Below are 72,089 nucleotides of genomic sequence, written 5' to 3'. Positions count from 1 at the left end.
AATTTGTGTTTATTGCCGACCTGGAATGCCTGGTATGCCCACAGGCACACCCTGTTTGCAGGGAGAGGGTTGGGAGACCGGGAAACACTGTGGCTCACAGGGCCCTTTATCTATTGTGTGCGAAGACGGAGCAGGGTCCAGCCAAACACTGGCACCCGTACAGGCAGACACGGTCGGATAGGATTCTACCAAACCCTGACATGGTTGAGCCGCAAACAGCAGTTTGCCAGGAAACTCCTGCAGGTCCTAACAGAGACTGGAGCCCTTTAGCTCCCATAGCTCTGCTCCCCTGGGCCCAAACATACCTCTACTCTGTTGAGAGTGGCACTCTGGGAATCGGGTTGCGGCTTTGAAATATTCATACAGCGCTGATTGTCCTGGCGAAACACATTCTTCCCACAATTGCCGGAGGCTAGAATTCTAGACAATTGCGGATGCTGCGTGTCATAAGTGTATCAGGATGCATGCTCCTGATCATGCACAGAGGGAGGGTTAAACACCTCTGAGCATTCCAGGTGCTAAGATGATGGATTTTCCGCCACACTGCGGCCTTCCGGTCACTTCTCTGGTGGTTCTCATGGGAATAGGTTGAGGCCCTTTTTTTATGGCGCTTGTTGTCTTGGCAGGCATTTCAAAGAGAAGACATGTGGAGCATACCAATGCCGCTAGGAAGTTTACTATCCTAATAATGGGCCATGAAGCTAAACAAACTGCAAGCTAAACAAACCATCCTCCTGCCTCTTAGACAAAACCTCTTCCCTGAGTTCTCTGTTTACAGTACAATGAAGTGAAGCTACAGGCAGAGCATTGCAGCGAGGGTAAAGTTTAACTACAAGCAGACAAAATCCCCCTCATAAACCCCAATACATTCACAGAGGTAGACGGTCATTTAAGTCAGGAATGCCTTCGAGAAAACTTCAGCCATGTTTACTTCCCGATTTTCTCCCAGACAAGGTGCTTTGGGTGGGAATAGTGTGCTTTTGTCAGTAGAGCCAGTTTGATGTGTACACTAAACAATACATATAAATATGACATAAAGCAGTATTACAGAGAGTGATACAGATGAGGGAATGATCGTTACACGTTACTGGATGTTTGAAAATTGCGGTTCTACGGTCAAAATCTACATACTGGCTCAAAATTGATGACTTTAATACATCATACCATCAGTGCTGTAGTGGTAAAATTAGAGGTGGGTAAACTATGAATTTTGAGATCAGACAGTCCTCGACCCGATGAAAAACGGCGCAAAGCAACGCAACACAAAGCGTTGCAACTCTGTTAGGCTGACCTGGCTATATTCCATTATGTTGTCAGTTAAAGTCATATTAAATCAATGACAGTGAATAGATGTGTTTGGAGTTTGTAGGTGATAAAATGTCAAGAAAACAGTTAAGAAAAGTAGGTGTAGGCCTCACAAAAATGAAGGGGGTGGTGGGGGAGACAAAAGAAAGAACCTCTAAAGGACCTCAATAAAAAGGCCCTCTGGAAACAGGCCCAGGGTGTTACAGCTGAAAAGTATAATATAAAAAGAAACCATGCTGCAATTTAACACTTCCCCTGTTCTTTAACCATTGGAGAAACCTGACTTGCATGGGCGTGTTCTGGGATTCATGCCTCTCCTGTGCTTCACCAGCCAGGACTTCATATACTGTGTTGGATTGAACACTCATGTAGGCTCTTCTTCAACACTTATATTTGACCATGACTGCGAAAATGGAAGATTCTATAGCTAAGCTAAAACATTTCACTTAGCTATGTAAAGAATCTGTCTAAAATTTTCAATGAATTAGCGTGATATGCGTGAGAATAATTACTCATGCATCTTCAATTGCTGAAAGAATTTAAGTTTTATTAGGCGTATTTATATTGAACCGGGAAGGCTGCCTTGTAACCTGCATCATCGTATTTGAAAGCACGTTATTAAAAGCATGTGACCCTGTCTTAATGCGATGTTGTGCGATCCAAAGCAACGTAAAAAAAAAAATGTGAATTGATCTTTTTCAGTCTTACTTTGATCTTGTGGCCTTTTGTGGGCATCTGTGTGAATGAAAGCACTCAATGTAGGTATGATGACAACATTTTCAAACACCCCTAAACTCAAAATGGATCACATGACTAGACAGAGCCAGACATTCCCTTTACAATGACACCTGGATTGTGAAAATCAGTTGAGGATTGAGAGAGTTATGGTATTTGTAATATCACCGATTATATCAAAATATTATACATTACTTACAATGGAAGTCATGTGACCGAAAACGCTTATTATTCACATGTTTTTGCTTCCTCATTTTATCAGATATTTGCATGAAATTTGAACAGAAGGTAGACTTTTGTTAGTTCTTTCAAGTGAAACCATGAACATTTAGTTGGAATGGGCATCAGACCCATGGTACCTCACTGAAAACAACTATAATTAATAAGCGGCCATTCATATTCACGAACGACGCCTGCTGCAGTGCATCTGACAGGACGTTCGCTAATCTACTCATCACAATTGACTAACAATGACTAACAATTTTCCGCAATTTAGTTTAATACTTTCTCGACCATGGATTTCGATGAAATTTCGTATGTACCAAGATAAGAAGTATATATTCAAGTCCACCTATCTTTCATCAGTGTCCAAGGCTTTAGATGAAGTCCGCTGACCGGTTGAAAGCCACTCAAATTTTCAGAGAGTTGCGGTGAACTGAAAACACCTCAGGGCTGAAAGTTCGAAATGTCTAACGATTACAGTGGTTGTACTCGATGTAAATACTGACGTATTCATGACAAACATACTCTCACCAGGCGGCGAGGAGTGAATTTTGTATGACACATATTGACAGCATTAACGCAGAGTGGATCATGTTATTGAGACAACAACCGCTCGCGGCGAACATTCTATGTCAACATACCTACTCAATGGTCTCTTCAAAAATCGCCTGACATCCATGGCTAATGAATCCATTTCGAAAAGGCTTATCCACAACGTGTATGTGTTTACATACTTCCTGGATCTTTATTGGTGTTGCCGCAGCCGCAAGGCACTGATTGGAGGGTCACAGACCATAATACAGTGCAGATAAAAATTATTCAGACTACAGTGTTCATATGTTCAACAATATGAAATTTAGTCTAAGGTGATTTAAAATGAAACCAAATTTATTTCGGATTATATCAACGGCAGAATACTAGGCGCAGAGAACTTTGAGATGCGTAAACGCCACTTTGAGATGCGTAAACGCTATTAATAGGTGCGTAAACGCTATTTCCAAAATTCCAGAGGTGCATAAACGGCGTTTACGTGCGTTTACCTTCCACTACAGCCCTGCATACCATGTAAAAACCCTTGCATGCCACTAAAATGCCCAGCCCTTAAGACAATCTGAAACTCTTCCTGTTTTTAACAAAAACAATTCTTGAATATATGAGAACTGTGTTCTACTACGAGAGAGAGAGCCTTTGTCTTGCCATGTCCTGCCAGCACCTCTGCTTGAGTAAAGCAAAGTCAGTGCCCTCTCTCCCGCTCCCTCCCTCTCTCTCGCCCTCTCTCTTCCTCTCCCTCTCTCCCTCTCTGCCCGATGAATTATGTCAATTATAGCATGGCATGAGCATGTTGTTTGACCATTAAACTCATCTGCTATCAGATGCTATCAAGGCCAGCGCTACCATAGGGTCAAGGGAAAGGGAAAGCTCAAGCGTGGTCACCACAGCTCTAAAAGATGCAGAGCTCAATTAGAAAACAATGCCACCCGCATGAATGATTGAGAGTCACGGAGCCCTCAATTAGTCTAACCTCGGCGGTGAGACTCCATAATCTCAGCAGCGCTAAGGCACACGCTTTTTTTGCGCAGACCACGAAGGGCAGCATCTGGATGGGCCGAGGCAACCGTGACGCAAACGGATGTGGGGTGATGGTCGCGGAATTGCAGGCTAGGCAAGAGGGGAAAAGCCGCGGCAGCCCAACCGCCCCATTAGGCGGCGGTGACTGCATTTCCCCGGCATTTCCCCGTTCACACGTCCAGCGAGCCCGCAGCGGCCCGTCTGATTTACAGCAGGGTAAACACGTCCCCCAAGAAATGACTCTTAATGACCGACAGGCCCCACCGTAGACAGGGGAATCAGCTGTGTTGTCTCCATGATCTGAAACATATACTTGACATTAAAAGCAGTTTCCTGACGGCTGCCTTAAGTTACGAGAGCCTGCTGCTGCTGCTGTTGCTGCTGCTGCCTGCCGCCGCCTTCATGGGCCAGGGACATAAATGTGTCTGGAGAGGGGGGGAAAGATAACAATTGGTCTTTGGAGCGACACTATGGGACTGAGCATAGAATCTGCTGATTTCCAATTTATGGCTGTTGTTGCCATCAGAAATCAATGTCTAGAAGTAACTAGCACAACAGTCCTGCTCCACAAACACTTAGGAAAATCAATCTAGCCCTTCAGACTGCCAGCCACTTGTCCATTAATACTCCAAGATCTTGAGACAAAAATAGCAGAGAGATGAGTTCCCCTCATCAGTAAGCCATTTTACAGTTAGAGCATCTGTGCTTGCAAGTTTGGATGTCCATCTGTGTGAGAGGCAAACTGTGATAGATGGGGTGATGATAAGCACATCTTACGCTGGCCATGCAAGCCCACAACTGGGCTGGCTGCTTGAGTGGGATTCCAGGACACAAAGGCGTGCAAGAGCTAGATTAATTATTGCAATATCTGCAGCAAAGCAAGACCAGTTTACCACACACTTCATTTGCTTTTACTGCCTTAGCTCTCAAGGGGAGGGTAATGGAGTTAACCGGCAACAAGGGGAATTTTTACACTTCTACAAAATGTCTGTAGTCAGAGATTTTTCCTTTACTTAAGGCAGTGCCGAGGGTTTTGGCCAAGAGGTCTTTGAGTTTTTCTTTATGGAGTGTGTGTGTGTGTGCATGCGAGACCCTTGGTTAGTGAAAGCTGCCTGATCTAGTTTAAGCTTTAGAACCACAAAACACTCAATATACTACAAAAGCATTTTGTCCCATTTAATAACTGAAATGTCAGGAGCTTAAAAAGATGGTGGCATTTAAGATGTAAATTAAAAAGGATTGTATTATCAATCTTTTAATTACATGTGTGCTTTTTGGAGAGTGCTGATATTTGCCACAGTCAGCTGAAAAATGCATACAGTATGTGTCATCATTGTTTTTGTTTGTGCTTAAATCTTTCCTTCTGTTCATGTGTGCTTGTTTATGTTCACAAGGTTATGTTTCTGTCCTGTTGTTGCCATGGTCCCTCCAGTGCAGGACACTTTTCTAAATTCTCATAAATTATCACTGTCCATAGTACTGCTGCCAAAAGGTCGTAGCGGGGTCATCACCACAGCTACATCCAGTGAGTGGGCTAGCGGGTTGAAGTTCACGGAAATTAATTCCACCCTGAGGACATGGTCACACAGACATCTGCTGCGAGATCCCTGTCTGGACAGAACAGCTGACGAGTACGTCTGGAGCGCACCCATCTCTTCTTCCTCCGTCTCACACCCCTCCACCCCACCCCACCGCTGCGGAGGACAGCCGTTCAGCCCGCAGGAAAAGGCCCATAAATCCAGCTTCACGGAGCTCACGTTTGTTCAGGTGGCCCCCTCCATCACCCTGAGGTCGCCCCCACCCCCACCCCCAGCTACACGGTGGGAGGGGAGAGTTGGACATAATTTTAAAAAGCTGTGGAACACGGTCAAGGGGTTGGAGTTTTACAGCCTCCACTGCATCCACTGACAAAGCCTTGGGAAAAGTGACACACACTTGAAAATGTTTCGCCATGTCAACAAATGTCTAGGGTCATGAAAGTTCTTACCTGTGTGTTCAGCGTTAGCCCTTAGATGAGACTGATGTGTGACTACTACACTGAAGCGGGAGTTTGTCTACTGAAACAATGAGGTCAGATTTTGATAGTTGCTTGAAATTTTGTTGATCAAAAGTTTTTGTTGTTGGTTTTGTTTTGACCTCCGAGGCAAAGAAAGCTGGCAAATGAAGAGAAGAGTCTGCTGAAAAGCAGGATCACAGAGTGCAACAACCTAAACACTTCACACGAGGGAAAACAACACAAGTTCACAATCTCAGCCAAGACATGCATGTACAACAGCTTTTGTTGAACATGTGGAACATTTAGGAACATATTGGCTGCCTGCTCTCAGTATTTCATCAGTACTGTATTCACTCCCACAAAAAAGTGGAAAAGATGTGCGAAGAAAAATGAAGAAAAGCAATTGTCTGAAAACTTTGTGGTTTTCACTATGTTGCTTACATGCACACATACATCACGAGGGCTCAGGGACCAGCGAGGGAGAGAATCACTGCAATATTCACTCAATTGTAGGCAGTCCTCCAAAAACGGAAAAAAAAGTGAAAAAGCTACAGCCACACATACTTTTGACTTGTCTCACGTGGACATATGAGACGCATCCCCCCCCTTCTCCCTTCTTTCCAGGGTTTAACGGAGTGACTGGGGATTTATTTTTGAATAGCCTCAGGAGGGAGGTCGCCGGTTTTCCCCCCCGAATTTGAAACATTTGAAGTATCCAAGGCCCTCGCCTCTGGTCTGTATTAAAGAAATAGCCCATTCATTTGGACCTGTCAGTCCGCATAATGGGTTTCAGACCGAGCCTGCTTACACCCTCCCCAAACTGGGTCACACAAACACACTGGCCCTTGATCTCATTATGTAATTTACCTCACCACAAAGGTAAAGCTTCAAACCTTCGAACAAAGACTGTCTATGCTATGTCCTCTTGTCTGCCACAATGGGCCCTTCGCAGACTATCTCTCATATGGGAGTCATCATGCAGCCGGAGCCATTTTAATGTAAACCATGTCCCGGCAGCAGAAAAGGCTGACCATGGGATGGCTACGCGTGAGGTGCCAACTGCAATGGCACAGGAGGGGGATGTTGTGAACGGCCTGACTGAAAGAGCTGGCCAAATGGCAAAAACAGGATTTGCCACACAGCGCAGGGCTGTTCGAAATGCACCAATGAAAATGATTTTACACTCACCCACAACCTTATATTGTCCCTGCAACCATACATTTTCAGTTTGGAATCCAACCTTCTTGGATGAAATGATCGTGTGCAAAGTGGATTTCCACCAGCAGCTTTGTTGCCACAACCTTTCAGTAGCTACTACTTAGACTAACATTTGTGGGTTGCTTTATAGAAATTTGGTGGCATATTTCAGTCTGGCCTTCCAACACGACTGCCAGGGTGCAGAACAGGTCGTTATACAGTTTGGTGGCAAAGCAAATAGCTTACAGTCACTGCTCATAAAAGTGATGTGCCATTATTTGGAAGATTTCCTCTGTGCAGGATTGGAAGGTGTCCATGGTATTTGTAGGCTCACGAAACTCTGAACAGTTTCTGTGGGCAAGAGCGATCTCCATGAAGAAATTCACTTCATGCCTCTCACAATGACTGAATGTCTACAGAGATAACATGAGAAAAGGCTGCTTTGCTAGCAACTGTTGCATGAGATTCAGGTCACATTGCAGCAGCCTGGATTTCCTCAATAGCTTTAATGTTCAACCTAAATTTATGGGCTAGTTTAACGAGACAGTGGCTACATTTCAGTTTGATTAGCATTAAATGTGATTCTCTGTCCCATTCATTCACCTACTCTCTTACTGTTGTATCTGATTTATCTTCAGATTCCCCACCTAAACAGTCAATGAAGGAGCTAAACTGCATGTTTTATCACTTGACTGGAGATGTGAACACAAACACAGCCATGCACATGCACACACACTGGCATACACTAGTGTGTGTGGGGGCAGTGGACAGAGAGAGAGAGAGTGAGACAGAGAAAGAAAGAGAGAGACGAGTGCACAGACACACACACACACACACTAACACACACACACACACACACACTTTTCTGAGGAGAGCTCTAAGGAGAGCCATAAAGCCACTGGACTGCGGCGTGTGCTGGAGGTGAGTGAACAGGAGGCAGTATTGAGGCTCGTCAGGGAAAAACAGAGAAAAGTAGGACACGACCGCTCTGATGCCACGGCACACAATGGGCCCAACTGTTTTCAGTAGCTACTTCTGCTGTCACTGTCCTGGCTTCTCTGCTGTGGTCCTGGTCCTCATGGACAGTTGCAAACAGCTCCAAATACTACAGCTGTTACAGAGGCTCAAGCTGTCACAACACCGCAGAATGTTGCAGCACGTTCAATTATCTGAAACTGTTGAAAAGAATTGAGAAAATACAAACATTCGCAAAAGCCTTTCCCCAAATCATGACGGTGACACGTAATTGGGGATGTTAGTGGTGACAAAAAGCCTCAAGTGTACAGACCATCATCATCAGGACAATACACACAGCACTACAATTTGGTGTCCACACACACTTGTGCGCGTTGACTTTTTGCATGCAAGTTAAAAAGCAGTGGACGACCAGAGAAAACTAAATCCATTTATGCTATTTATTGATTTAGCAGATGCACATTTTCATTACTATTTTTGCTCCCTGGGAATAAAACTACTGGAGCCCCCATGATAAAATGAGAGTTTTTCATAGCTGCTTAAGTTACCAGCAACATTATTTTCTAGTAGGTAGCTATCGTTATTTTGGTTGAGGAGTAAACGGTTATAAAGGGGCAGAGAAAATTATAGACCTTAAAAGATAAGAGTCTTTGCTGTTCACACAACATAGAGATATTATTTCAAACACTATTATTGAGTTTGTGCACTAAGAGACATGTGCACAACGGAAAAACAAGAATACTCTTATACGTTTCACTCAATGCGTAAAATGCCGATGTTTTGGAGTATTTTGAGATCTAACAATAGTGAAGTGAGTCTTGTACACTGGCCCTAAGTGTGGGCCAGGGATAGAGCTGCCCTTTCAATGGGTCACGTGTCACCATCCAAGAGCCAATTGCCAAACAAAGCTACTTGGAGAACAGCAACCAGGAGGCTGATGGTGACAGATGAAGGTTTAGCACGCACTTTTCTTGGCTTCAGCACAGCGAGTAACATGAAGAGGATATAAGTTCCATGTAATATATTCCTCCGAACAGATAGAGACATCCTTATAATGCAATCCTGCTTGCGTTTTATAGCTTACATTTTTTCTCAAAGAGAGGGAAGACAAAGAGTTGTGGCTGGGAGGAATTTGTTCGCTTACAGAGACCAACTTTACTGCTCTTGCAGTTCCGCACCAAAATGTTATCCTCTGTGATTTGTTTTTCAACCGGAGCTGGGGTTCGTCGGATAGGGGCTTCATTCAAGCGGGCGTGTCGTGCTTTTGCAAGAGTTTATGAGGTGCTCGGGCAGTTACCATATTAGAAACCCGCCCGTTTCTTGAAAATCCGCAGTGTTGTTGCAGGTGCTCTCCCAACAAACGGGGCAGTTTAACACTCATTACTCTAACATTAGGGAACATGAAAGTCTCTGCTGACACTTGACTCACATGCTTTCATGTCTCCCTCATAAACACAGCTTGTCGTGGGAGCAGTTAAATGTGGGAGAGTGGGCCTTTTGTAGTCCGCAGGGCTCGGGACCCTCCGCCTGCCAGCCCCCCTTTTCTAATTAATTCCGTAAGTCAGATTGCCCCCATGCTGTTGTTTACCTGCAGAGTTTCTCCTCTCTTCAGCCTTGACAGGCCTATAGCGACGAAGTGGCGTGATGAGAGACAGATGTAGTGGGTGCCGTATGCGGGTTCGATTAGGGCGCACCTCCAGTTACACAAACACAGCAGGGTCCATAAAAATCCTGTGTTCCACTAATATACCCGTCACGCGACAGAGCTCAAAGCCCAAACGCAGGTGTTAAAGGGAGGTTTAAAAGAAGCGTGGGGGGGAGTTTGCCCAGAGTGTGTGCAGAAGGTTGCAGCTCCTAACAGAAGTGATCCATCACAAGCACAAGACTTGAGAGCCATCCAGCATGATCAAAGTTGGTCGGCAGACAGCGAATACTTCACATCAAAGGCTGGCAAGCCACATTCGCGTGAGTGCCGGATGTTCAGTGCATTCGTGATAAACGTTGGACACACTGCAGAGAGGAAACCAAACGTCTTTGCGTTGATGTTGGAGTGAGTGGAGTTTGGGGAAGAATGAGAACGGAGGGTGCTCTGGTAAACAACGCCGGTCTGAATCAGCGCCTGACCTTTTGGGTGCATGTGAATCAGATGTCAGCAGACCCCCCCCCCCCCCGTCTTCCAGTGGCTGTAAATCTGATAACACAACTGGAGCTCCTAAAGAGCCGTCATCACAAGGGGCCCTGGTGCCTGATGCCTCCTCGGCCAAACTGTGGTGCTGTCAACACTAATGAGCCCTTCTAGCTAATCAACGCCGTCCTGCCACCGTCCTCCTCCAGCAATCAAAGTAAATGCCCTCACCACAGGCACCCAAATTAGGAAATGAGACAAATGAGATCACTTCCATTCTCAAGTGCAAATCAACAGCAGGACTTTAATTGCGATTTAAATGTTGTGAACACCATGTCCGTAAACAAACTGCTACATACTGATTTAGCCACACAATACATCTAGTGTTGCCAAAGCAAGGGGGTTACATTGGTAGACCATTTTGAGTAATTGATAGATGAGCTGTAAGAGTCTAATTGTCAGGTGATGTTTTGAATACCTTAAATTGACGGTATTTTACGAGAAGCTGGGCTCCCTTGGGGGAAGAACATAATTCAAATGACGCAAACAGACTTTTAATTTCGCTTTTATATATAGACTGCTCCAGTTCGTAATTTTGTGGTTGGATCATCATGAAGTGTTGATTATTCTTAAGCGTTGCTGGCAGAAATTTGAGTCAATATTTTGGCCGCCAAGCACAGCAATTTATCCACCCCCATTCCACATTATCCTTACCAAATCAACTCAGTTCGCCAGAGCCCAGTCGTGTCCATGAAGATGGTAATGGTAACCTTGCTTGGTGGGCCCAGGACCACATGGGTAGTGAGATGTTGTGAGATGCTGTGTTTTTGTGAGCTTGCTTGCAAGAGAGCGGGACAGAGAGATGCACGTAATGCATTCCAGACATTCCCTTACACACCGAGCACCACTTGGGCTACCTACCGGCATCAACCTTCTCTCTTTACATTACAACAATAAACGGGCTGTCACTCAGGAAGAAATCCCCCCGTCTTGCCTCTCCTCTCTCTCCCCCGGCCCAAACCAACAGCCCTCTCCCGAGGTCAGCAGCCCACCCAAACTCCCATTCCTAGAGGGCCTGGAGTCTCCGGCGTAGACTTGACCCTGACAGAGACCGGGGGCTCTCCCTTACCTGAGAGTGTTTACCATGTGGTGCCATGGGGAGCTGTTGTTTAACTTGGTTGCATAACTGTGAGGAGACACCTCTGTTGGCACAATGCAGACCAGATGGGGCCCAGTGAATATGGGGGTGATGTGTGTGTCTGCCCATGTGAAGATGAGTATGTGTGTTGGGGTGTCCTCAAAGTTTACAGCAGAATGGCACCTGGTCAACCACAAACACGTTTAACGGGGAACCGTGTGGAGGAAAAGGACTTGAACGCAGCACAAGAGGGGCAAGCATGTAAAACATGCAGTGAAAGAGCAATAAAGCACACAGAAACACCACATGGCCTCCTCTAATCTGGATGTGGTTATATACTAGGTTAATTATTCACTGAAGAGGTATTAGTCCATTTGTCAAACTATTAAAATACAGACAATGTATCTCCAAAAAGGAACCCCAGAGTGCAGTGCTGAGAGAGGAAAATAGCCAGACAATGCAAGATTACCTTCCTTCAACCCCACTCTGAGACTTTTGAAACTATAATTAGGAGTTTTAAGGGCTTAAGAACTTTGCCAAGAGAGTCCTGACATTGATACAAAGCAGGTGTAGGCTGCCTCTTATTCCTCTTCTCTTGTCCTCAAAAAGGTGGGTTGGTTTAGGGAGGGAGACTGACAAAGGAAAAAAGATGTGGGCTGGGGGGGGGGGTGGTTAGCGGAGAGATCGGTTCCGTAAATAGAAACCGGTCCATTTTTCAGCTCTTCAAGGTGCAGCTGTAGCGGCCGGATTGACATCCCTCCCTGTCCGGGCCGATGGCTCCTGCTTGACTTCATTAGGGAAGAATGCGTGTGCGCCACGGCTCGCTCCCTCCTCACGTCGATTCAATTTTCCCCTCTCTTTCATTCCCCCTCCGTTTTTGTTTTAATTCGGCTCTTTGCAGAGGCATCCGATCCCACGGAACCTTGGCCATGTGAGAGCCGAGCACATTCCAACCTCCCAGACAGAAAAGGGAGGTGTGTGTGTATGTGTGTGTGTGTGGAGGGGGAGGGAGGGCTGCTTTTAAACAGGGCCTACCTTTTACTTTACGCGAGGTGAAAGCAGTGGGCCATGAAACCCCCTCGGTGGGATGGAGAGGAAGCGCAGATCGACGGGCCACTCACACACTACCTGGAGCCTCCCTTGCATGTAGAACACAAAGCTTCCCATTCCCTTATATTGACCTACTTTCCGAGGTGGTAGCTGTAATGTATGATATATGAAGGAGGCCAGAGGAAGGGGGCTGAGGCTGCATACTTCCCTTGCTGTCTGCACGGGGTAGCCTTTCGCCTCCTGTGACTCTCTGCCGCCCGTGTCTCCGCTGAGCAGGAAAATAAATCACAGCACAGCCATGGGGTGGGGGTGGGGGGAGGACCCCTCCTTGAGAAGCAGAAGGTTGGGACTACAGGAGAGTATAGTGTGTGCGTGCTAAACCCGCTGAATCAAGAGATTCTGCTCCCTCCCCTGTTTATGGGAGCGGATTACTGTCCCCCTGCCACTGGTGAATTTTATGTTTTATCTCCTGCAGCCCTGCGGCCCTAGACATTCACGAGGCAGACGCCACAAGGGCCTCCCATCTACTAAACACCTGGGGTAACCTGGGACATGGACCCACCAAAAGAGAAAGGGCTTCTTCCTTACATGAGAAAAGGGCAGGGGAGGAAATTAATTGAGCCTCTGAGTGTCTTCAGAGGGGACTGGTGTTGGAGCTGGCCTGGGAGAGTTGCAGTTGATTTGACACTTTCAGCCCACACTCTTGACATTTTGCACCGTGGTGATAGGTCCGAAGGATATGTGGTTAAATGTGACAGTGTGACCACACTACACAAACATGCTTCTGCTCAGCGGTTGAGACACAACAAGTGCATTATCCCATTTGGCAGATATATTGGAAAGTTAACACAAATCGAGAGGAAAAGAAAATATACAGGAGAATGATTCTCTCTTGAATGCTAAACATTCGTACCAAAGACACCCCGAGCCAAACCTAACACTGACCTTCAGAAGTGATTTGTGCGTCAAGTTATTAACATGTCAATTGGAAACTCCATGGCCACATTTTCCATTATGAATGCTGATGAAATGGGCCTTCACCTCAAATATGGCCATGGCTTTTATAGGGGAAAATGTTTTGCATTTCATTGAAAATGAATTTACAACATAAAACTTCGCCCCATCACCAACAGCATTGTTTTGAACTAGTTGAGCATTACAACTCTCTGCTGACTATCTGCATTGCCAATATGGGTGTCAGTGAAATTCTACCTATGAATAATTGAATAATATCAATAACAATGTATTCTGACCTATTCCCCCTATATCTAAAAGATATAAAACATATTACTTAACCGTTAGTAGAGTAACTATATGTTGCGTCAGTCAGTTTCAAAACAATGTTTTCACTACACGTAATGCCATACAGTTGTTGAAGGTAAAAAAAAAAAAATACATTGAGACATTATATAAGAGTCCTAAGTATTGACCCCAGGGAATCTTGATTCCCCCTCTGTGCTGGTGTTTACCTTTCCTTTTGGCCCGCTAGACGCATTACGACACGCTGGCCTTGTCTCTCGGCAGCGGAGGGCCTGCCGAATGAGTTTGTGTCAGTACCACATGTATGTTGTGAAGTAAGACACAAAAAAAACGAAGAAGCCTGGGGGTTGTGTAATCCTCTGTAATAAGATGGATTTTCACACAAACGTGTTCTCCTTCCCACTTCAGTTTCAAACGGGTCAGGGATTAAGGAAGATGATGGTTATCGGATCGCATTGGGAGGACAAGGCAAAGTAACAGGTCCAGGCAAGCAGACCTTCCCCTCCACACACAGGCTCTAGTGCATGTTCTTAATGTGTGATTACATAAGGGTGTTCAAGGCCATTACAAAGCATTCTTACCAGTTGAATCATATGCCTGAAAAACATTATAAAATCTGAAAATAACCAACCTCTTAAAGGGTGACACCACGAACAAGCACATAAAACATGAGACTCTAAGCGGTAGACAGGGAGGCGTGGAGGCTGAACAGGTGTGAGCTGCCCAGGTGAACAGCCACAGGCCATGTCACCATGGAGATATCCAAGCAGCACAGAAGATGACAGGGTTGTGTAATTTTGGTCAAGCGTATACATGTACAAACAAACACAAACAGACTATGCTTAGCTACAACCCTCTTCACATTTACCATACTCTTACCATATGTAAGAGTTGGCTATTCAACCCTCTATTTTAAGATGGACTAAGCCATATCACCATCGGCTACAACAAGCCATGTGACCTTCAGAGCTGTTTGATGCTATTCCTTCAAAAATGATACATTTTTGTAAAGGAACTCTTTTTCTCATATGAAAAGTCTTGCCTCAGATTAACATAACATAGCAAGGTTATAGGCCGTAAGGTGACCCTCGAAAAGTGCTTTAGAAACCTAACTTCGCTCCTCAGGCTCCGAACTAAGCGAACTTCAGTTCATAAAAAAGAACGAGTTGTGCTGAGCTACCAAAAAAAAGTTCGCCGCTGACTTTCCAGGCGATTGTCGATACGTCTATGTTTTATGCAGAACTAGAGCCTTCACAGCGTAATAAGATTTTGATCACGAGTGGTGGCACGGTTCGACATGTGATCGTTCTACACCAATGAGGTAGCTGCTTTTTGACAACAGACTGGCAAGATGGCGACCACCATGGTTTGAATTTACGTTACAGATAAAGTATTAGCCGAAGAAGAAGAAATCTCGACAGAAAATGTAAAACAAAAGATATCTTCGAAACGCAAGATGTGTTACATGCATATATCTTCTGTTAAGCATGAGGAAACACAGAATTTCACCAACGCAAGGTGAAATACCTATCGAAACCTAGGAAACTTCGATCCAAATCAAGCTCTGGCCCCGTCCTACCTGCCATCTGTATAATTTGCAAGAAAGACAGCAAATTCATCGTCGCGAGTGGCAGACGTCAAAAAGAAGCTTTGTCAAAAACACAGACTTTAACAGCAGGTAAGACTGTTTCACCCTCACCCCCAACACACACTAGCAGTAGGTAGTCTATGTGAATGCATCCCATCCCCCAAAACACACACACACACACACACACAGATGTTTGGAGAAGTTGAATGACTATCTAGCCTACACTGCTGCACAATCATTGTATTTGTCCAATTCTAATTTGAATGCATGTGTGAATTGCCATAATGTGTTGTGCATGTGTCTGGGTGTGAAATTACATTACACCCCCCCCAGTATTTTAGGTTATTGATATTGACTGAATCACAATTTGACTTTAATAGGGTAGTGTGTATGTTTATATGGATCTCAAAGCATGCCTGATGTTAATATGACACTGAATACCTGTTCAGAAATGTGGCTCCTCAGCCTGATGGCCTGTCTGGTTAGCACACCGCTTCTGAGTAAGCCCATTCCCCCTCTTTTTTTGGGTGCACCACCTAGCACTCTTTTACTATCTAGCCTACACTGCTGTACAATCCCTGTATTTGTCTAATTCTAATAGGAATGTATGTGTGAATTGCCGTAATGTCCTGTGTGTGTGTGTGTGTGTGTGTGTGTGTGTGTGTGTGTGTGTGTGTGTGTTTGTGTGAGTGAGAGAGAGTGAAATTACAATCCAATACATAACATTCCCATGCCTATAATACCCCTATAAATTATTTTTTCTTTTCTTTTGTACAAGGCAAGTTGCAGGAAGCAGCTGAAGTAAAGGATGACCAGAGCATCCTCATTCACATCAAGAACAGAGACTGTGGCTCTGGAGGTGCAGTACCACAAAAGTTGCTACAGAGAATATACAAGGTTTTTGAGTGAGCCTGCCAGAGCAGAGAAAGAACAGCAAGTCATATCTTAATTTTATGAAAACACATACAGTACAATGTGTGTCCTATGATTGAGACAGTTTGTTCTCACAACACGGATCTCACAACGAAAGCTCTCACAACACATATCTTCTTCTATAATTTTTGTAAGGATCGGGTCAAGATTTGATCTGAGCTATAAATTATTCTGCGAAAGGATAATCCGTCAAAGGCTGCTGATCAACCAAGAGGTGCTGAGGATGAGCCAACTGAGGAAGGCATTTATTGACCTTGTGCAGTCAAGTGAAGGTGTTGATGCTTCAACCTACAGGTAATTGCAAGGCAGTTTATTATTTGTCAAATCCAAGGGAATCTGCTCTGCTTGTCATATGCACATACTGTACATGTATTGTTTTGCAATAAGGAGGATGGCAGTGTTCTTGATAGTGTGATGTTTGTTACAGTATGTGCTTCTCTTGGGAATACTTGGTATTATATATCTGTTGCATAGCAAGTAAACTCCACCAATATTATTTTATTCACTCCGAGTTAATTTGTGAAGGTGGCTATTGTATATCAGCCACAACATGAAGCCCCCATTTGCTGGTACTCATATGACTCTTTTTTTGTTGTTGATTTGTTGTGTTGCAGACAGGATGTATTGAAGAAGAGACTCAGCCGTGATTTTCCACAGCTAGTGTTCCACATCCCCGCCAAACGCAACACTTCTGAACTGGTCTTTACTTTTCTGCAGGACTGTGTTGCACAGATTTATGTCATTATAGTTATTGTGCCAATTCGAAAGAAAGTGAGGAACTTGATAGCTGTCCTGACACTGACAGTGAGGACTGAGTGTCCTTAATCTGTTATTCTTTAATTCTGTTTTGTACTGTTTTCATATTTTTCATAAAGATTGTTTATATGGTTGATCAGTGTTGTATTCATTTGTGGAAGAATGAATGAATGACTGAATGAACAAATGGTCATTGGTTTAAGTACAATGCTGCCTTTTATTGATACAAGGAAGGAGGTTTATTTGTCACATACATAGAAATACTAACGTAAAGCATGTAGTGACATTTTGTTTGGTGTTAAGCTTTTTGCCTGACCTCAGTGTTTTGAAAAGTCAATGGTCAGTGATGATGCCGTCAGGACACTATCCACAGCTGTGGGGTGTACTACGAAACACGATTATAGAGATAGGTATGCCGTACCACGAACGTTGTTCTCTTTTGCGTCGCTACATCACCATGGTATCTTATGCTAGCAAGTAAACCTGGTCGGGAGGAGATTTTGTGCTAAGTAAAACTAAAATCGTGTGAAAACACCGCCTACTGAACAAGCGATCTCACGTGTAAGATTCTGTCATATGTTACAGGGGAAGCTCCACCTATCCAAACCCAGTTTGACAAATATATCACATAGCTGCGGTCGTAGTACCACTTAACTTATAGCCCCAGTTAAGGTTTTAGCAAGCCTCACTATGTCTAGATAGCCCGGCTATCTGTAACGAGATTCGTAGTACACCCCACTGTTTGCTGGGTGTTCACAGTCCATGTTAGATCCTCTGTCAGGCGTATACTCATGTATTTCAAACTTGATTTAAATGACTTCACATAAACATAACATTATCGCATGTTTGCCTCATTGTTCTTCTTGGACGTGGCTAGGTATACACCACTGTTTAGAATCCCTTTGGCCCGATTTTGAGGATGTTCGGCTGTTTTCTAGTGATGTGTCGTTCGTGAACGATTCGTTCATTTTGAACGAATCCTTACAACGACTCGAGAGTAACGAGTCCTCTCAAAAAAAGATTCGTTCTTTTTCTCGTTCATGACCGCGCATCGGGACAACTGGGACTGTTGCATTGGCTAAGCCAAGGAAACAGAAATGATTTGTTGAATGCAGGTCACGTAAAAATGATCCAAAGACCCGTATCCGAGAGACCCAGTCGGAAAAAGAACGAATCATTTCTGTTTCCTCCAGCTGACTGTACTGAGCCTATGCAGGTCACGTGGAAAAGGATCCAACGATCCATATCCGGCAGATGAACGAATCATAGATCCAAAGACACGGTTGTCAGAAGAACGAATCATTGAACGAAAGACCGATATCCGGCAAAAGAACGAATCATTGAACGAAATACCCATATCCGGCAGATGAACGAATCATAGATCCAAAGACACGGTTGTCAAAAGAACGAATCATTGAACGAAAGACACGTTTGGCAAAAGAACGAAACATTGAACGAAAGACTGATATCCGGCAAAAGAACGAATCATTGAACGATAGACCGATATCCGGCAGATGAACGAAACGTTGATCCAAAGACGGTCGGGAGGTGAACGATTAGGTCATCTGCCGGATACAAGTATTTGGATCATTTTTCACATTTCTTCGGATACGGGGCTCTGGATATTTTTTCACGTAACCTGCATAGGCTCAGAAGAGGAAACAGAAAGGACTTATTAACCTCGTTCACTTTCGAGTGTCTATGTTTAGTAAGACGTGAATGATATTCGTTCACAAGAAATAATTACAGGTTTAGTTATTTTAACTTTTTAAAACTTTACTTACAGTTCAGTGCAGCGTAATTGTTTGCCGTGATAATTAAATGCGTATGTGATAATAAATGACCATTTCATCCAAACTTTCATAATATATTATTTGAATGCAGGAATTAGTATCTGCTGGTTTACATGTAGTAACCTCCATGAAAATATGATACGTGTTTGTAGTGGACCTAACCCTAACCCCCCCCCCCCCCCACCCCCCTTGAAATGAACGAATGACTCGAAAAAAGATTCGTTCATTTTACTGAACGAGATTCAAAGATTCGAGTCGGTAAAATTATCCGAACTTCCCATCACTACTGTTTTCCTTTTTATCTGTAACGTAAATTCAAACCATGGTGGTCGCCATCTTGCCAGTCTGTTGTCAAATAGCAGCTACCTCATTGGTGTAGAACGATCACATGTCGAACCGTGCCACCACTCGTGATCAAAATCTTATTACGCTGTAAAGGCTCTAGTTCTGCATAAAACATAGACGTATCGACAATCGCCTGGAAAGTCAGCGGCGAACTTTTTTTTGGTAGCTCAGCACGACTCGTTCTTTTTTATGAGCTAAAGATTGTGTAGTTCGCTGTCTGCGGAGCGGGATGAAACGATAACAGGGTTCACCATCCGGCCTATTAGTGGCAGTTGGTTGTTTAAAACTTTGCAAATGAATACTACTCATTTCTACTGGATATGACACGATTTGACATGGGGATCAGTGTAGTTGAAGTAGTCCTACAATCCAGGCTTTTGACGTCTGCACAGCGTCTGACCCACATTGTGTCTTAAGCTGGCCAAGGACCACCTACTTTGAATAGAGTTGATTTACAAGCAACAACAGAGACGAATTTTATTAGCCTTTCCAGTTTTGTGAGCAATTTTTCTTTTAATAATCCATAACATCCTGAGGGCGTGCTCTCTAAGACTGAGACCAATGAATAGGAGGCTTTGGGCTCAGACCTGAGCCCCATGAACAATTTGTTTTATGCAATTAAAAAACATCAAGCTATCAAGATACAGATACTAATACTCAAAACATTTATAAAAGTAGATAATTCCCTTCAATGTAGTGAATGTGTCTAGAACATTAAAACAGTTAAACATTATGTCAGAAGAATATGGAGACTTTCACAATATTTTGCCCGTTGTACACACTAGACTTAACACGTTACCATATTTGTGCACTGACCCTCTGATTAAAGTTTAAAAAGGCAGCTACAAAACGTACATAACTCCTGACCTGTCAGCACGCCAGTGAAACTCAGGCCAAGTTAGCCTGTCAGGTCAGGGGTCATGTGGAGGGCAGCGCTCGGTTGAGGCATGGACCAGCACCTCTGAGGCCAAACAAACCGGCACCTTTCAGTAACCCCAGACTCACAGCCTGCTGGAATGCAAGGTGCCAAGTGTGCACTCATTAGCCACTGGCCTGCAAGATAGAGGTGACTGTTTGCGCATAGGGGGATGGATAAAGCCTGATTGTAGTTGATGTTGTCCTCCGGCTGTCTCCTCAGATTTGAACATAATTACTTGGCAATCTGGGCAATTTTATAGACCTCTGTCTCTCTTTAAAGACCTCTGGCCTCTTATAAGGGGCTTTCCAACAACTCTTACATGTGCTTCATGTAGTGCAAATGTGGTGACAACCGATTGGTTGTGTTGATGTGTGTTTAAGTCACAACACACAGCTGCATCTCATCCTGTAGGGTTTGCTGGGATTGCTGGCACAGCACCCTGCCAGTGACATCTGCTTCACAAAAAAATGAACAAAATAAATATCAGTAAATCGTGCAAGCTACCATTTATCCTGGGCTTCCCATGGGGTGAATGGGTTCTTCCCTCCACAGCGATGTCAGACATCCGTGGCGGTGCATGGAGGGATCTAGTTGCCAGTCTCTGTGGGTCGTCATTATGAGATAGAAAGCCACACCGCAGGCTATTTATAGGTATCCCTCTCCGCAACCACAGCCATGCCCGGCCTTCACCCCAGACCCCGAGCACGACTGGAGCGACCGACCCAGACACATCTTCCTCACCCCACAATTGCAGCGCTTGTGAGCCAGCTCTGTCAGAGGCATCTGTCAAGTGGCCCAGCCACTGTCCCAAGAGAGCGAGTCTGGCCAATTGGGTTTGACTGCTGGAGGTCTCGCAGCTGGGGTGAGGTGAACATTCTATCACCACCCCCCATCCCCCCCCACCCTTCTCTCTCTCTAACTCAAAGCAAAGCTGGGGTTGGACTGGGGAGCAAGGTGAGGGCCGATAGCCACACTCATCATATAAAAGGTTGATGAGGTATAATTACAGAAGTGAATGAAAGAGGATGTTAGGATGTTCCCCCCCACACACTCATCACTCAGTTGGGTCGTTACTGAACGGCCATTGTTCTCGCCTCACTCATCTTACGTAACCTCTCCCTATCACCGGACCTCACTCGGCAAGGGCCAAGCAGTTGAATGTTTTCATCTCAGATCCAAACATCACAATCGTCTGCCAATGTCTCTTTATTCATTCAGATAGTTTTCTTCGGTTTCTCCCCCCCCTCCGCTTTTACCTGCCTGTCAGCGGGGCTGGCATCCTAGAATGGAACAGAGCTATGCAGAGCATGTTGGGGCACGGCCGGAGGGCACGCTGTGAGCACGCTCAGTGGCCATGGTGACGGTGGTAACAGTTTGCCAGATTCTCGGGCCGAGGCCACGATAGCTCCTGACAGCCTATCGTTTGTCAGGCAACGAGAGTAATCATTACGGGGCTTAAAATAGAATAATTAGAGACAGGCCGTTCACCACCTAAGCGGTTCCCGTCTGCCCTGGTCCCACGCTCACCAAAAGTGCATTCGGCTGATCCAAGCCTGGACTTTTACACAACTTCTCCACTGCTTTTTGTGAGTTGTTTGTTTGTGCTTGTTTGTCATTTAATTTAAGGGCAAAGGGAACAGGACGTGATGTTCTTACCTCAGCTTTAATCTTTTTACTGTCAGTGGGTTTGTATGAGTTGGTGAGATCTCCTTGGTCCAAAGTTGGTATGATGCTGACAGAAAATCTTGAGAGCAGAATTACTTTCAAACCTTTTAAACTCAACATACTGAGCACGAGAATGTGAAATATCAGGAAGACCACAATTGAGTTCATTATGTTGACATTTCACAGATCACTTCAGTGATGGTAGGCCTGGTCATGCTTAAAGCACACATTAAGGAACACTCTAGAAATCAAGAGCATAAAATCCACTACATGATATACACAGCTCTTTGCTCCATCAACAGGTACATTATCAGTTTATTAGTAACGCAGTATGAGTTTATTTTCCTGCCATTTCCTCACAAAACCACAAGAAAACTCTCAATGCTCTTGGTAACTACTCATTTCCTTTACAATCAATACCGCACACACATCAAAGATGGGAAACAGGGATAAAGTCACGCAGTTGAGTTTGACAAGCGATAGTACAGTGCCATGACTTACAGTCTACTCAACATATCAGATATGTTTCCTTTTCATTTTCTGTCAAAGAACAATGGCGCGCTTTACCAAACAAGTTCACTTGAGGGAAAAGGAAAAAGACATCCAAGAATAGTCTAAATTTAAAGGCTACTTCACTTAACATTCACAGATCAAGTAAACCGCACATGAAAACAGTGTGTTCAGTATGCTCTGATAAATTGCAATAGCCTGACTCCTGTGTCCAAAGTCTGGGTCATGTACAATTTAGTATGCAAGTAATTTCCTCAGATGCGCATCCTCAATAATAGAAATGTATCCTTGCCAAATAAAGTCCTGCGTGCATTCTAGGAGTAAAGCTCCCAAAGGTTCTTCCTACAGGAAACTACGTTGGCATTGAAGTGATGGGACAGCATGCTGATTTTAGACGCATAGACCACTGAATTAAGTAAGAAACAACAAAAAGGTTGCTTTTCATCTCATAATAACTATGAGTGCAAATCCACAGAAAGTGGTCACTTTTAGGGAGGAGACTCTCCATAATTAGTTTTGCACAGACTGGATGATTTTCAAAACTTTCATCAAAGTATGCCTGTATCAAGGAGGGGAAAGGATATATGGCTGTTTAATGGCATGTTTTCCTCATTGGTATAATCAGTTGTGGAGCACATGCCTAATGGCCTGTAATCTTCTGTTTCCTGGTATTAACTCCAATCAGCAATCAAAGTGCCCTGCAATTTATGATCTTGTAAAGACACATTTGGGCCAGAGCATCAAGCATGCACCCCATTCTTTGTGCTAGGCCTTTTTTTTTTAAGGAAGCCGGACGGGAAGGGTCAAAAAAATAAAACACAGACTGAGGGGAACCAATGAAAAAGAGGAATGCCATTTCTTTTGGGAAAAGGAGAACATTCCTCCGGTTCATTAGCTTAAAGAGAAAATAGACTGCAGAACAAATTAATGTTCACTTTAATTTCTGGTTTTACATAAATATAAAGTCCTGGAGCGACCTGCGGAATGTGTGGGGAGGTGGAGGTTGGGGGGATGCATGCTTTGCAAGACTGAATGAAACTAAGCCGCCACATTTTTAACAGCAAGACTCGGTTGGTCTTGGCAGGGCTCTTTCCGAATGACTCTGGACTACCTTTGTGTTTCTCATTATAAATCTCTAGCATACGGAAAAGTTTAGCCGCTCAAATACTATTAGCCACACAATAATCTGTGACTAGAGACCATCCATGGCTGGTCTGGCCAGGTTTGTTGTACAAGAGCAAAGGTAAACACGGCTGCAGTGGTCTGTCTAAAAATCAGGTAATTTTATGTCCCTCCAGCGCTCCTCAAATGAAAACTTAACGGGCAGTATTTGTGCAGACTGGCAAGGCTATCAACACCCATGAGGTATCAGGACATAACCTCCTCCATGAATTACTGCTTTGTGTCTATGGCATGCCTTGGCTCACAGTAAGGGCCCATGTCCCCAGAACCATATTAACCTACATTCTTTCCAAATGCTCCTGGCTGCACTGAAGTGATCATTGCTAACATGCCCCCTTCCACCACTCCATGGGTCTTTACAAGGGAAAAGAAAGGACAGTCTTTAGATGTAATCAAAAGCAGTCGATAACTGCTCCAGGTCCTACAAAGTAAGAGTAGCATGGTACAAAACAATGCCCCCTGTTTCCCCCAAATAAAAATAGATACCCTCTTAAGATGTTTTCATCAGAAACACCTGGGTAGCCGGACAGAGGGAGTCACGGTGGGAATTGTCCATAGGCTCCCCTGTGATAAGCATAACAGGGACTTCAGCGGGAGGAGCATCGTGAAAACAAAAACAACAGAGATGTTACTGATACCGAAGCCCCTGTGAGGACTATTGGGTCCCTGCAGAGCTTTGAAGTTTCAGAGCCAGGGCCGACGCGGTACTCCCGTTACCCCGTTACACACACACACACACACACACACACACAACCACTGCCCCCTGCCCATTCAGGATTAGCCTTGCTATGATTTAGGGCTGCTCTCGCTGACCTCCGGAATGCGGTGGATGACGGATCTATTTTCCTACATTGTTTCACCTGCTCTAAACGGAACCACATGTAGCACGGGGCCGCCTCGCCTTTGTCCGTGATTGGAAACACATGGTCTGGGGGGGGGGGGGGGTTGGCTTGGAGCGGAGTCGGGGGAGAGCTCCCCTGGGCCAGCGGAGCGACACCCAGCTTGAAGGGATGAGTGGAAACATGGATGGACAGAGACGTATCAGAGGTGCACTTGTGGTCACCAGACCATTGACACTGGACAAACAGCATGGGAAGTAGGTGAACCCAGTGCGAGGTTGTCCCTTACCTTGATGACAACATCGAGGCCATGGAGAGTCCGACGTGGAGAATGAAGGGTTTTCGGTAATCATCTCAGCTTGCAGTCTCACCATGCAGAGGGGTAACTGCTTACTGGACCCATAGTGGAACAGAAATCCCAGCTGTGGACCATGGGAAACTTGCTTAAGAGGAGGCTCTGAAGATGCAGTAACCATAGCCCTCAGGTCCATTTAGTCAAATAAATACCACAGTGAAATCCAATCAGAAACACTTTGTCACGCTTTTCTCAACATTTTACATAAGACACAGGATATCCTCCACTCATAATTTAATAAATACATTCAGAGGATATTTTTCTTCTGACAGGCAAAAGAACTGAACAAATGTCAGTTGCACACACTCCCTGAAATATGAACTTTGTCCTTAGCCTACCATTACTTCTAGCTACGAGGTGCAGGAGGCATCCTCTAGTAGAAGTGCATGTTTTCGTTAAATACCTAAGTGTAATTCTGAAAGAATGCTTCTACCAGTCCACTCCCGTATTAACTGTTTTTTGACCTGTAAAATGATCCTAACTTCGCTTGCTCTCAAAACACTCACCTCTGGTCGACAGAATGTAACTTCAGCACCGAAGTCCATTGCAGAGTGATAGGCAGTTAAGTGTGGGTACTTAGAGAACAGGGGAAATAACGAATTTCCAAATAGGCCTACTGGCCTATACTAAATCTCACAACAGTGTGAGACTCTCCATCCCCGATTAACATTCACACCAGTAGTGAACTCACTGGTGTAAGGTTACCAATATGGAACAGATAACTTATTGTTGGTGTAGGCTACACAAGTTGCCAGGATGTTTTGTGTTTGTAATTAGCGTGGCGGCTAGACTCATTTGGCTTGGTTAGCACTATAAAGCTTGTGATTCACTTTACCACCAAAAGGCCTGCCAGACAAACTCTGTGAACAGAAACGGATTTGTCTGAACGTAAGGAAAACAGTATCAAATACCAATCTGCCGTTTCAAGTAAAAAGCTTGGCTGTAAAATATTCCAGAGGTTCCTTTGCAGAGGATTCTTTTAGGAATACAACTCTGCCATCTAGTGTTTTTTCCTGTTATCGTCTTGTCCTTTGCTCTAGGTCATGACAAGTTAATATCTTCAAGAACCCTGTTTTTTCACATGATCTTTCTTTCTTTATTTGGCTTAAATGTAATTAATCTTTATTTTCTGTAAATATATGGCAGTTTAATGGGTTTCTGTAAATATTTTGCCACTGAGTCATGTTTAGTTACTGCATCTCCAACATGTTAGTTGAATGTGACAACCTTATCTCTAGGAGAATCTACCCGGTAGCATGACCCCTTAGATCAAACTAAAATGTCACTGTTGATAGAGAGCCCCACCCAGGACAAAGAGCACCTGGTGCAGGTGTGGCGCTGATGAAGTCAGGGTTGTGTGGTTTGTCACGTACAACCAAAACCTCTCCAGAGCCACAGATCCCAGACAGCAGGATCCCTTGTTCAGCCTGTCACAAGACAAGAACAATTATTATGTGACTAACTAGGTTTGCAGTATGTAATATTATTTTATTTGTATTCCAACAGAGAGCATTTTCAATGATGACATTAGATGATTTATTGTTTTAAAATGAGGAACTGGCAACGTTTGATATGTAGGCTGTTGCTGTATAGTTTTTTCTTCCTTTTTTCTGTCTTCTATGGTTGTCATCACACATTAAAGGCATTGTATTCATAATTAAGTTTTCATTAGTGTTTAATCGCCTGTAATTATGAATCATTCGCTTGGAATGAGCCCTTCATATAGGGAGGGGGTCCTCTTCCACGGAGTCCACCATGTTGCACCACTATGTAGTAGCTCAGAATGGACAAACCATAACACTGGCTCTAGAGAAGGCCTTTCACATTTTTATGGCAACTGACTATAGGCAACCCTGCACTCTTGGAATAGAAGGAATAATCTGCAACCTCGCCACTAGATGCCACTAAATCACAATGCACCTTTAAAATACCTGTATTTTATGTGTTAATGTATTATACTGTAAATAAGACAACTGAGTTCATATCACACTGTATGTCTGGTATATGCCACTGGTAGTGTATAATTGCTGAATGCACACTGAACCCAAAATGTGAATAGAAAACACTTCTATGGTTCAAGACATTCTTTTGTGAGAGAGCTGAAAATTGATATAGTTTCAATTACACGTTTTTGCAATCTAGGGTGCATGTATCTGCATGTAAGCATAGAGGCTTTTGCATTACTAATTCATGTTCGGTCATATCTTGTGGGTATATATCACATCAATACATAAATTCCAAACTCTGCCAAAGTTGTGACTGTCTTTGATCCATCCATAACTGACCTCTAACTTAAATACAGATTCCATTTACAGATTCTGTGCTGCCTGAGCCAATGGCTGAGATGACTCATTAAACACTATACTCAGTGAGACGAGATCTACAGATTCAGTATAAATGGCTTGTAGAAGATCAATCGTCCCACACTCCACTTGTCGTTTAACAACGACAAATGTTCCACTCCATACAGTCTCCATCACGCACTCTGCTAGAACAAACGGCAATCCTATCAAAGCTATTGATTCTCATGGCCACAGTGAATGCACACGTTTGAGGTCAGCCAAAATCAATGACCAGAGGAGAGAACAGACAATATAAAATACTTTAATCATAAATATTCCAGGTAGTGGTCCAATGAATGCCACAAGAAAGCACGCTCATTTGGAACAGTTATTATGTACAATTTCAATGTTTTGATTACAGAGTATAATTAAGTTTACACAGGATGTACTTACAGAATACTTGTTTCAAAGATCCCTGCATCACATAACATCCCCCCAAGGCCTAATATATATATATATATATTAAATATTGTACCACATCATACTCAATTCTTTCTTAACAAGAGCCCTCACATTCTGCTAGTCACATTTCTAAAAGCACTCTATGAACTGCAGAAGACCAGCTTTGTAGACAAAGGTCCATTGTCATTCTAACCTACTAACGGAACAATCACTGCTTTATTTTTATCTTGGCTTGGTTTCAAACTACAAAGATGTAGAATAAAAATCTATTGTATGCAGTGTGTATTGACAATAAAAACGTACAAGGAGAAGACCGTGGTAAACACACAACATGTGCTTGTATTGCATTGACTTGGGACTCAATTATAACAAAATGTTGTCTTTGATTCATTAACACATCTGTTATGGACAAGTCTATTTGGACAGCATTGTGTAGTTGACTTTTACTGTATGAGCAGAGGGGTCCTTCCTAACTGTGAGTAAAATGTAAACTTTATAAAACCAAGGGACATGCCCAAAATCCTTTTAACATAAAACAGTCGAGTGGACTCATGGTAAAAAAAGATGCTGGTGCTTCATTATTTTTTGCTGTTGTCATGGTGGATTTATTTCCATGGTGGACTTGCTCGGCAATAACATGGCTACATTTTCAAATTCCCATGTCACCATAGACTCTCTCACATTCCACCTGAACATCCATAGTGGAGATATACTGGACAGACAGATTACTGGAAAAGAAATCCTCCATTATATTCCAAGGCTTCCTGTTCTGAAGACCTTAGGGAGAAACAGTCCGTATCTGATGCTGGCTACTTCGTACATTCAGAGAGAACCACTAAAAGCTCAAGGGTATAAAAATGGTCTACTTACACACTCCTCCAGTGTAGCTACATGCAGAGAGGTAAAGAATGCTGTCAGAAAAGTGGCAAAGTACACAGGACAACACAAATCCATAGCACTGTTCCACTGTTTGTCTGCACTGGCAACTACTCTGTCTACAGTGTGTGTTTTAAAGAGAGAGAGAAGAGAGGGAAGAGTAGGGGAGAAAGAGAAAAGAGTTTTTCTGTCTGTTTCCTTTATCGTCACCTCTAGTCACACATTTCTACAGAAATCACATGTATTCTGCACAATGCTGTGTGCCAATTACCTTGTTCTTGCATGAGTAGACAGTCCCAGAGCATTCAGCTTCATTTTCATTTTCGCAAAAGACCACAACTGAATTACTTTTGGAAGTATTAATCATGGCTACTTTATGTCCTCTGAGTTATAAAAGGTAATACAGAGGGAAGCACAGAATCATACCTCTCCCAAATCCTGTATTAGCAAACCACCTCAAATGAAAAATAACTTGAGAATACTGAAAAGCCTATTTATGCGCTGTCATGAATTAATAATCAAAGCACATAAGAAATGAAACCATAAGTCATTCTGGTCAGGGGAATGAAAAGAACTGCAGCCCAAGGCCATTCTGCTCTGATATATTCCAATCCACATCAAACCCACCTCAGTGGAAATGTAAGCATCTATGTATTTTGATGTTACAAACATCACATCTCACATAGAATTCTGAAACGTATCCAAGCTGTATCCTGGAGCAATGAAAGTTGGAGGTGGGTTTTTTTTGTTCGTTTTCGTTATTGCAGACAAACCCTGTCTGGATACATTGGCCCAACAAATAAAAGGAGAATGTCACAACTCAGGTCATTCCCCGAGAGGGAAATGCTTGGCTGGTGTGCCAGGGTGCCCACAATGCCCATAGTCCCCCAGTCCCATCTAGAGGCTCGATGCCCTTTGCCATGGGGAAAGTTTGTGGAGATGGTACGTAGACACAGAGCCATCCCTGCGTGGCACAGCGTTTCTCCACAGCCCACAACTGGTCACAGACCATTGTGATGCTATCCTGGCCGGGAGCCCAGAGGCTACGAGAGCGCGCATGGACCATCGTTAGAGGACAGCCTTGTACGTAAACAACAGAACATCTGCAAAGAGAAGAGGGGATGAGGAGGAGGGTGGTGTTAGGTTAGGGTTGCAAGTACACAAGGGAAGAGCTAATTCCAACTTCTGAATGCTGGCCACTGTGAATGAGTCCACCATTTCATTCGGGAAATGATGGCATTTAATGGTCTTTGGTAGTTACTGTTTCCTTTCAGTAAAATCATTTTTCAGCACCACGGGCAGTCTTGCGTGGTACAGTCATTATTAGTGAGGATTTAATTATGTAACCAGTGCAATCTTTATACCAGCACATTGTGCTATGTCAAGTGACCAGAGAATTCATTTTTTTGGTCCTTTTTTTATGGCATAAGGGACCATCTTTCTGTGCTATTTCTGGAAGCATTTTGTTTATTGTGGGTGTAAAAGTCAATGAAAATAACCATACCTGAGTTGATTTAATGCCACTCTTTTCTGTTAATCTGAAAGACAACCACATATGAAATAATTAGTCATGGATAGTTTGGGAAAGTATGCGTTTATTGTTTAATTCATTTATTTGAATATGTTGTTACAACATTAATAGTTAGCAATACTAGGAACAATTGATTTTAGAAGCATTCTGTGTGATCCATTACAATGTCTCCACAACATTTTGGGGTAATTCTGAGAGCTAATTCAACAGCAGTAGCAGTCGACTAGTGGTACAGAGATGGTTGTTGACTCTGTACTTTTAATGTCATGAAATAAGAGCTAACTGCTTTGAAAGCTGTCCGTTGGTTTCCTAAGTGTGCTGAAGGTTCTGCCTCCTGCATACACAATCAGGCTGTGGCTCTGCTGCCCACTGTACAAAGCTCCATGCCTGCACTCATCTAAATGCCAAATTCTGTTCCCACACCTTCTAAGATTTAATTTGCAGCTCCCTGCACAGATGTGAGTAATGCATGCGCACACACACACACACACACACACACACACACACACACACACACACACACACACACAGAGCGAAAGAGAGAGAGAGAGAGAGATAAAGAGATCTGGGACTAACAGGGAATGCATAATTAGCGACATTTGCAGCAGAGACAGGCAGGGGTTCTCCTCTGTGAAGATTATAACAGTTACATGGCGAGGCTATCTTATTTCCAATTAATTGAGTGTCTCAATATTTGTGCATCTGTGAAACTCAATCTCAGTATATAATATGAGGGCCAAAGAGCAATTTTGACATTTCCAGTCCCCTCTGACATCATGACAGAACTGTAACAAACAATTCCAGCAAGTTTCACAAATGGTCTATATGTGGCAGCATCTATTTTGTAAAGGCCCTGTTTGCTTCCCTTTACCTTGTGATGAGCACCAGCTGAATCCAATTACTGTACACTTAAGCAAAAGCGTATGATTGCAAAGAGGAAACATGCTTGTATTTCTAATGACTAAACTTTATGGACACCAGCTGCATAATGCTTGTTATAATGCCTAGTCATATGCAGCTTGATCGCGACGCATTAGCAGACATATACATTGTACTAATTGAATGACACCACAACCAGATGTGCTTTGCTGATTGTGTTAATTTCTAATTTCCGAATAAAAATGCTGATTTTGTGGTGAATATGCATTAATGCAGTCTAAAAGTCATCCTATTTTACGTGCATGATTTGTACAAATTGTAATGTCCCTGTGTTTTGAACATAAAAATATGTTAAAAGACATAACCCTTAGGTATGTGGCTTAGCATATATCATCTGCTCTGGTCGCTGGGCCATCATCAACCAATCCATTTGGATCATCATTAAAAAATTTTGCCCATAAGGGAGTCACTAGAAGTCTAAGTCTTCAGAGTTATGTAGGCATGTGAGGTCTAAATGAGTTAAACTCAATTACATGTGGGACGTCAGATGGCAGATAACAGAACATAGTGTCCTAACGTAATATGCAGCAACCAGCAACCTATGGGATATAAAGTCAAGTTAATGGAGATAACATCCAGACACACGTTGGCTCCTATCACATACTGTACTCACTGATGTCATTTAGCAATTCTTCCTCTAGGAACTAAACTAACTATCAAACCCACATAAGTGCAAATGTAGGAATGGGGATGGTATCTTCTCACTCTTTTGTATTTCTGTATGTTCTGGTGTAGTCACAAGAAGAGTGTGAAGGAAAAGAGTGAAAGTGGTCAGTTCTTGAGCTTACCTTTGCGTGTGGACTTGGACTGGCTTGATGCAACTGTGTTCATATCAGATGGAAGACCGACGTAAACCCCACCATAATTCCTGGGGACAGAACCAAGATATGTTTTTTAAATGTAACTACAAATATGTGAAATTGTACACACAATATGCACGGAAAAACCTAATTTTACAATCCCAATAGATTCCTTCTTGTTTTGATTCTGAGCACCACCTCCTCATGACAAGCTCTGCAGAACCAGCCGAAACATCTACAGAGTGATGCATTTTAAAGTGTATTGAGAGTCGCTAGAGACCTGCTCCTTTAAGACATGACCCAACAGATGAATAACAAAGGAGAATGGCAGAATGGCCTGTCCATGCATGGCTGTTTTAATGGCTGCAGTGCAAGCGGAGCACATAGCCAGGTGAGTCTGGGATCCTCAGACATAAGCTATGTTCACAGATGATCCAAGCTACCATCAGTCAACGTCAAACACTGGGAGAGGGACTGGAGCAGCATGAAAAGACTGCCAGCTAAACAGCATGTGGGCTTCTGCATACTTAATAAGGAAGAATCACAAGCAATCAGCCTTCCACTGCTGCCTCCAATGATGCTATGGCTAGGCCACAAAGCTCCTGAGACGGTGGAAGAACATTAAGGACCTCTGGCTTACCTTCTTTTCTCTTCATCTGGCGAGAGATCCTCTGTCCTGCAACAGGCAATCATAGATCAGCTGCTGACACAGTGACGTGTTCAAAAAACATCTCGGTTATAGATATAATAACCAACCGAGCTAGCATCTGTCAGCCACTGACAAGATCCAAAATTACTCTTGCTTGTGTACCCATCTTTCTGATGCCTAAAGAGAAATGCTAACGTCTCATGCTGGCATCCATGGGTTTTTAGCCTCCGTGCTAGCCTATCCACCTGCCATGCCCAAGGCAACGTGATTGATCCTAGAGTTAATTATTCATTTCTTTGTCAATAAATATCCTGTTATTCCAGGGGTAGTTTCATGTTTGGATTTACTCTCCACATCTTGCAGTAAGATAGCAAATATTTTCGGTCCTAGCAAAAGGAAAACAGCTTGTTTTCCTCAGTTGACTTTTACTCTGGCTGTCTGTGACTGATAGAGTTGGGTCTCCTTTGTGACAGGGATCTTGTGCTGAGCTCAGAAAAGTTGTGTAATTAGTTCTTTATTGGCGGGCGTGTAGCAACAAGCCTCGGGGGCAATGCTGTTACATGGAAGGCGATCTGTTGTTTATCAGGATGAGAGGTTTGTGAATGCAAGCTGATTGATTCACGTTTGGGGAGTTGTTTTGGAAATGCCCCTCCTGACAGCTGGCAATGTGAAAAATAGCAAGGGTGCTGAGGGACAAGGGAGGTCTGTGTGAACAAATAGGCAACTTCAGAGAGCCAGACACAAAAAAAATAGCAGTCAAATCTTCAGCACCACCTTGAGGCACTACTTTGCTGTGAGTAAAAACAGTCAGCAGTACAAAAACACAGTGACAGAAAGATCAGCATGTTCTAAAATGATATGTGGTCTACACACAGATATTAGTATTTTGGATAAAAGGTATCACATTCACAACCATTTCATTTTGATCTCTACAAGCACTGTGTTTTGTAGACCAAAGCTGAAATGTAATCAGGCAAATCTGTTTACAGATACCTCTGATCTTTAATTGAATTTGCCTGATTTAATTCCTGTCTAGGTTTTTTCCTTTCCCAAACAGTATGTTTGTTTGAAGGGTTTTAACCTTGCAGCTGTCTTCGTCATCACACAATACTCACACATCTTTAGAGGCTTCTGCAGGCCCTGTAGGGATCAAGAAAGAAAGTCTCAAGTCATTTTCACCAATCAAAACTAAATATGAAGAAACTTCACAGTGTCAGAGGCAATGAATAGACTTTTCGATCTTTTGCCATCAACTCTCTTTTCTACTATTTGTAAATGTCCATTATGGGAATCAATAAGTCCTCCTGGGAATGGGATGTGGGAAAAAACATACCACTGAAGTCGATGGAGTATGGCTGAGTTTTAAGCACAGTGGAAAAACGGCCCTCTAATTGACTATTTTAGAGGAAGAAAATTAGGCTCTCTCAAGTGTCTCTCCATGCGAGCCTGATAAGCGACCACAGGCTTGGTCTAGTGGTCTCTAGTGGTACTCAAGCGCTTGAGAGAGACCCCTCTGTGGCGTGTTTCAGGTCTTAATCATCCATGGCACAGAAACTCTGAGGGGAACTTGACATTGACCAGGTCCTACAGAGGTCACCAACCACACCTGCACAGGAACACAGCTGTGTTGTTCTCCGGTAGGCTTCCGGTGGAAAACCATCTTTAGGGAGAGTTGACAACAAACTGGCTCTTCAAATAAAAATAGGCAAATGACTTAGGCATGGCCTGAGAGCCCTGCTCAAGGGCCCTTATGACTGTTTCATTTGTGCAAAGTGCTGATCTGTTTGCGACTGATAAATGTGCGCGTTCACCTTTTGCCTTTACTTCACCCTAGGAGATGTATAGAGTAGCCACTATCCTTGTGCGCATAGCTCCCAGGGGTTGAACCAGGGTAACAGGCAAGGCATTCACAGAGAGAATGGCCCCAGGGTGACAATGATGGGGGCTGAGAGGGTAGCATGACAGAAGCCCTCTTACAGACCCTGGATGTGTCCAAGATCTGCAGGATTCCTTTTTGCGGTCTCTTGTTTTCAATAAAAAATACAAGGGAACAACTGACAGTACAAAGTTAATAAGAATGTATGCCTACATTGCTGTATGCAGAACCATTACCAGTCATTACTTTGTCTACGTGTCTTGCAATCATTTGTTGTAGATTTGAATGATCATCTCTAGTATTATAAGTACAATCTACATCTTACCTTTCAGAATTATGTACTGCACTACCAATTCGTTCATATTTGACACTGACCTGTTTTGTGTGAAACAGAACAAATTTGAAAAGAGAACTAGCCACCAATGTGTTTGTGATTTTTGTGCCTTTGTGTTTTTAGAGTGATTGACAAGGCAGGGAGCTCAGTGAAAGGTGGGGGTGAGGTGAGGATAAACAGCATCCTTCACAGAGGTTGCACAACTCACACAAACAAAGACAGCACCACACTAGTAAAAGCCCACATTCATGGAAACAGGTGGCAGAGAAGGGTACAGACTGAGCTGTTGCAAGACACACACACACAGACACAGACACACACAAACACACACAGACACACACACACACACATAGACACACACACACACACACACCCACACACACACACACACACACACACACACACACTAACACACACATATATATATATATTGATGGTCTATCAAGACACACAAACACACACACACACACACACACCTACACACACACACACACACACACACACACACACACACAAACACACACACACACTCATATACTGATGGTCTATCATGAAAGCACACCCTGAGCCAGGGCACACCTTCCTTAAGCAGCTGTGTGTGTAGATTGCAAGCACGTCTCACCGCAGCTCCTCTCAATTAACTGCTGCATTTCTCTATGTGCTCAGCCAGTCTCCAGGCTTCGAGGCCCACAGCTCAAAGGAGAGGCTGATGCACGGCACTCTGCCAAAAGCCAGGGGGCTCCTACTGTAACTAACACGCGGCATACCCCAGCTTTTAAACCTCTCTTTTTAACACCCAACTCACACAAGCATGAGAGGTGATCCAGAACCAGCAGAGCCCGACGCTCATAGCCTCTATCTCACCCTCTCTGTCTCTCTCTCTCTCTCCCCCACACACACACACACACTAACACTTATATACATACACACAGTAAACATACACATACCATGCGTAGATGCCAGGGAAGGGGGAATACACACACACACTCACCTCCTCCTGTTGTGTTGGCAGCTGAGGAATTTCCACAACCCATTTTGCATCGATGCAGAGCAGCTGGCAAACCTAGTCCACTGAAGAAGAAGGAAACGGAGGATGAGAGTAGAGAGGGGATGAGTGTGATGATGATGATGACTACAGAAAGATGAGCAGAGGGCAATGAAGGCTGACAGTGGAGAAAGGAGGGACAGACGGAGAGAAAAAAGAGAGGATAGGTAGAAGGATGAGAGCAGCCCTCTGTAGCCTGTTTTGCCTTTCACTCTCCAGTGCGTTCGGTATCAGTCTCCCTCTGCAATGGCACACAGACTGAGAAGAGAGCATTTAGCCAGGCTGTAAACGAGAGAGAGAGAGAGAGTGCGAGAGAGAGAAAGAGAGAGCGTGCATGCACGCGCGAGAGAGAGAGAGAGAGAGAGAGAGAGAGAGGAAGAGAGAGATGCTTTGCCCTCACATGATTTGCTCTTCTCCTCCACCCTCAACAGGGTTGCCGGGGAAACGGAGGGGGGAAAGGGGAGGGGTGGTTGGTGTTCTCTCTGTAAATGGCAAGCCTTGCACTTTTTACCCAAATACCTCACAAGAACCAGATTACATGTGCAACACTTGCTTAATTACTGACCTGAATATACGGGGGGTATAGAAAGCAGAGGACCCATCGGGAAGAAACATTGTCCTTGCTTGCATTCCTCTATGTGGCAGTGTACTCTGGATGCCAGGATACCAAAGCCAAAGTAAATCCCAACATGGCACTTCAGAGGGAGTGAACTATTCCCCCTTAGGCCTGGGGACATAGTGCTATCTGTTTGTAGCAATGGAATGGAATCCAGCATACTAATGCAGCATACAGCAAGTTATCTTTGCTCTGCTACGAATTGAATTGAATAGAAAAATAAAATTGACATACAGTATTAGCTTATATTGTTTAAGCTTCAGTTCTATGTGTGGATTAGCTGTGATAACAATTATGCTGAAGGTCATGAAATGGAAAGTTCAATTTCACTTATCAAATCAAATAGTGACATTTTAATACATTCAGTACTGCCAAGACATCAGTTTTGTGTCCTTAAATAAGGACATCTGGCAAAGGATCAAATCTTTTGTCCATGAGAAGGTCATATTGATGAATTTACACCTTCTTTTAATTAGGGTGTGAAGAACACATATTGAGAATCATCTACTTCTAGATATTGGTCCATTGTTATAAGAAACACATTACACATCACATTCGTTTCTGGCTTGAAAATAGTGAGCTAACTTAGATTATATTAAATTTTCACGAGTCTTCCCACACGGAGCACAAAACCTAGATACAACGTACATAGCCCGGGGAACTTGTGGGAACAACAGGTGTGTCTATCCTTTTACATGACCATATAGCATCAATCATCTACAAAACACCTTCAAATTGTAATAACCTCTAAAATGTCTTGTTAAATAGCACTGTAAATATCATTATTCCAGAGGCTTAACATGTGAAAGGTATCTGTGTTGGTGAAACTGGAAAGATTGCTTCTTTGACAACTACATTTACCCTTGTGTGGGATCTTTGATAGCCTTTATTCATAAACTGTGTCACACAATGTGGTTTAAGTGACCATTTTCAAAGCAACAGCAATTTTTTCTCCACTGTGCTGATGAAGTGTTCAAACTGGTGCTTGCTGCATTGACTTACACAGTGTTATTAAACTGCATGACTCATCCTTTACACTTCCTTCATTTCCTGTGGCAATTTGTTATATCAGACCCACTTATATGACGAAGCAGATTTCATGGTGTACAGCCGCCTTCATCTTCATCAACATCATGCAGAACACACTGAACACCCAGTCTGTGGTATTGATTTCCTTTAATAATTTGTTATTACATAATCAAATGGCTATATGAGCTGATAAGATGATAGGACTGATGAGGTTTTACAAAATTATTAAAAAAAATAAACAGGTGTGTTTAGTGTTTTAGAATACATTGGACCATTCCAGAGCAAGCTATTTCTGGCAGTGGGTGTAAACAAATGATAGTGGGAGCTTCATATTCTGAGGCTTAAAAAGGATTAGAGGACATAATTAAGTGAAGACAACTTCCGAAAGCAGGGCTAAATTAAGGAGAGGTCATCTATACTATATATACAATACTATACTAAAGCAATAAATATATCACAACCCAAAAGCATTAGTTAACATATCTACCAACATATGCAGCATTTGCAATATGCAATATTTATGCAGAACAGGACTGCGCACTTCACTCTGTGACCCATAGAGAAGCTGAGAGGGGGTGGGCTCATTTTTTTTTTATGTTTCTAGAGTAGCCTAATGGTTTCAACAGATACCGTGTATGCAGTCAGTAAGAACATTACTTTAGAAACTGCCTCTAACTGACCCCTTATTTGTTGTTCTTCCAGTGCTAGTTTGATGTTGTAAAAAATATATACAGAAAACTTTATATATAAGGATATGGCCTCTACATCAATTGTCCTATACAGATATGCTTTCATATTTTAGACTTCAAAAACTACCTTCCATGTGGATTTAAAACGGGACAAAAGAGCTTGACTAAATAAAAGTTGTTTTGGATTGGACTGTTTGAACAGCAGGGGGCACTGTAGACTAACACAAATAGCCTAAAGGAGTGCTTGCATCCAGATTGTAGATGTGCTTTATTTATTTTTAAAAAGCCTCTCCCTCAGGTTTTTTGATTGCACGTCACGCTACTAATGCAGGCTCATTTCAAAACATATACAAAAATGTAATTATAAAACTAAAACATATTATATTATATATTATATTGTTGCTGTTGCTGTTTACTATACTGAGCCACAGGAGTATGGTAGGGTATTTTGTATTTATTTAGTTTGTTTGACTTTAGCTTTATGCTGAGTGATGACGCAAAAAACACCTCCTGGAAATACGTGTCAGCAGTAACCCAAGTGCGCTCTGGGAAACAGAGTCCCTGTCCTGAATTATTCAAGTAGGCTACGATCTCCCCGATTAGCAAGATGCCGGCCGTTCACAAATTACTTCTGGAAGAAGCCTTACAGGATAGTCCACAGGTAAATGGCATGCATGTGATATTATTAACATTTGAAGAACCGATTGTTTCATACCTCGCAGATTTTTTTTTGCAACCTCTAAATCTATGCGCTCCGTAGACTATATCGTCCAGCAGTAACGTCGTGAATGCAAATGTATCTCTGATATGTTGTCGTCTGGTTCTATATGTAAACAGACCTACCGGTTCAATGACAGGGCGCTTGTAGTAAAATTGTTTAAATATATCCCATATCACGATACAGAATAACTAGCTACACCCACTAATTTAAGCATCGTGCCCGTGGAACAGATTTTCTAGTCTGGGCCAATGATGTCAGGATGAGAACACACAATGTTTACGAGTGAATGCATAGCCCTAGAATATGATAATCGAATTCGTTTACACAGTATCTGAATCCTCATCTGGTGTAGAGCTGCCAGCATCATTTTACAGGCTATTGGTGATTGTAATCAGAATCCGAGGCCCTGTATCACAAATAAGAGGGTGGGATCTATTGGAATCCATTAAGTGAGTTGGGTTGTGGTTTATGTGGCACAGGCTGTCGGAATCTTTGTAACAGACTACAGGCTGCCGTTGGCTACATAAAGCTAGCTCCTTCTTATTATGATGGATATATGTCTACCCGCGAGTCTGAACGACTTGCCTCTAAGTAGGCCTATATAAGATAACTGCATGTCACCTGTTGTTTCGTTTCAACCCAAACATTTTTTAATGAATTAACCGATCATTTCTGAAGACTAACTTGTTGACTGAGACAATCATAATGTTTTAATTATAAGCCCAACTATTTTGTATTAGGCTACTTATAACGGTTTCAAATGTCCATGCATAGCGCGGCTGTGTGCGCTCCCTCTGAGTCAGCATCGTCTTGTGACTTGGAACTTGCACAGAAACAATTGTTAACATGCTGACTGTGCAGACGTCAGTGTATGCACTGGATGCCAATTTGTAGAAATGTTGCTACTAAGTTATCATTCCACCGCATAGCCTAGATCGACACTACTCACAGACAGCGAAATAACCATATTCAAGCACCCTATAGCACCCACCCTCGTTGGGGCAGCGTATGTAGGTAGCTGGATGGTGTGGTGGCTTATGTTGCATCATACTTATGGATCAAATACCATGCACATTTTAAATGAGCTAAACAGATTACAGGAGTTCCTGGATCCCACTTGTTGGTTGTAATGAGCTTATAGTTACAACCCGATTGTGTGCCAATTAAGATGCTGAAGTGTAAAATGTGTCCCAATTATTCCCTAATTAAAACCACTCCTATAATAGCTTTATCTCAACAAGATATATGGCTGTATGATACGTGATGGTCTGTGACTCATACTCCAAAGTTCACACTGTGTCGGGAATAGGAAAACGTTTTGCAAGTTTAAGCAAAGAAAAGTCATCCTTGGAAATGTCTCAGTTAAGCTTAGCAGTCCCTCTGCTGTGGAACGGCCACAATGGAAGATAATTCATAGATCCTGTTTATGTTCTCCTCCACGCCCGAGCAGTGTAGTTTCAGCTCTGTACCCAACACTAGTTAAATGTCAGACTTGCTTTTGAATACAAGTTATTGTGTTTCCTGTGCACACTTACAATCAGCAGTGGGCCTGGCTCAATTAGTGCCCTACAGGCAAACAAACAATTTTAGGAGGCCCTTTTGACATAGTCATGCCTTTGTGCCACTCTATGAAACATTAATGGAATATGTACCAATCCATTCATCATCTGTGATCCCTAAGCACGGGGGTCCTGGGGCAGTTGTTTAGTGTATGTTGCCTTTGTGGACTGCCACTGCCTGTCGTTTCTCTTTCATCATGGACAGACTTGCTTTGTAGCGGAAGTGAGTAACATTATAAAGCCTCAAAAGTGTGATCTAGTGGTAGTTGTGTAAAGGTTTTGTCTCAGTATAAGTTATGTGTTCATATCTGTTAACTTGTTTTATGGTGCTAGAGTTTCTCTGTGGGTTTGTGCTCCTCAGACTCGCTCCCTTCTCAGTGTGTTCGAGGAGGATGCAGGGACCCTCACGGACTACTCCAATCAGCTGCTCCAGACTATGCAAAGAGTCTTCGGGGCCCAGGTACTGTAGGACACAGATCAACAACACACTGCGACACATTGAGGCGCACAAGCACAATGTTCATAGAAAGCCCTGTGTTGTGTGAAATGCAAATTTAAGTTTTACTGCACCCTGCAACGTCCCATTGCAAACACACCCACACAAAACACCCACTCAAAGACACACACTCACACCCTTACAGCACGCACACACACACACACACACACACACACACACACACACACTCTCTCTCTCACTACATTAGAACCACTCCCATCCATTAAACAGGTTTCCCGTCTGTGTTTTCAGAGTGAGATGGGCTTGGCAACAAAGCTGCTCTCCAAGCAGCTTCTGGAGTACGAGAAGCAGGTGGGTCCACAGTCTCTCCCCTCATATAGGATCAATGAGGCGGCCCCGGCATGTCCGCTAACAAGAGATAAAAGGCCAGCAGCAGTCCTCTGTAGCCTCCCAGGCCAGGTTTACTGCAGAGTAACTGCATTTCCTATTCACACAGTATGGCATGAGACTCCTGCACTGATGCCTGGATGGACTGCTGTTTATTAAAGAGGCTGTATTCAATTTTCTAACCAGGTGTTATGCTAGAATCAGCTATATATTTCCCTGAAGAATGAGTCAGCAGAATTGGAAAGTGGGTGAATCTGTGTTTGGGCTGAGTTTTGAGAAATAAGTAAGTGTGTGTGCTTGTGTGCTTGCCTTGCAGAATTTCGCTCTGGGGAAAGGAGATGAGGAAGTGATCAGCACGCTGCAGCACTTTGCCAAAACAGTGGAGGAGGTGAGAGCCGTGTGTGTGTGTGTGTGTGTGTGTGTGTGTGTGTGTGTGTGTGTGTGTGTGTGTGTGTGTATGTGTCCGCATTAATGTTATCAAATCAGAGGATACCATGCAAAGAAATCTTGAGTGGCTTTGTGATCATTAATGTCAGGCAAACCCCACATAATGGACTCTGTCTGTGCATGTGTCTGTGCATCCTTTCAGAATGGGGGCTTAAGTGTGTTTGTGTGCGATTATAGAACCATTCTCTTAGTCACCCACTCTCCTCATTATACTGTGTGTTTTGCTATGGCTCAAGGGAAATGGATGCTTCTGGAGGTGGACTGGGTAAACATGATGCAATGCTAATCGCTGTGAAGCTCCCACAGAATAGGACTGTTATAAACATGATACATCATGTTCAATTCAAGGATTGGTGCCTGTGTGTTTGCATTTACATGTGTATGGACTTATGTTTGCAGAAGTATTGGTGTGTGTGTCCACGCATATGTGTTTGTGTGTAGGCATGTGTGTGTGTGTGTGTGTGTGTGTGTCCGCGCATATGTGTTGGTGTGAAGGCATTGGTGTGCGTGTGTGTGTGCGTGTGTGTGTCCACACATATGTGTTGGTGTGTAGGCATAGGTGTGTGTGTGTGTGTGTGTGTGTGTATGGTTTCTGTGTGTGTGTGTGTGTGTGTCTCCACACGTGTGTGTGTGTGTGTGTGTGTGTGTGTGTGTGTGTGTGTGTGTGTGCGCGCGCGTGCGTGTCTGTGTGTGTGTGCACTGCATGGCGGCAGCAGCAGCCGCGGGCGGTAACTGTAGGAAGTGGATGTCCAGCTGCGCTGCATGTGGACGCCCCATCTGGGTGAGGCGGGGGGATTTAGCAGATGGGCCGTGATCACACGTACAGCAAGGTCACCTCACCTTCACGCGCCTCAGACCGCCAGGCATTAGTGCTTAGACAAACAAATGAGCTCACGGTTTGGCCTGGGCACCACTCTGCCTGCTGGGCGTGCCATCCCGGTTGCCACAGGACACCTGAAATCTTCCGCCGACAGGGGAAGGGGAGGGTGCGGTAGCAGTGCTGGCGTGGCACTGTGCTGTTTCCATGGGGCGGACAGATGTGATTCGCCCAGGAGCTCAATGCAGAGGTCTTTGGGGTGTGGATAGACATAAAGAGAAGAGAGAGAGTCAGAAAGAGAGAGATAAGAGAAGAAATATGCTGTGACAAATCTTGATGACTTTTTAGTGCTGTGGCACTTTCTCATTGATCTGTCCTCACAGGGGAGAGTGCTGCAGAATCAATAGATCTTACCAACCCCAGCATATGTGAATGTTGTGATTAGGACTTTGCTCTTAGGGCAAAGGACTTATTTTTCTGTGATTAGGTGGATATTTCAGTGGTATGTCTGGTAAATCAGTTTTAAATTAGTTGATTTCTTTTTAGCGATCTAAGGCAATGCCTTAACATTTGATAAGGACTTTAGATTTCATATACGGCATGTTCAAAATCCACATGAATATGTTTTGATCATGTTTTCCACAACAACAACCACAATAAAGCTTCTAAGAGATTAGTAAATTGCGGTTGGTTGTAATAGCCGTGATATTTATATCCTTGGCTTCTGCAAATGAATTGAAACCATAATATCTCATACGAAGAGACAGTTGCCTGCTACATAATAATCACTGTTGAATTACATTGCACTGCAGTGAAATTAGAAAGATGGAGATGAGTAATTTGAAATGGTTTTATGTGTTATTTTTAGCAACGAAATGTATGGGGGCACGAGCTAATACAGTTTGGAGTCTCATCAAATCCCAACCTTAATTAAGTAATGCTATTAAAATGGATAATGAGGTAGGGAGGGGTAGGGGGTGGAACACTGTATTCAGCAGTCACATTTTTATTAAACTTTACATTCAAATTCACATGTATTTATTTATTAATGAAACAAATGTTTGTATTTCACATTAACACAATGACAGGGTGGGTCTGCATTTGATCAGTATGTGTGTTATTCACGAACCGTAGATTAAACCATGCAGCAATGTCTTTTCGTTTTTTGTACTTGTGTTGGGCACAGAGAAATAGAGCATCATTTCCATCATACAAGGGTGCGTCTCCATGTTTGAATAAGCAAATAGTGGCCCAGTATGATCTTACTTGATGGCCTACAGTTTGTCTCTATCAGTGATTCAGTGATGCAGCTCTGTGGCCGGTCAGGTTTAAGATGACCTATTGTTAAATCATGTGTTTGGGTCCTCACATATGGGATTGTCCTTATAAACAGTTAGTCTGTTAGTCTGTGCTCTGAGGGTGTAGTAATTGATTCTGACAGGATTGGGTATTGGATATGGTGTTGTAGGGTGTTGGTGTTGGTGTTAGTATTGACCTCGCTGCATGAGGCACCAGGGGCTCATCTGTGCTGTTCCCTCTCTGGGTTCCCTTACAGCTGAACACCCTGCATTCTGAGCTGGCCACCCTGATTGCAGATAGGATGGTGTTCCCCATGATCCAGTTCAGGGAGAAGGACCTCACAGGTACAGGACAGCATTGCTATATCCCCCACATACACCAGAAACACACACACACACAGACACACACACACACACAAACACACACACACACACACACACACACACACACACACACACACACACACACACACACACACACACACACACACACACAAAAACACAAAAACACAAACACACATACACACACAAACACATATCCATTGTATGTCTCTCTCACGCTAGTCTGTCTGTCTCTGTCTTTTAACAGAAATAAGCACGCTGAAAGAGATATTCGGCATTGCCACTGATGGTACGTATATCAGTATGCAGATTGCTTCCCTTTGTGCCTGTTGTTGAATGTTTAAAATACAGAGTAGAGGAAGATATGAGGAATAGCGCTCTCATTTGAAAAAGAAAGTTTGCAACCCATTCAAATGAGGCCATTGAATAAGTAAAGTGCTTCTCGCACATCTCTTTGTCTTTGCAGAGCACGAGGCTGCCATGGTCAAGTACAGCCGGCTCCCCAAGAAGAGGGAAAATGAAAAGGTGGCCTTGACAGTTACACCTTTTGAATATCAACATTGCTTCCTCAAAAGCGCTGTGGCCATTCGTCATATGTGACACAATGGCCTTGATGAATGGGCTCCAGTTCCAAAGGGAGCTCTTGTTGTCCCTCGTCTCTGTAAATATACAGAGTCCCCGCTCGCTTTTTTTTCAGTGTTTTAATGTGTGTGCGGCGGTGATTTGTCTGTGTCCACAGACAAAAGCGGAGGTGGTCAACGAGGTGGCCTACGCTCGGAGGAAGCAGCACCAGGCCTCCATGCAGTACTACTGCGCTCTCAACGCCCTGCAGTACCGCAAGAGGGTGGCCATGCTGGAGCCCATGCTAGGCTACACCCAAGCACAGGTAGGGGAGGAAGTCACACATGCTAGGCTACACTCGAGCACAGGTAGGGTAGGAAGTCACACATGCTAGGCTACACTCGAGCACAGGTTGTAAGGAGTCTTTATTCACTTGTGTCTTGGCTCTTCATTTAGATAAACTTCTTTAAGAAAGGAATGGAACTGGTGACAAAGAAGATGGACAGCTTTTTGTCATCAGTGTCCTGTATGACGCAAAGGTAAAAAGCCTTTTATTTTCTGTCATTAAGAAATATCAGAAAGTTTTGGTTCATTTTTTAACTCACTTGCTCTCGACACCAGGATGAGTTCATTGTATTTGCAGATTTAGGTTGTCTGTGGAGTTCTGACATCAGCTTATATCACCCCCTCCCCCCCTCTCTCCCTCTCAGTATTCAGGCACAGCTGGATGCTGAAGCAGAGAGCATGCGTTTCTCCCAAAGAGAGCTGCTATCTGTTGAGGACACGGTCTACATGCCCGACCGGGACCAGGACCCTGTCAACCGCACACTCATCCAGAAGGCAGGCTACCTCAACATCAGGAAGTAAGACTTCCTCCTGAACAAAATAAATACTTCACTCTGACCCAGCTACTAGTTACAACTAAGGCAAACCAGGACACTGTGGTAATTTTCTCAAGAATCTTTTCAGGGCTTTATGAGTATAACTGAAAAGAGAAATTGAGTGCCTTTAGCCTTCAGAGCAGTTAACTCAATTAAACTTCAATGTTGCTAATACAGAACATTAATCCTCAAGGAGCCTCACTAAAGCTAGAAGTTAATGAATCATTCTGGAAGTCGTGAGAACATTTTTGCAAATGTTACACGGACATGATCTAATTACCCTTAAATGTAAGCACTAATCAGGGTGAAGCCCTCAAAATGGCTGCCCCTACTTAACCCTCCCACCCTCCTTCTTCCATTCTCCATCCTTTCCTACTGTCCATTTCTCCCTCGCCAACTCCTCCACCAGTAAAACAGGCCTGGTCACCACAGCCTGGGACCGGCTGTACTTCTTCACCCAGGGGGGGAACCTCATGTGCCAGCCACGAGGCGCCGTCGCGGGGGGTATGGTGATGGATCTGGACAACAGTTCTGTCATGGCCGTGGAGTGCGAGGACCGGCGCTACTGCTTCCAGATCACCTCGCCCACTGGAAAAGCGTAAGCTTGCCTGCTGCCTGTGGCTGGGGGACCATTACTCATATTCGTCACAGTGCATTTCAGCTTTATTTTTAATATGTCTCTCTCTGTCCCTCTGTTTCTCTGTCTATTCCAAACCAGCGCCATTAGGTGCAATTAGGCGTACTTCATAAGAAAGAAAGGACGGCCGTGCATTCATTCTGTGTAACCCTCTGTGAAACTAGTTTCGATTTACAATCTGCCTGTGTGAAATAAGGGAGAGGCAGTGGGTCTATGGACTTCACCCAGCCGGACGCAGGTTGCAGGTTTATCTGGCTCATCTGCTCTGCGGTCTCAGTGTTTGTTTGCTCGTCGGCAGGCAGGGAGCCAGGCGCGGCCATTAATAATGCATTGTTAAGGTGGCGGCGGAGAGAGGAAGCTTTACTTGGGGGCCGCTAAGCAGGCTGCCAGCCCGTGTTGTCATCCGGGCCGCCTCGTTCTGTGAACGAGCCGCCGGGGGCTTATTAGCTCCAGTGCCGGAGCAGTTCTGTCCCGCTCTCTCAGCGGTTTACCGTCTGGCAAGCAGAGGAGTAAGGTGCATCGCAAACCCTACTTCAAATGAAAGTGAGCTCACTGTAAGATGACCCTCAAGGCAGGGGTCTAAACGCAGCGCATATTTTATTTGTGCCGAAGTGCCTAATTAAGCTCAGGGGCATGGGAGGTGGTGGAAGTAAAGCAGACATGAGCTGCTTACTCTCATAGTGTTAGGTACACATCAGATGCAGTGTGGACTTTCACATGTATTCGTGCACGGTGTGCACTTACAAACACACACACACACACACACACACACAAACGCCTTAACACACACACACACACACACACACACACACACATGCAATAGTTAAGCTTATTATCACCTATAGCAAGCCCCTAAGAAGTAGCAAATCTGGAAAAGTATTGTAGACTTTTTTTTACAGATACTCTCTGTGCTTCACATGGATAAAATGATTGTTTGAAAGTTCCGCTGTGAAAAGACACATTTGTGTCATTCTTCAGTGTTGAGTTTAACCAATCTTTTTTCACAGAGTAACAGCAGGTACGGTGACAAAAGCTCCTCTTATTATAAGATGTGATGGACTGTTTCAGTCATTCTGGTTGAGAAGAAAGACATGATGAATTTGCTTTGGCTATATTGTGCACCTGCCATGGTTCTCTTTATTAAAAATCCATGAGCAAATGAAGAATCTACTTTTCTCTCTCTCTTCTCTTTTGTTCCCTAGGTCTATAATTCTGCAAGCAGAGAGTAAAAAGGAATATGAAGAGGTATGTATTATCTGTTGAAAGGTTCTGTCCCAAAATGAGATCAAACAGTGCACTCTCTCTGATAGGAATTCAGGGATGATTATTTTAGACCACGTGTTATTTTAGCCAGAGAGCTTTTAGACAGAAGACCTGGCAGCACATTCTTCCTGCCGATGTTATCGTCTGGGTGAAAATAAGGGCTTCCTGGCACACCCCTCATCTGCCCCTCAGCTGGGTTTAGAAGGACGGTGTAGCCAGCCTGTCCATTTTAAAAACAAATGTGGCAGCACAGTTTAATCTCAGCATGATTTACTGGGCTGCAGATTTAATGTGCATTCCATCAAAATAACTGACCTGAGCCTGGCCTGAGCCTGAGTCTGAGTCTGAGTCTGAGTCTGAGCCTGATCCTGATCCTGAGCCTTATGGACATGATTCAATATGCTACTATTTTTTCACTTCTACCAGAACACTAGCTTTTCTTTTAGTGCTTGGCTAATCAGTACCTAAACTATAGCCCACATCCTGATAATCTTCTTCCCCTTCCCCCTCCCCCCCCAAACAGTGGATTTGTACCTTGAACAACATCTCCAGACAAATATACCTGACTGACAACCCAGAGGTAGGTCCTGATCACCTCTGACCACTCCAGACTAGCAGCACACATACTCAACACTCACAAAACACAAATCATATAATATATAACATCAAATAATAGAATAACTATGTCGACATAAGGTTCAATTGGTCCAATGTTATATAAACGACATGGTTGTGGAATTCATTGTGTTGTTACATACTGTATGCATGTTCAAAGATAAGACGGCCACACCTCATTTGAAGTAGCCTGGAAATGAATAGGTAGATTGTCTGTACATAAGTTGTGTAAAAAATAGTTTAACACAACATACTTGTAATGTGTATAAGTGCACAGTCTTACTTATTACTAACTCCAACCCTAAACCTAACCCTTGGTACATATACATGTACTCCTCCCTCAAGAAGTAGATACTTAATAAATTGACCAAGTACATAGTACCTACGGCTATTTGATAAGAAAAGAGAAAATTGTAAGTCTAACCAGTAACACATTTTCCAATTGTGTCTTTTAATAAAAGAGTATAACCTTCCATAGCCCTCTGCTTAAGTGAAAACAGTAGGGGAACTCTTTATCACCTCACACTGAATTACTCAATTCCAAGTGATAACGGTGTCTTGAGCTGGAGTCTTTGTGGAGCGAGGGCCCCTGCAGCTGGCCTGACTGACTGACAGTGCAGATAGAGGGGTAGTGCAGCGCTGTGGCTGGATCCTGAGGCGAGCCTCTTTACGGCCCAGAGAGAGGCTTATCCCTCACACTACCCCACAGGACTGCCTATCAGTGGGACAGGAAGCTGATTATACCTCAACCTACTTTTTTTCTCTCCCTCCTCCCCTCCCTGTCATGCACACACACACACACACACACACACACAGACACACACACACACACACACACACACACACACACACACACACACACACACACACACACACACACACACACACACACACACACACACACACACACACAGACACACACAGACAGACAGACAGACAGACAGACAGACAGACAGACAGACAGACAGACAGACAGACAGAGACACACACACTGACATCATATGAACCAATGCATATGAATTTACCCATTATTACAATACTATTACAATTACAATATATAACAGAAGTGTGTGTGTGTGTTTGTGTGTGCGTGTGAGGGTGTGAGGGTGTGTTGAAATGTACTCTATAATGATTGTGGCTAGTAAAAAAAAAAGGAAACGGAACTAAAATTAGACCATGAAGAATTGTACCAGAATTGAAAACCATTTGTATTTTCTAGATCAGCGCCAAAAACAGCAAGCCTGTATAATTAAGGTACTTATTACAGATCATAAGGGACTGTTTACATATCCCAAACTCCTGTATTCAGTTGGGATATTTGGTGCCGTACACAGAGATCGCGCATTGCAGTAAAGTGTATGTGTTTCAGTGACCATGTCCGAACTTAGATGATAAAGAAAAGACGACACCACAGTTCTTAAGTTTTCTGGCTGACTCAGTATCACAGCCAGTGACAGTGGTATTCTGCGGCCTCTGAGGAGTATGGATCAGCCTGACACCTTCTCTTTGCCCCCTGCCCTCTCTATCTCCCAGGCCGTGGCCATAAGGCTCAATCAGACCGCCATCCAGGCCGTCACTCCCATCACCAGCTTCGAGAAGAGACAGGAGGGCTCACCCAACCCTGACAGGTCAGAATCTGCAGAGTCATGCAGAAAATGGGAAAAGCTGGCCTTTTCCATACTGTGCACTAATGGAGAATGCGTGAACGAATGTCCTAATACGATTTATTTCCCTCTATCTCATTTCTTTCTCTCTTTCTTCTCTCTCTCTCTCTCTGTCCATCTGTCTGCCCTCCGCTCAGGGCGAAGCCTGGTGGAGTGGTGGCCTCTGGGGGAGCATCGCAGAAGCCCGCAGCGCCCCTTGAACCAGAGGACCTGATTGTCCCAGGAACGCCGATTCAGTTTGACATCGTGCTCCCTGCCTCGGAGTTTCAGGACCAGAACCGAGCAGGGGGAAGGTCAGACCAACCTCTTAGTCTATGTGTTCATCCAGCTCTCATTGCGTAATGCGTACATATGTCTACATGTCTTGAGATTCTAATAGACTCAGATCTCACCTGCCATATAAAAACAGCCTTCTGTCATGTAGATATAGACAGAATCAATAGTTTTGTAGCCTAAAAAGACCAAGAGAGGATCATTCAATTTTAATTTCCAGTAGGGTGGACTACTTTAATGGTCTCTTAACTGATCTTCCCAAAAAAGACTGTGAGTTTTATCAGGGACAAAGAGAACAGAGCAAATTACTCCAGTTGTAAACTCCTTACACTGGCTTCCAGTGCGTTACAGAGTTCATTTAAAGTGCTTCTACTGTGCTGATATGTGTTCACAATATATGTGTATACAGTATGTGTATGTGTAACAATATGAACTGAGTAGGGCTATTAGATCCATGGACTATATATATATATAATATATATATATATATATATACAGTATATATACAATTTGTATTTTTTTTTTTATTATCTTTTATTGTTTTTCACTCTAAAGCACTTTTGTTTTCAGTTCCCTTTTCTTTTATTCATGTAAAGCACACAGCATTGCTTCTGTGTATTAAAGGTGCTATATAAACTTGCCTTGTCATCGGCTCAGCCAGAATGCAGTGATTTGTGTCATTCTGCATTGTTTGTCCTCATGTTTTAATATTCGGACTGTTTCCCTGGTGTCTTTCTCACACAGGCGTACCAACCCCTTTGGTGAAACAGAGGAGGACTCTTCTTCTGACACCGATGGTACTCTTATCACATTTAACATGCATGAGCACATTAAACATGCAGTTTTATGCAGCGCTTCTTACAGCAGATTGAAGGTGTAAAACTATTTAATATTGAGCTGTGTGCATTTATAGGGATTTGTTCCCTTAGCCACAGCATAGCCTACTCTGTGGTTTTGAGCAGCTGGAGACTATAGGTTCACCTTCAGCTGGCCTCTGATTTCCTGCTGCCTCTTATCTCTCCCCTCCCAGACTCGCTGCTGCAGCAGGTTTTTGCTGTGAGGTTCCTGGGCTCCATGGCTGTGCGCTCAGGCCATACGCAAGAGGTGATCTACGAGGCCATGAGACAGGTGCTAGCGGCCCGCGCCATCCACAACATCTTCAAGACCACCGAGTCGCATCTCATGGTCACCAGCAACTGCTTGAGGTGAGCTTGGGTGAAGGGATCTTTATTCAGTAGCTGTGGGATGTCTGCAAATGATAATCTTGCTGCAGTGTGGTGCACACATGGGTAGTTTAAAAGTAGTATGACAACATTGTGGCTAGATAAGGCATCATTAGGCTTTAAAAACTGAACAAAGGACTTTTCCCAAACAAACAAAATGCTCTAACCTATAATGGGCCAGTTGAGGAACACATGGTCCTCTAAACAATCTCCGCTACCCATACCCAATCAGTTGTAACCTGGTTCAGTCACACAATACTTACCACATCTTCTGAAAGTGAAGTAGGTACTTTGTCCTGAGTCCCTAGTATTTAGGTCTTTAATCTCACCTGGTAAGGACGCCAGGCTTAAGTGATTGTGATCTTTTTTGGCAGGCTGATTGACCCGCAGACGCAGGTTACCAAGATCAGTGTAAGTGACATGAGCTTTTAACGTCTCTCTCTTCTCCAGTGCCTGTTGGCATTCATAGTGTCATGGCCCTAAGTTGTGTGTCCACTCTAAATGAGTCTGTCTCCCATCCCATCCCCTCTCAGTTCGAACTGAGGGAGGTGACCCAGTTTGCCGCCCACCAGGAGAACGGCAGGCTCATGGGCTTTGTGGTGGAGGGGCGAGACTGGAGCGAAGGACAGGAGGAGGGCGCTCCCTCATTCAGCGCGTTTGTGTTCGAGAGTAACACAGAGGGAGAAAAAGTAATGTTCATACTTCTACCAAAAGTACTACCATTACATCACTTACTCTGTCTGGTCCAGCTGTCTTCAGAGACAGGGCTTGTATTTCAGTTATTGTAAACAGAAGCCATTGTAATCTTTTGTAATCATAGGACCGTAAGGATGAATCTGAATGATTAACTATATTCCTTGCGTTGCACTCTTGGCAAATATGAAGACCTTGACCAGTTTTCATTTCACTGCTTTTCTTTCACAGATATGCTACACAATAAGCTTAGGAAAGGAGATTATAGAGGCAAAGAAGGTACCTGTCTTTCGTACACACTTTAATGAATTTATTGCACTGAATCTTTACAAAGAACACACTGTGAATGAAACCTGACAGTTTCTTCCTCTTGCAAGCACTGCACTCATATTTGTTTTTTGTCCAGTAATTTAATTGTGTGAAATGTTCCTGTCTGTGGGGTGGTGGTATAGCAAAAATACTACCTGACATTTAAGCAATGCAACACAGGGCAATGTGGAAAACAGCCAATAGTGGTAATATTGATTTGATCACAGGATTTCATTTGTTAGATTGCTTTTGTTTTCTCTCTCTCTCTCTCTACTTTCCTCACAGGACCCAGAGGCACTGGCCCAGCTGATGAAATCTATGCCTCTGACCAATGATGGCAAGTTCCTTCTCCTAGAGAGTGAGAGTGGCGATACGTCTAATGATGGCGCAGAGGAGGACCTGGAGTCAGAAGCCTAAGCCTTTCTCCTCTCTTGCGAAGCCACAGAGGCTGGGCTTTCCCACTTAACACCATTCCCCCCCCCCCCGACCTCTTCATGGGCATCAAAAAGAACAAAGCTCATAATCTCACCCCTCTGTCCACTGCACCTATTGCTAACAATCAGCTTGACTGAGATTCTGATACAAAGGGACTATTCTGTTTTACTTAGTTTAGTTTACGTTATGTTTTTTTTTTCCATTGGGGGGTATCATAAATAGTGGTATACTTACTGGGAGAGGCAGAAGGACCCCTCTCTCAGAACTCTGATAGGTTTACATGTTTAAGTGCTCCTGACATCAGCTGAGGCTAGCGGTACTTTAAAGCCTAGGCGGTATTTGACATAGCCTAATAGCGGGGTATGTTGGCTGATGGATAAACTCAGTCCTTTTCCTCTCAGTAGATAATGTAAGTTAATACATTTATCATTCCTGCAGAGAATTGCACTTCCCGAGAGTTCTGCTGCATCATAGAGCTTGGTGACTGCAGCATGCACTAATATCTGAAGTATTTAGAAAGTAGATTGTAGAGTGATGTAAAGAGGTAATTTCTTTGCTGACTGAAGATTAATTTTCTATTGATTTCAAACAAGGTTCCACACTACAACAGAGTGTGTGTGTGTGTGTGTGTATGAGTGTGCTTTGACATTTTGGGGTGTTTTGATTGGGGGGTCTTATACATTATGTTCATGTGGTAAACTAACTCAACTCAAACCTTTTTTCATCTGTGTAAAACAAACAAGTTCATAAAAAGATGTCTTTTTGGAATATGCTTGGCTATTGGAAAGATGGCAAAGTTGTTGTGGGACCAAAGGAATGCAAAGGGTCTGTGTGTGTATTTCCTCTGAAACTCCAAGGCTCTTAGTCTAACCTGGAGTGTCTTCTTACAGTGCTATTCGGATATGGCAATGAAACAGTATCAGGACACTGCACAGCAACCTGACTCATTCCTAAAAGGCTCATTCCTGCAAACACACCACTCAGTAATCGGCTATCTATGAAGTGGTCAGAGAAGGATACTGTCTATGAGTTTACAAAACACTATTTCTGTGATTTATGGTCTGCGTACAAACTAAAACATTTCCTAACATTCATCTATCAGGTTACAGGGTCAAGTTCCCATCAAAAATGTAAGCCATCTGAGACCATGTTGACAAATGCATTCTGGATTTGAAGTGTGATCTGACAGCTTCATTAACAAAGGATAGGAGGATATATTCAACTTCCATCTTGAACTAAATAGTTCGAAACATGCACAGGCCTTTCCTTTTCTTTTGAAGTGGTGCTCTACACTGCTGCTAATGTATTCATGCTCAACACAAAGGCTTTGTGGAAATATATTTCAAAAAGGCACTACCCTGTACTATGGGTGAACTGAACAAAAGGCACATGTGGTACCTCTGTAGCAAAAAAAAAAAAAGAAAGTAATTTCCTTCAGTGGCCACCTGTTCATTTTTCTCAAGGGCTTCTGATTTCCCTCTCTCCTGCTCCAGCATGCTAGCCCGCTGGTGTACACACACACAGAGACAGGTGACAAGCAAGTATGTTGATTGGCTCACTAGCTGATTTACAGCCCTTGAAGTGGCTGGAAGCCTCCACTTTTCTCCAAAACTGATGTCGCCCTTCCTTTTCAGAGAAATCCAAACAGCATCTTTGTTATGTCTGCTGTGTGTTATTAAGCATGCCTTGTGAGGATACATAGACTGAAAAAGACAAGCAGACAGAGGTCAACTGAAGAAAAGGGATACAACGCATCTACGAGTGCCTCTCAGAACCGATTGGCCAGAACAATATCCGATTCCTGCAAGGCTTTACTCACGGGTTCATGGTTCGAGTGGCTTTTCTAAGTGTGTGTATAAATGCAAACATTAACACGTCCTCTGTAATAAACGTATGTGATATTTTGTAATGTTTGGGTATTTTCTCTTTCTGGTAGCTTTAGAAGAGTGTTTTTGGGGAGAAAAAAAAAATCACAATAATAGAAAAAGGTTTTTATTACACAATTCACAAAATGCACATTTCACACTGGACTTAAGATTAGGCACACCTGAGGTTGGGGGGGGGGGGGTCATTTGGCCTCTGTACTTGAAGAGATAACAGATAAGGAAGTGTGCTTTAAAAGCTTCACATGGTGGAAATCATCTTTTTTTTACCTCAAGATATACTAGAGGTGGACTTAGGGTTTCTGTTCCGATAACTAGCCACAAAGTTTATACGTGACAAATGCCAGCCTTAACCACAATACACTTAGCATGAGAGCACAGATATATCCACTGCTTCCATATGCTAATGCTCCAACTATGCAAAACTTCAAAGGCAGGTTTAGACGCCAATATGCATGTATTTTTGACAAAGTGCAGTAGCCCTACAACAGAACCCGTTCCACAAGATGTCTAGATCAATGCCTGCTAGCTTTGTCTCCTTAGGGGGGACATACATAAGCACACAAAGGCATGTGACGTGAACATCTACACAGGCTGAATCCTATGGCACTAGATGGACAACAGAGGCTCACCGTATTAGTGTACATTCATTCTCGCCAACATGCACCTCATGCCTCACACACACAGGCTTGGCCATGTTGCTCAGGAGTCCTTGTAGTAGTCATTGAAGTTGATGCGCAGAAGGAAGTCCTCCAGGTGTGGCTGGTACCCTTTGTTGACCAATTTGGAGACAACTGTGTGCAAGAGTTCAATGTTAATGAACAATTTATACACTCGATGGGCTGAAAAACAACATGGCCGGTCGTATAAGTTTACACAGACTATAGCTTAAAATACCACATTTTTAAATTTCAAGCCAGTCAGGGTACAACTACAGGGTGAACACTACTTTCACTCTAGTTCATCTATATTTTCCTCAGGTTGGTGAGACGTTAAAAATTGACAGGAATTGAAAGAAACAAAGAAACACCACAGGCAACACAAGAGCATTGGTGCAATTCTAAAGGAGAGCAGCCCTGACATGGAAGATGAGCAGGTCCGTCCAGCATCCTCACCTGTGAAGAGGAAGTGGGAGTAGTACTTGAAGGTGTTGTAGGACTGCTGCATAGCAATGAAGCTGGGGTGCACTGCCTCCCCCTGCTGGCAGTCCCAGGGCTGGGAGATAAGCTGGGCCCGGAACTTCAGGATCAGGCTGAAGATGCTGTGGATGATGTTCATGACTGGAGCAGCCTTCTCCGTCAGCAGACCCCTAAAGAAAGACAAAGAGATGGCAGGTTTTACAGACATGGATGAGTGGATGGGGACCTACTGTTAACATACAAATGTACCAATTTGGGATCAATTTGCGATGTAGCCAAACAAACACATTTGTATGCATCTGTGCTCAATGCTTGTGCACAACTACATGAAATAGAAAATACTGTTGGGTCAGTGAACTAAAACAAAATTCAAAAAGGCATTTTCCCCTTTTCAAACAAACAGCTTTGCCTGAACAGTAATCATTTTCCAGTTCAATCAGTTTGCTTTTGTTCACCTGAAAATGGCTCTGTTGAGGTAGTCAGCGTGGGTGCGGTGGATGGCGTCCAGGTCGCTGACGCTGCCCAGCTTGGTGGTGAACTCGCTCCAGGACACCTGCAGGATCTGGTTGGCCAGGTAGCCCTGAATGACCTTGACAAAGTGCTGCATTTCATGCCTGTAGAGCTGCAGCTGATGGAACTGCACTGAACTGCCCACGCCCTTCACCCGCGCTGAACAATCAAACACAAACACACCGCCTGAGAGGAGACCTGGGCTCATACGGTTTCAGTGATTAGCAACATGTTGATATTCAAATACTCTCTTTAGTTGATGGAGATTATGTCCTATTGTGTCAATTCATCTCCTATGGTGCCTGGCGTATAAAAACACTAGCACTGGTCCTGATGAGATTAAACATGAGTGTCCTTATCTTCTTCTATGAGCTCATCTCCATAGGAGTGTGCTGTGCTCTGTCTACAGTTTCCACTACACCTGTCAGGTTCCTAAATAGCATCCCTTCAGCACTGTGAGGAGGAGGGACTGAGAATCAGACAGATGGAGATGAGGGAGGGGTGTTACCAGTCCTCTTGAGCTGGAACCAGACGTCCCGCAGGGTCCACACCATGTGTTTGAGCTGCAGCAGGAATGAGAAGAGGCGATTGTACTTGTTCATGCAGCTGTCGGTGATGATAATGTTCAAGGGCCAATCAACCTGGGGGAGGGCAGAGAGAGAGAGAAAGAGCGAGAGAGAGTCACGGTACTCAAATCACTAGACGAAGAGCTGGTCAGATCACAGGGACCCGAGTAGAAAAGACAGAGGAGACAGGAGTCACAGTCACTTAGACCACAGACACGTGAAGGCTCATTTTGACCTCTCGTGAAGCCCCCCCCCCCCAAAAAAGAGCCGTTCCCCCAACCACACACGTGCCAACTGAAATTAATCACACTTAAAAGAAACGGGCAAGAAGCATCTCCGTGTCCCTCCGGTCCTCACACCTTGTAGCGTAGCTCCAGGCAGTTGAGGGAGTCGGGGGCGTGTGGGTGGAAGGTTTCTGGAAGGTATCGCAGCGCGAACGTGAAGTTGGCTGCCAGGGCGCTGTCTCCGTGCAGGCTGTACTGCAGCGCCTTGTTGAGGATGGAGTTGAGGACCAGAGGAGTCAGCAGCTCTCCAGGGGTCTGCCCACTGCCCAGCTGTCCACAACAGAAAAACAAACACATCAACTCAACTCAACTGAATCCAGGTGTGAATTAGAATGAATCATGTACATACCTAAAAATATGTTTCTACAATTTGTATGCGACAGCCAAGTCTCATGACATCAGACATGACATCAGCACTTAATGTGATGAGAGTTCAGAGTCTGGAGGCAACTCTTGAAACTGTGGATTAGAAGCACAAAAAATGAACGGCAAAAAACTATGCCTACCAGCTTAAAACCTCCTTTAATCCTTCTTTCAGCTCCACCTTCAAGAGCTATTGGGGGTGGTTTGGAAATCTCAAATGCCATTAATGCCACTCTCGTTCCATTTTTCACTGTAGTTGTCCCCAGACAGTCAATGTACTTCTGGCTATGCAAGGCTAATTAAAGTCTATCCTAAAAGTTTTAAATTCCACTCCACTCTGAGCAGCCTTTCCGAACTGTTGCATTTAATACGTGACTTATTTAAGCACGTCTCTTCTTATGTACTGTATGTTTTTCCTTGATTGCTCCATCCTCCATCCCTCCTCACTTCCTTCAAGTTTTTACGAAAGGAAGGAACAAAGGGAACAGATACAGATGTACAAGATATTTGTATTATGAGGGTTGAGCAAAAAAGTCAGTCCTGTTCATCAGAAAGAGAGACCACATTCACATACTTTGATTACAATATGCTATTATATTTATACATATTTAGTTATTGTTGTTGATGATGTCTTATTGTGTGTGCCATTTATAAATGAAACTTTATTTTAGGTATGTATTTACACGGAAAGAAGGGGATATATATGGGGTTCGATACTATCTGCGGTTTCGGCTAGGTCTTGGAACGTATCCTCCGGTGATACTGGGGATGAAAAGTACGTTGTTACAGATATTTATAAAAGTAAGTGGTTATTAAGTTACCTTTGTTTTTGAATTATAATATCATGAAGTGAAAATGAAATGAAAAGAAAACCATGAAATGAATTAGCACCATTATTTGGCTTTTGAGGGAATTGTCTGAATTAGTTCTCGAAAGAGCTGTCAGTAATTAGTGGCGAATTTGTGGGCTAATTTTGAGGGATCAGGAATTAATTCTCCCTAGATATGTAGAAATATATGTACTGCAGAAAATACACACACTGTCATACACACAACATACAACAGATACTATCAAACAGTAAAAACTGCATCTACTGCAATATTGCCATTTGAATACAAAAGTACCCTCTTTGCCTGTGCATAGGGATTTGTATCATGTGAATGCAGCTACGTGACACAGAAATAAATTCAGAATAAAACGCCTGAACAAGCGTTAAATCAGTACCCTCACTGCTCTCCCCGTGTGTGTCTTACAGATTCAACAAATGAGCACCAGCCAAAGGTGTTTAGTCTGGCAGCTTACAGGGAATCAGTACGAATGCTGAAGTGGAACAGCAACAATGCACACCGAGACAGAAGAAAGAGACAGAATGGCAGAGTGAGTCAAATCAATTCCAGCATATTTCCTGGTCTTGGCCAGCAACACTAAGCAACATCCTGCCTGATCAATGGTCAGAAATTATTCACAAGTGCAGGGAGCAGGACATATCCCACAAGACTTTAAACATGTAGGCCTTGCTTTCACACACACACACACACTCGCTCACTACAAGCACTCTCTTTTTTCTACTCTCTCCCTCTATCTGACTTTTCCTCGCTGTTGGCTGTCTATCCGTCCTCCGGTGGAGAGAGACGGAGCTCAGGGCCGCCTGCGAGGCTCAGCGCATGGCTCACCTTCTCAAAGAGTAGGTCGCTGAGGGACTGTGCAAACTCTCCGTCCTCCATCAAGAGGAAGTGCCGCAGAGCCTCGAAGTGTCGCTCCACGCCCAGCTCCACAAAGAAGTAATCCACCACCGCCTTGTTGACCAGAGACACGCTGTTCAAGGAGGGGAGGGGGGGAAACCGAGGGGCAAAAGAGACAAGGTTACAAGATACACGCGCTGAATACTGTACTGTCTAGATATCTGTGAGTTTAACGCATTCTACTCACATACTCACACACTCACTCGCTCACAAACCCTTCAGTACTGCGTGTACAGATACACAGGCGCACACATAGAGAATGCAGAGTGGACCACACACACATACAAAGGCACACACACACACACACACACACTTCAACAGACTCACTGAGTGATGAGAGGCGTAGTAACAGAGTGTTTCATCAGTACAGGAAGGGACACCATCTGACTGAGACGCACGGCCGTGGTGTCCGTGGCCCTGTGCAGGGAGGGATCCATGCGGAGGCCGTAGGGGCCCCGCATCACCTGCTGCAGGGGCTGGGCGTCAGAAACCGATGCTGAAGGGAAGGGAAGGACAGGGAGGACCACAAAAATGTATTTCAAAACAAGGCTCTCTCATGAGATATTTGCAGCCAGCTGACGGTCACAAAAGCCATATCAGACATTTAAAATCATTTGAGTCATTGGTCACATCAGTGCCATGGTCTATGGCTATACCCTCTCAGCTCCATCATTTGCATGTGTTCATGGCTTTCTGAAGCCAGTATGGCTGTTAGGGCTGAACGATTAATTACATTTGCGATATAATCGCCATATGATAAAACGTGAATTTCTAGCCGCAACGTGTTTTCTTTTTCTTTCTTAAAGATGGTATATTTTGCACACAGTGTTTAAAGACTGCATGCCTGGTGTTGATACTTGCAATGACTGTTTAAATTACTTAAATGCACAGGGGCAAAGCCACCGATTTGTTGTTCTTGTTTCTGTAACGAGCAGCTAAATAAAAATGTAAAATGTGGGAAAGGATATTTTACACTAAATAATCTCAATTAGATTATTTTCCCAAATCGTTCAGCCCTAATGGCTGTCTTCGAAAACTTTAAAATGCTGTTTTACGGCCTTCATTCTCTTAAAGTAGAGTTATTCTGTCTCTTCCAGGTTTATAAGATACCTTAAAATATACATTTTTCAGTGTTTTCTCGCTTAGATTTGTCAAAAGTTACCGATAAATAGACACTTTACTATCCGATAACACCGTTATTGTAACCAGCAATAATGGTTGATGCAATTTGAAAGGCGTCAGTCAGCCAACTTTCGAACATTAGCACGTTAGCCTACGTTAGATAGCTTAATGTTCTTTCAGCGTACCAACGTCACACATTATCGTACACGCAATCTTAAAAGACTTTTCGAAAACGTTTTTTTGAGATTTTGACCCGTAACATATCGCTGTCTTAACAGAGATCAAGGATTAAGACAGCTATCTAACTTTTAAGAGTTTTCGAACAGCCTATATCTAGTTACACTGGAGCTTGGATGTAGTTGCTCAGTGCTCACTCATGATGTTGTAGGTGTCTTGGTACTGCTCCACCTCATACTGTGAGGCCAGGGAGAGGAGGTAGTCGTCTTCAGGGCTTTCACCAGGGGACAGGCCCAGCCCCTGAGCCCAGGCGGTCAGCCCTTCATCCAGGAATGCTGGCAGACCTATGAGCCCATATCCAGAGTCTATCAAGAGAGTCAAAGATTGAAACTTAAAAGCATGCATCGAACGAGAGTTATTTTCACCAACTGTCCACTTCTTGGGTAAACCAATACTGTATGCACAATCATGTATGTACAAAAAAGCACAACCTATGGCTACACATTTCACTACACAGAAGATCCAGCTCACCTTGGTTGTTCCGCAAGTCAGTAGATGGGGCGTCCCCATCACCCTTCTGTAGCGAACTGCCAGGTTTGGAGCCCCTCACCACACACCCCACACCCAGAGTTGAGTCGGACGAGTGGCCGTAGGCACTGCCAGGCAGGGGGGCCAGATGAGGCTCAGTGCCTGACACCATGCAGCCCCCGCCCAGGGTGGAGTCGGACGAGTGGCCGTGGGCACTGCCAGGCAGGGGGGCCAGCTTAGGCTCAATGCCTGACACCATGCAGCCCCCGCCCAGGGTGGAGTCGGAAGAGTGGCCGTGGGCACTTCCCGGTAGCGGGGATGGCAGGGGCTCTATTCCAGACACCATGCAGCCCCCGCCCAGGGTGGAGTCGGATGAGTGGCCGTGGGCACTGCCCGGTAGCGGGGATGGCAGGGGCTCTATTCCAGACACCATGCAGCCCCCGCCCAGGGTGGAGTCGGACGAGTGGCCGTGGGCACTGCCAGGCAGGGGGGCCAGCTTAGGCTCAATGCCTGACACCACGCAGCCCCTGCCCAGGGTGGAGTCGGACGAGTGGCCGTGGGCACTGCCCGGTAGCGGGGATGGCAGGGGCTCTATTCCAGCCACCACACAGCCGACCACAAGTGTAGAGTCAGAAGAGTGACCATGGGTACTGCCAGGCAGATAAAGAGAACATTAAAGGATGATTTTGCTTGACTGTCTCCACAAGGGCATTTGCCTTGGACACTGACCACTGAAATTATATGGCAAACTGCATCCTGAGACCGACGCACACACAAACATCTGACTAAGATCAACGTGAAAAAAAAATGATCCACATGATCACCACATTACCATTTGTCATTTGTTGAAAAAAGATGAGCATATATTACAAAATTAAACGCTAAGCTACTAGCATCCTGAGAGACATGCAGAGGCTGTGATAAAAAAGAAAAGCCACACCATACCTGGGCAGGGAATGGATGACCTCAGTACCTCCCACCACACAGCCGATGCCCAGTGTGGCGTCGGAGGCGTGGCCATGTTCGCTCCAGCGGGGGTCTGTGGAGGTCACGTCTGACACGAAGCCGCCCACCTGCATGTTGGCGTCGGAGGAGTGCCCATGGACATTCTGAGGGGCAAGCGGGGCGTCCACCTCGGACACGTTCTTTCCCACCGTGATGTGAGCGTCAGATGCATGGCCGTGAACACTGGCAGAGGGGAGGTCTCTAATCACCTCAGAAACGATTTCTCCTACCCTTATATGGGCATCGGAGGCGTGGCCATGAATGTTAGGCGTAGGGAGAGAACTCTGGACTTCTGAAACATTTTCTCCTACCCTTATATGGGCATCGGAGGCGTGGCCATGACCACTGGGGGATGAGACCGTGCCTACCACATCTGAAATGTTTTCACCCACCTTAATGTGAGCGTCTGAGGGATGTCCGTGAATTGGACCCGCAGAGAGCTCAGGGGTGTTGTCACTACCCCGAGACAAAGGAGACTCAGCCTGCTTATCTTGTGTAATGTCCCCTGTTACAGTGTTGGGCTCCTGAGCCGATTCTGATAGTTCTGAATCTGTCTGCTTAGAGACTGGAACGTTCCCCTCCCTGCCCGCTTCTTCATCCTGTCCCTCTTCTGTGCCGTCTTCCTTCAGACGGATGTGGGACAGGGCCGGATGGGTGTCCAGGCGGGGGCGGATGTGGACTCCGTCCTCCAGCGGGACAAAGGGTGCGTTGAAGTCATAGTCGGCTAGAGGAAGAGTAGAGCAAGAAGGAGGAGGGTGGGGAGCGGAAGCAGGGGCTGCCGGGAGATCCGAGCCGATGTCCTGCAGTGCCCGGTCCACCTGCTGGCTGCCGTTGCTGATGTCTGCAGTGGTGACGGGCGCCAAGGTGGCAGGGACTGATATGGAGACGGAGACTGGGGGGGGAGGATGGGCGAGCGACACCCCACCGGCTCCGATCTGCTCCGCATGTGGCTCAGCGCCCAGGGACTCCTGCGCACAAGACAAGCCAGATTTGACACCACCCACACGCACAGACGGTGTTGACTGCCTGGACAGCACTCAGAGAAGTTTGCATGCTGCGCACAAAAAAAAGAAAAGAGATAAACACATCACCCACAGACCTGAGCTGTTCGCAGAGCTGGCCCCGGACGGGAAAACACTTCGAGGTTCGGCCCAGGCTGCCCAAGAGGATATTTCTCTAAGAGGGCCTATGTGAGAAAGAGAGATATTACAATTAACAGAAGACAACAGCTGGTCCAACGGCCCTAGAACTGCAATACTGCACCAGGAAGCAGATGGCACAATTACAACTACTGTTATTACCTTGGCAGCTATAACAAGGCCCCCCATTAATTAAGACAACACCATGTTTATGGTTCATTCCTAGTACTTGAGCATATACCACAGTCACTGATATTATTAGCCTTCAAACAACATACGCTCACGACCATTGTTATTTTGTACTTCGAGTAATTTCAACAGTAATTGTGCTAGGCTAAATCTGCCATACGTGTTACAATGGGCTTTAGCGGACCTGAATGTGCTGCTGGTCCTGCTGGAGGAAGCTGTCCCTCTGCTCGTCCAGCCTCATCCTCTGAACCTTCCACAAGGCCTTCCTCTCGCGCTTGGCCGCCTCCTCCGAAAGACGGCTGTACTGAGCAATCAGCTCCTTCCTGTGGACCAGAGGGTTAACAGAGCGCACACAAACATAGCCTTTTGATTGGTGGTGTCACAGGCGTACTGTGTAAGGTGACAGATCCATCACCAGTTTTTACGGTTTAGATGACTGCTAAATTCCCTCTTCTGTGCCACCTTATGCAGGTGTTTTTCAAGCACAAAAACTTGTTAAGCAGCTACATCTATCAAAACTCTGCACCAATGTTGACACCACACAATTGCTACATTTTCGCGATACACCTGCTCTTGCTACCCCCTCCCACCACTTACTATCAGCTACTAAATGTAGAACCATCGAACATGACAATACTGCTGGCATATAGCTCTTTCTGATTTCCACAGTGCCTGTTACTAAAGTTTCATTTCCAATGACCTGCACGGTGGGGACAGAGCTTCTCCATGCAGCCAAGATGAGGGACTCACCTGGCTCTCTCTTCCAGCTGCTCCTCCAGGGCCTGCAGCCTCTTCTCACGGTCCCTCAGCTCACGGGCAAAACCGTAGTCGTCCTGCTGCTCCTTCGTCTTGGCCGTGCTCCGCCACTGAAAGGCAGCATAGCCCAGCGTCACTGATAGCGTTCTGGGGCACGCTTCTCCACACAGTAAAGGAGCGCACAGGGGTTGGCACACAGTGGGCAAAAAAGAGCTGGCTGAGGCTTTCAGTGACATGAGCAGGTGGCGCTTTAAGAGGCCAACGGTAACAGGAGTAGGGAAGGAAGGGCAGTAGAGAGGGGGCTGGGAGATGGATGAAGGTGAGAAGCGACAGATGAAACCCCAGCATGACAGTGGCACCCCCTGTCTCACATACACACACACTCCCTCATTCTCAGGTTTTTTTTCTCCGTCTTCTCACTCACACCTCCAGTCTCACACTCCTCCTCACTCTCACGCTCCTTCACACGCTCACACACACACTCTCACCTCCTGTTCCAACTCCAGCTGCTGCTTCATCTCCTCAAAACGCTCCCGCTTCTTGGCCTCCTCCAACAGGCGCTGTGACACTTGCAGGCCTGCAGGGGGAGACAGAGAGTCAAGGTGGGGGAGAGGTTGGGGTGGGAAGGGGGTTGGGGTAGTCTCGGAGAGGCCAGAGATTCATTTATCATTTCTTTCTGCGTCTCCCTCTTTCATCATGGCAGAAGACATATGAGGGTTGCAAAATCAATTTGCAATCAATTGCAATTTGAAACTGGGCAAAAAGATTGTTTCGAAAAAACAAACAGCTTTTACGGACTCTGTGCAATTTCTTAAAGAGGACTAATGCACTGCGGGCCCTAGCAGGCATTTATCACCACACATAAACATATCACATTTAGAACCCTTCATTTTTTTATTTGGCCACGAAAAGAAATTTAATGAATAGTCAATTGAACAGAATTCAAAATGAAATGGTTCAGTGAAGCAAAACATTTCTTTCCCTACTATGATATAGTCAAAAGACTCAGGAAAGAATTCTCTGATCTCTCTAAATTATTTGAAATTCCTCTCTGAATCGAAATTTGTAGTAAGTTATAGAGGGATTTGTATGTACTACTCGTAGCAACTACCTCCAACTGTGAAAGATACCGTATTCAACCTCCCATCTTGTTTCCTAGCTAGACAACACAGGAAAACTCACAAAGGCTCCAACCCAGACTAGACACACGCACAGGAGGCTAAAGTCCTCTCAAATCTCCTGTGGCGAGGCTGGCGTGCCGGTATATTCAGGCCACGCCACAGCTGTAGCGACAGCAAAGCTCGGCTGCACGGCAGGTCTTACCTCGGATGCTTTCCAGCGTCTTGGCCGCCGACTCCCTGACCTGATTGATGAGCTCCTGCCGTGCTTGCTCCGTGCGTAGGGCCTGACAGCGACAGAGCCCAAATGAAAAAAAATAAAAAAAAGACAGAAAGGAAAGAAATACAGACACTCCTGTTAGGGCCTTTGGCTCCAATCCTCCTGTGATTCCACAGAGGGTTGTGTTAATAGCTCCTATCTGTCTTTTATGTTCCATGGCAAATAGAGAATAAGCTAGTTAGTGATGCATTAGGACACACAGGAGTGTTGTTCTGGCTAGTGTCACAACGCCACAACGAATGTGAAGCCGGGATATAAAGGCTCCCCTGATAATAAGAGAACGTGTTTGAAGTTTTGCGGGCGTGCCTTGGGCTTAAAGCGGCCCGATGCATCACCGCTCTCACTTTGCCGTCTGTGATAGCGGAGCTAATCTTTCACCGGCGAGAAACGGCTTTGGGTACCTGCTCCTCTCTGCTGATGGCGCTGTGCTTGGCGATACGCTCCATGCGGCCGCGGTAGATGGCGCAGTCGCGCTCGACCTCCTCCACCTCCTGGAGCGAGAAGGTGACGGCGATGCGCGGCACGGGCACGTCCGACCCACAGATGTAGTGCTGCACAACAACGACAACGAGAGCAAATGAGAGGAAAACATTCGGGTACGGTCATTTGGTTTTCATTGCGAGCGACAATGAGCCACACATTTAATCAGTATGTAGCACTGTGCTCAATAATAGTCAATTAACCTCTATGTTATTCCATCAACAAATAGAGGACTATTTCCAGCAATTTTTCTCCCCACTTTATTTGCATGGGAATACTGACTTAATGGTTTGCTGAAAGGTTAGCATGTAGTGAGCTAAGCAGGAGAGGTTATGTGTTTTATGTCCTATGCACCAACCACACCAAGTTAATTTTTTTTGTAGGTGTAAATGTACTTGGCCATTAAAATGAATTCTGATTCTGATTTTGATTACCAAGCACTGACCTGAGGACAGCAGATCTTCAGCAGGTTGATGGTCTTCCCACAAACGTACACATCATTGGCGATGTGCCTCAGGAAGACTGGAACGCAGTCCTCCACGTTGTTCGAAATGAGTGTGTATCCTTGAGTCCAGAAATGCTTGTCTGTAGTGGCGCAAGGAAGAAAAGAACACAAAGCACTTTAAAAATTCACAGCTGGCGCTACAGTTAAACCAAGATTTTGCCATTTAAAACCAAGTCCTTGCCTTGGCTTTAAACCTTATCTGAGAGTGCAGTCCCAGCCTTAGCTGAAACATTCAATGTGCGAGGAAATTTTGTTTTGCTGTCGTCATAAAATTCAGACTCCCATTCAGCCAAGTCTTGCTCATAGAAAATCAAACCGGTGAGGGGCGAACTAACTCACATTGTGTGAAATATTTACTGTCATTTTCCCAGCCAGGGCCGAGGCCTGTGGCTGTAAGACTGACTCAGTGTGTGCATCCTCACCTCTGAAGCTGAGGCAGTCCTCGTTCACCTGGATCATGAACTCTCTGTAGACGTCTCTGAACACGCCGCTGTACACCCAGTCTGACACAAACCTGCACACACACACACACACACCGCAGTCAGACACACACACTGACCTTCAACACACCTTTGAGACCACAAGGCCCCTTATATCTCTGATACCATCATTATGGATAATGTACATCATAAAAACTATTTCATAAACAGGGCAGAGCCATAATTAACCATAAGCCATAAATCAATTCTAATTTAAAGTATAATAAATCCTCATTTGTTTGTGACATATTTCATCATATGACTAAATAAGAAAAATACGATTTTAATTAAATCTTTAGGTGACGTGTGATGTGACATGAATGACCAAGTGACATTCCATAACCATCACATGTCAACATGTATTAGACTAAACCAATGTTAATCTACAAGCTGAAGATGCTTCTTTCGCCTTAATGATTAGTGTGGATTGTGTGGCAGGGGATTCTGCGGGGGGGGGGGGTTAGCGACTAACCGTGTGTAGGGCTCACAGCTGCTCTTCAGCAGAGACAGCAGCACAGGGTAGTTCTCATTGCTGCAGTTGCTCTGCGCCTCATTGTACAGGTAGGAAAGCAGCTTCACTCCCTGCAGCGGGAGAGGAGGACAGGCGCCATTACACACACGTGAACGCACAGTCACACACAGTCACACAGAGTCCCCCAGCCACACAAAAAGGAAGAAATGCACACAGGCACGATGTCTGCCCCCATGACGAATCCTCATTCACACACTCACACTAAAGCTCACTTAACATACCAGAAAGAAACACACACACATACACACACACACACACAGAGACATGGAAATCACATCCAGAATTAACATAGAGCTGCACGGCATCTGTGTGTGCATTTTTATTTGATTTCATACATGGATAATCAGAAAAGAATGAGCTGCATTATGTTCTCACCGCGGGGAAGGTTGCCTTGCCCCCACTGGACTCTGCATCCACACAGCACAGCTCTGACAGGTACCTGCAGCACATGAGTCCACCAAACAGAGCAGGCAGTCAGTAGTCAGTCACTCGATGCTCACCGCACCAGTGCAGCAGGTCTACATTATAAAGTGTGGACCACAGGAGCATGCATGACAAATGGAGACTGCACAAGGGTGAGAGGCAAGACGAGACAGCCCAGCCCAGCCCAGCCCAGCCCAGCGCCCTCACCTTAGTTGGCTGCCGAGCTTGCGGAACAGAAAGCTGATTGTGAGAAGGCTGAAGGTCAGCGGCGTGCTCAGGACACAGGCTCTGTAGTAGTGCAGGTATCGCCTCAGACCACCGGCGAAGGCCTAGGAGAGAAAAACACACCCATATAAAAGGTTACATTTCACATTGGCTCTTTATTATAAGAAGATTTTCACGGAAAGGCTGACTAGTGGACCAGAACCTGGTCAAACAACACAGCTTACTTAACAGCACAGTTTACTGAAAAAACAACAAAACAAACATTTGACCAGCATTTTGTGTAAGCAAAATGTGTTAGTTTGTAATTACATCACTCATAACATATTGGTAGAAGTGACAGCTCCCTAGATTATGAAGTTGCAAAACCAAATCCCAGTGCAACAGAGAAGATTTTATAGGAGTTTCATTCATACAAGATTATGCTGTATTTTGGCCAGGAAGGATGAAGCATGACTTTAATCTTTGTCAGATTTAAAAACAGGCGATTACATGCTTCTACAACCCAAATACAACTGTAGCGTGCTGGGGGGGGGGGGCTAGCGTCATGTTGTGTAGCCTTTCAGCAAAAATCAGGTGCTGCGTTGTGTTGTTGTTAAGCTGCTAGCGGTCAGGTTGGGCATCCCTTTATTGTCCAGTAAGACTGTATGTGTAATGTCTAATGTGTAATGTCTGATGTAAGCGTGTGAAATGTATCATTTTGTCTGTGTTTATGCTGTTTTACGCCCTGTGTTGGTTTAACGCAATACATGTTCTCCTGTGGCTCTTATGAGCTCCCCTCTGTGTGTGTGTTAATAAAGGGCATTAAGGAGCACAGGAATTTCTTAGAATGGAATTTCTGCAGCCTCAACATAATCAAAGTGCAGAATCTATTCAAGGATAGCAGATGAGAAGACTTCTGGTTGTTAACTTGTTCCTCTATTCTTTTTTGAGGTACGCCTACCTTTGCGCCCTCTTCTATAGAGCGTAAACAGTATGGGGCTATTGAGATGAACACTGGAGCGCTGCCAATGACAATTAATGTATTTACACTACATAACCAGACTTTACTTTACATAACTGAATTAAACTACATAACTAGAGTTTACTTTACATCACATACTTACACTACATAACCAGACATCACTTAATCCCAAACTATTTGAATAACAAGCTTTATTTTACCAGTACAAGGTCAAACAGCCAATCAAGGCCCAAAAGGTACTGCCTTTCTGCAATCCTGCAATATCACTCTTTTGAAGTCAAAAGCATATTTTCAAGGCTTTCTGCTGTCAATAAAATCTGGCTGGACTTAGCATAAAGATGTGTCAAATTCTCAGAGCAGTGCTGAGGTGGAGTGAGGTTGGCACTTACACTGACAAAGGCTGAGCTGAGACATTGGAGGGGAGATTACCTGGAAGACCAGGCCTCGTTTGTGAGCACTCTGCAGGGAGAAGCGGCTGAGCCTTAGGTAGTGCGTGCCATACAGCGCGAGCCCGCTGAGCAGCCGGGACATGCTCTCAGGAGAAGCCCCCGACAAACACACGCCAGGGCGCACATCAAACTGGACACAGTCCTGAAAAGAAAAGAAAAAACAAATGTATTCAGATTGATGCGTCTGAAGGAAAATAAGCCACTTGAAGGGGACTGCTCAACTCATGTTTTGTTTTAGCGTGGACAATTTGTGCAAATGTGTTTAATTGTGCTTACATAATGAAATTAGTTGAGCATCAGGAACACTAAGGTCGTGGGTGAAGCACTAATAAATGTATGACTCGCACTACAAGCTATTAGTAAACAAATGTGAATGCAACTGAGCATTTGCCGTGTCGTTTCTCCATCTCCTCTCTTTAATAGATGTGAGTAGATGGACCTCTGATGTGAGTTACCTGATTGAGGGGGAACGTGGTGGAGGCCACTCCGATCAGCACATTGAGGAGGTCCTTCACCAGCTGGGTCTGAGAGTCCAGGGGCAGAGGCAGCAAAGGGGAGGGGGTCTGAGTGGAGCTCACCAGTCTGATCTCCCCCTCCCACAGCCGGTAGAGCTGGTCAAAGGCCACCCTGCCTGCCTCTGTCAGGTATGGAGCCACCTTCTGACCAGGCGGACTACATGTTGAGAGAGGAGTGTGTGATTCACTTCTTTTTCACAAGGTCACATAGTAGGACTGAGCCTCTACTGAGAGAGATCAAATATATAATGACTAAGAAAATTACACACTAATGTACCAAAATACAATGCCGCATTGTGTAAAAAAAGTTTAACTTAGGTCTTATTTAAGGCAATGTTTCCACAACATTGCAGGGTTTAAATCTAAAATACCACTTTTAGTTTTCATATGGCTTTTTTTGCCTTAATTTCCCATGTGAGTCAGCACTATCTGCTCTTACCAGCCTATAGACTCCCAGCAGCGGCGTTTCCCAGGCTCAAAGGTGCGCAAGGCCTCCCACATGTCTACCTCGGGGCTGGGACTGGGCTCCGACTGCGAGTCTGGAGTAAGGTTGGAAGCCGACTGGAAACCCTCATCCTCAGATTGGTCCAAGTATGGAGGAACCTAAGGTAGAACGAGGAGATAGCTTAGCAGAAGTTATCAGGACATTTTTGTCAAAAAGGCCTACAATCCAGTAGAGATACTACTGCTAGCACCTACCCTGATAGCCAAACCGGTTAGATCGGCGTTGCTGGGCACAGGAGGCAGGTCAAGCTTGACGTCCAAGTCTGTGGTGCGGGAGTGCTGTAGGGCTCCGAAAAGCGACAGTCTGGTGTCCCTTTCAAAGCGCTCCTCCACCTCGGTGCTCTGCCTTAAGGCCAGAAGTCCTGTCCCTGGTAGGGCGTCCATCAGTCCCAACGAGCCGCAGAGACCCCCTAGATTGCCCCACTCCTCACCACAGACCAGTGCCCAGGCCCTGGCCTCTAGTCTCTGGAGCTCTTCACTCTGGTAGCCACCCAGTGGAATCCTGCGCAGCACTGGCCTGTCCCGCCGCATGTAGTCCCTGCTGAAGGAGGTGGGAGGAGGGGGCACAGAGCCAGCCAGCTGCACCAGGAGCTCCAGCACAGAGTCCAGCTCAGCCAGCCCAGAGGCTGGCCCATTCTTAAGCATCCCCAGGAGCTCCTCCAACCGCTCTGCCTCCTCCGGGCACCCACACACTCGTAGGTCGAAGGAAATCATGAGCATTTTGTTCCTCGGAGGAGTGGAGGCCAGAGGGCTGGGCGGCTTGTGCGAGCTGTCCTGGAAAAGTTTGGACAGTAGAGCGCCATAAGCCCGTCTGCGGAGAGCACGCTGCACCCCTTCCCGCGAAATGGTGCCAAATGCACGTCGTTTCCATGACACCCCTGTCAAGCTGCTGTCACACAGGGCCCCAACCAGTTCTGTGATGCTGCTGTTGCAGTTGTTGTTGTTGATGCTTTGGCAGCTTGACATTGTAGTCAAAGTAAGGCTTCAGTATGTAAGTCAATGTCACTGCACAAAAAACACACGTATAACATTAACATAAACGTTAACTTTTCTTTTGTCAAATTCTATTTTATTGTACTCATAATTAGAAAGACAAATGTCCCCCTGGAAGACAAACTGTTGGGCAGAACGACAAGAACAAGTAATTAGCTACGATGGGAATACAAATGTAGCTCCATACTAGGATACAAAAGAAAAGGGTGTGATGACCATTCTGAAAGTGCTGCCTCTGTATAGAGGTTTATGGCAACAAACTAAACTAGCTTGCAAATATGCTAAGGATTACACAATGTTGATATAACCTGCCTAGCTACGTTACTTTGCGTTCGCTCGCGCTAAACAGACAGAAAATGGCCAGTTGACCTAGCGCTACAATAAACATAGAAATGAAAGTACTCAACGTTCATAGCATAGATTTTGAAATAAGTCACTTGTAAGCTGACATTCTTGGGATGCTCTGACCGGTGGCTGTCAATAATGACCATGCACAGACTAACTAGCTAGCTAGCAAACTACCTTAAGTGCCCAACATTATAGCTAGCACTGTCACCAAAAGCTAACATTTACCTGGCTAAAGGACCAGTGTATCCTTTCATTTTGTCGGTCTATCACGATTAGATGCATCATGAGGAAACAAGCGCCAGTCACACAACAGACATGTTTGCAATCGGTAGAATAACGTTGCTTGCAATGAGAAAACCACAAGTTTTTATCAATTTAACATCCTAGCGTGCATCTTTGACTACAGTCCACCACTCACTGAATTCGGTTATCCCGCCTATTTGACAGTCATTGGCCAGAACAGAAGATTCACTAGTTTCATTGGTTAGATGGGTGCAACTTTTTGGCCGACAACTTCCGGCAACAAAGCGCGCGCACCTGGACTGTTACATACGAACGAACGACATCTGAAATGTAGAACACGGGAGTTCTGCCTTATTGCTAATATAACGTTCATCTGCAACCAATGCGACTCATACTTGAATAGTTACATATTCCATGTACTGTTGTATCAGGAATATTCACCCTGCTAAATACCTTAACCTTAT

At 44.5% G+C, this 72,089-nt stretch overlaps 3 protein-coding genes across 3 annotated transcripts; 1 reads left to right on the top strand and 2 right to left on the bottom strand.

Annotated features, from left to right (window-relative positions):
* Positions 1–31,318: 31,318 nt before the first annotated feature.
* Positions 31,319–35,240, bottom strand: c25h12orf75 (chromosome 25 C12orf75 homolog; the record flags this gene model as incomplete). The annotated part of the gene is made up of 4 exons (XM_080841784.1): positions 31,319–31,415; positions 31,988–32,023; positions 33,112–33,136; positions 35,198–35,240. 4 exons carry the CDS (start codon positions 35,238–35,240, stop codon positions 31,319–31,321), a joined length of 201 nt encoding a protein of 66 aa, XP_080697910.1.
* A 2,942-nt stretch (positions 35,241–38,182) lies between these two features.
* appl2 (adaptor protein, phosphotyrosine interaction, PH domain and leucine zipper containing 2) lies at positions 38,183–54,014 on the top strand. The gene is made up of 21 exons (XM_080842047.1): positions 38,183–38,246; positions 40,227–40,325; positions 40,614–40,673; positions 41,026–41,097; positions 43,529–43,616; positions 43,861–43,902; positions 44,080–44,138; positions 44,353–44,499; positions 44,631–44,713; positions 44,885–45,037; positions 45,465–45,653; positions 46,895–46,937; positions 47,479–47,535; positions 49,104–49,198; positions 49,372–49,527; positions 50,252–50,304; positions 50,538–50,712; positions 51,105–51,141; positions 51,264–51,419; positions 51,655–51,702; positions 52,018–54,014. Exons 1-21 carry the CDS (start codon positions 38,193–38,195, stop codon positions 52,147–52,149), a joined length of 1,998 nt encoding a protein of 665 aa, XP_080698173.1. The 5' UTR covers positions 38,183–38,192; the 3' UTR covers positions 52,150–54,014.
* A 228-nt stretch (positions 54,015–54,242) lies between these two features.
* Positions 54,243–71,770, bottom strand: tubgcp6 (tubulin gamma complex component 6). Its single transcript, XM_080841488.1, has 26 exons — positions 71,608–71,770; positions 70,237–71,046; positions 69,977–70,140; positions 69,478–69,694; positions 69,003–69,164; positions 67,595–67,716; positions 67,340–67,403; positions 66,905–67,014; positions 66,376–66,467; positions 65,894–66,033; positions 65,370–65,519; positions 64,894–64,975; positions 64,059–64,147; positions 63,565–63,680; positions 62,999–63,137; positions 62,586–62,672; positions 61,427–62,454; positions 60,485–61,131; positions 60,151–60,318; positions 58,982–59,150; positions 58,586–58,727; positions 56,625–56,819; positions 56,208–56,340; positions 55,645–55,858; positions 55,166–55,359; positions 54,243–54,844 (listed from the first exon to the last, which is right to left on the bottom strand). The coding sequence occupies exons 2-26, from the start codon at positions 71,005–71,007 to the stop codon at positions 54,753–54,755; spliced, it is 5,487 nt and encodes a 1,828-aa protein (XP_080697614.1). The 5' UTR covers positions 71,008–71,046; positions 71,608–71,770; the 3' UTR covers positions 54,243–54,752.
* Between the last annotated feature and the right edge of the window lie 319 nt (positions 71,771–72,089).

The sequence above is a fragment of the Sprattus sprattus genome (genome assembly GCF_963457725.1).
Source record: "Sprattus sprattus genome assembly, chromosome: 7".
Taxonomy (NCBI): domain Eukaryota; kingdom Metazoa; phylum Chordata; class Actinopteri; order Clupeiformes; family Clupeidae; genus Sprattus; species Sprattus sprattus.
This window is presented reverse-complemented; position numbering and strand designations above follow the sequence as displayed.

Excerpts from the sequence above, each read along its gene's own strand:
- appl2 (XM_080842047.1), top strand. The coding sequence starts at position 38,193 with ATGCCGGCCGTTCACAAATTACTTCTGGAAGAAGCCTTACAGGATAGT. Across the intron at positions 43,617-43,860 it reads CAGGGAGAAGGACCTCACAG|AAATAAGCACGCTGAAAGAG; the intron begins GTACAGGACAGC and ends GTCTTTTAACAG. Across the intron at positions 44,139-44,352 it reads AGAAGAGGGAAAATGAAAAG|ACAAAAGCGGAGGTGGTCAA; the intron begins GTGGCCTTGACA and ends CTGTGTCCACAG.
- tubgcp6 (XM_080841488.1), bottom strand. The coding sequence starts at position 71,007 with ATGTCAAGCTGCCAAAGCATCAACAACAACAACTGCAACAGCAGCATC. Across the intron at positions 70,141-70,236 it reads TAACCGGTTTGGCTATCAGG|GTTCCTCCATACTTGGACCA; the intron begins GTAGGTGCTAGC and ends GTTCTACCTTAG. Across the intron at positions 69,165-69,477 it reads CCACGTTCCCCCTCAATCAG|GACTGTGTCCAGTTTGATGT; the intron begins GTAACTCACATC and ends TTTTCTTTTCAG.